Source organism: Heptranchias perlo, unplaced genomic scaffold (genome assembly GCF_035084215.1).
Source record: "Heptranchias perlo isolate sHepPer1 unplaced genomic scaffold, sHepPer1.hap1 HAP1_SCAFFOLD_63, whole genome shotgun sequence".
NCBI lineage: Eukaryota > Metazoa > Chordata > Chondrichthyes > Hexanchiformes > Hexanchidae > Heptranchias > Heptranchias perlo.
In genome coordinates, this window is record NW_027139655.1 from 2,011,351 (window position 1) to 2,083,439 (window position 72,089).

General features: G+C 44.2%; 1 protein-coding gene across 1 annotated transcript; it reads left to right on the plus strand.

The window, feature by feature from the left end:
• Positions 1-18,068: 18,068 nt before the first annotated feature.
• On the plus strand, positions 18,069-49,673 carry LOC137317665 (NACHT, LRR and PYD domains-containing protein 3-like). Its single transcript, XM_067980833.1, has 8 exons — positions 18,069-18,101; positions 32,344-34,135; positions 38,364-38,450; positions 38,779-38,949; positions 39,542-39,712; positions 47,409-47,579; positions 47,932-48,099; positions 48,269-49,673. Exons 2-8 carry the CDS (start codon positions 32,634-32,636, stop codon positions 48,354-48,356), a joined length of 2,358 nt encoding a protein of 785 aa, XP_067836934.1. The 5' UTR covers positions 18,069-18,101; positions 32,344-32,633; the 3' UTR covers positions 48,357-49,673.
• Positions 49,674-72,089: the final 22,416 nt, after the last annotated feature.

Consider the following 72,089-nt stretch of genomic DNA (forward strand, 5'->3'; position numbering starts at 1 on the left):
CTGATATTTTTTGCAATATCCGTGATGATTATAAAATTAGCTTTTACTGACTGTACCTGTCCTGATTATAGAGCTGATATTAAGCTCAATATTTCCACTATTCTGGAGTTGTTATTACTGACAGTAGATTTATTAATTCTGGAGCTGCTTTTATTGACTGCAGCTTTATTCGTTATAGAGCTGAATTTACTGGCAGCACCTGCATTGATTATAGAGCTCGTATTAATGACTGTACCTGTTCCGATTATAGAGCTGATATTACTGGCAGTATCTGTGAAGATTATACATCAGCTATTACTGACTCTACCTGTATTGGTTATAGAGCTGGTATTAAGCTCTGTGTCTCCAATGACTATCGACTTGTTATTACTGACAGTATCTTTATTGATTCTATCGCTGATTTTACTGGCAGTACCCTTATTCATTATAGAGCTGAATTCACAAACATCACCTGTATTGATTATAGAGCTGATATTAATGACAGTATCTGTTGTAATTATAGAGCTTATATAACTGACAATTTCTGTGCTCAAATTAGAGCTGATATTACTGAGAGTATCTGTGCGCAATATTGCGCTGATATTACTGACAGTATCTGTGCTCAATATAGCGCTGATATTACTGACAGTATCTGTGTTAATGAAGGCCAAGTATAATGAAAAAAATACAGAATTGCATACTATTATACTGCACAGCAACAGGCCATTCAGCCCGACAGGTCTATGTCGGGATTTAAGCTCCTCCCGCACTAATTCATCTCACCCTATCAACATATCCTTCTATTGCTATTCCCCTCATGTATTTATCTACCTTCCCATTAAATGCATCTCTGCTATTCGCCTCAAGCATTCCACGTGGTAGTAAGTTCCATTTTCTCGCCACTCTCTGAGTAAATACGTTTCTCCTGAATTCCTTATTGGATTTATTGGTAACTATTTTATGTTTATGGCCTCAAGTTTTGGACTGCCCTCAAGTGGAAACATCCTCTCTCCATCTACCCGAGCGAACCCATTCATAATATGAAAGACTGGTCATCTGTCAGTCTTCATTTTGTGGAGAAAAGAGCCTCAGCCTGTTCATTCTTTCCTGATAGGTGTTAGATCAATAATACATTGAACAATGGACACCAGAAATGAGAGGAAGTTAATGCCAGGAAGGAACACCCAGGCCATAATATTCTCCCCCAGGATCGGATTCATGCCGACAATCCAGGCCCAGTCCAGAGCACTGTGGAAAGGTAGATTAAAGTTGCACCAATTAAATGTCTGGAGCCAGCAGGTTGTGTTTGTGCATTGCTGCGGATACAGCTCATCAGTTGGAAGGATGCACTGGGCAACTCACATTCTAAAAAACATCCTTCTGTACAAGTGTTGTCTTGTCCCGCCAGGTGGGTGCAGGAGAACTGCTGGGACTCGCCCGGCAGAGGCGGAGACTCCGAAACGGCGCCAGAGAGAGTGCAGTGTTCCGACCTGTCTCACTATTAATCGAGCGAACTACAAGGTTGTTATTATAAATTGGGTTTGGGTGGGGGAAGGATTTTGATCCAGAATCCAGGACACATCAGGTTCGCATCACAGCAGATATAAAAAGCATCAATTTCAGGACAACAGTAATTGAAATTTAAAGAGACAATGTTTTGGACCGAACTTTTAACTGTCCCCGAAATAAAACCATAGGTTCAGATTCAGGGGGTCACAGTTTAAGTCTGACTGGACACTGGGCGGAACAGTTGGAGTGTTTTTACTGAACTATATTTAAGAAAGTTTACCCTCGAATCACTCGCACCAATTATCTAATCTTTGCTCCCCTGGAATTCTGTGACGTTCAGAACAAATGAAGCTCAGCCTTAAATAAAAACAGCCAAACACAGGCAACTTGGTTCAGGGACAGAGTAGCCACGTCTCTACGAGGGCGGAAAGGAAGGGCATCCAAAGCTCGAGCTCCCTGGATGACTAAAGATATAGAGATTAAAATGAAGCAGAAAAAGAGACTTATGACGAATGTAAGGTTCTTAATAGAGGAGAGAACTTGGCTGAACACAGTAAGTACAGAGGAGATCTAAAAAAGGGAATAAGAGGGACAAAGAGGGAGTATGAGAATAGATTAGTGGCTAAAGGAAAAGGGAATCTATAAAGTATTCTATAAACATATAAATAGGAAAAGAGTATTCAAAGGAAGCGTGGGACCGATTAGGGACGAAAAACGAAACCTTCTTATGGATTAAGAGGGCAAGGTTGAGGTACTAAATGAACACATCCCTCGTCACTAGAGGAGAGGATGCTGCCATTGTAGCAGGAAAGGAGGAAGTAGCATCGGTATTGGATAGGATAAAAATAGATAAAGTGCAGATACTTAAAGATTGGCAGTAATCAAAGTATAAAATCACCTGGTCCAGATAGTTTGCATCCCAGGTTACTGAGGGAAGTAAGGGTGAAAATTAAGGAGGCTCTGGCCATAATCTTTCAATTCCCCCTTAGATACGGGGATGGTGCCGGAGGATTGGAGGATTGCATCTGTTACACCCCTGTTCAAAAAAGGAGAGAGGGATAAACCCGACAATTACAGGCCAGTCAGCCTAATGTCGGTGGTGGGGAAACTTTTATAGGCAATAATCCGCAACAAAATAAATTGGCACTTGGAAAAGTGTGGGCTAATAAATGAAAGTCAGCACGGATTTGTTGAAGGCAAATCGTGTTTGAGTATTGAGCTTTTTGATGAAGTAGCGGAGAGGGTCGATGAGGGTCGTGGGGTTGATTTCATATATCTGGTCTTTCAAAGGGCATTTGATAAAATACCAGGTAATAACTTATTAGCAAAATTAAAGCCCATGGAATTAAAGGGACAGTGACGGCGCAGATACAAAATTGTCTCGGGGACAGAAAGCAGAGAGTAGTGGTGAACGGGTATTTTTCAGACTGGTGGGAAGTTCCCCAGGGGTCAGTATTAGGACCACTGCTCTTTTTGATATATATTAGCGACCTGGACTTGGGTATAGAGGGTGTAATTTCAAAGTTTGCAGATGACACGAAACTCGGAAATGTAGTAAACAATGAGAAGGATCGGAACAGACTTCAGGAAAAAATAGACAGACCGGTGAAATGCACAGACAAATGACCGATGAAATTTAATGCAAAGAAGTGTGAATTGATGCATTTTTGTAGGAAGAATGAGGAGAGACAATATAAACAAATAGTACAATTTTAAAGTGGGTGCAGGAACAGAGAGACCTGGGGTGCACACACACAAATCTTTGAAGGTGGCAGGACAAGTTGAGAAGGCTTTTAAAATGGCATATGGGATCGTGGGCTTTATTAATAGAGGCATAGAGTACAAAAGGAAGGACGTTATGCTCAACCTTTATGAAACACTGGATAGGCATTTGCTGAAGTATTGTGTTCACATATGGGCATCACACTTTATGAAGGCTGTCAAGGCTTTAGAGAGGGTGCAGAACAGATTGACTAGAATGGTGCCAGGAATGAAGGACTTCAGCTATACGAGGAGACTGAAGAAGCTTGCGTTGTTCTCCTCAGAACTGAAAAGGTTAAGTGGAGATTTGATAGAGGTGTTCAAAATCATGTACGGTTTTGTCAGCGAAAATAAGGAGAAACTGTTTCCAGTGGCAGAAGGGTCTGTAACGAGAGGACACAGATTTAAGGTGATCGGCAAAAGAGCCAGAAGCGACATGAGGAAACATTTTATTACACAGCGAATTGTGGTGTTCGAGAATGCACTGTCTGAAAGGGTGGTAGAAGCAGATTCAATAGTAACTTTTAAAATGTAATTGAATAATTACTTGAAGAGAAAAAAATTACAGGGCCATGTGGAAAGAGCAGGGGAATGGGCCTAATTGGATAGCAATTTCAAAGAGCTGGCACAGGCACGATGTACCGAATGGCCCCCTCCTGTTCTGTAACTATTATGAAACTATGACACATCCATTTAAAGGGAACGTAAAAACCCACCAGTGATTAAGTCATTGTCCAGAAACTCTGGTTAACCTTCACATTCAACGGAATTTATGATCCAGCATATGAAGATAGGGATAGGAATAGGCCATTCATCCCCACAAACCTGTTCTCCCATTTTATTAGATTATGGCTGACCTGTGCTTGAAATCCATTCACCTAACTTTGATCCATTTCGCTCGATATTCTCACCGAATAAAAATCTGAATATCTCAGTCTTGAAAATTTTCCGTTGACCCAGAATCCACAACCTTTTGGGGGAGGAAATTTTAAATTTTCCCCACACCTTGTGTGAAAAACTTCTTCCAGATTTCACTGCTGAACGGCCGAGCCCTTTTTAAAATTGTGCCCCCTTGTTTAGGACTCTCCCATCAGAGGTAACGCCTTCTATGTACATGTTGAGTGTGAGGTATTACATTTCGTAATAAGTCTGAGGTATTACATTTTGTAATAAATGTAAGGAATCTTACAACACCAGGTTATAGTCCAACAAATTTATTTTAAAATCACAAGCTTTCGGAGATTATCTCCTTCGTCAGATGATTGAATGAAAAGGTTCTCAAATCGCATATCTTATACGATGTTGGGACAGCATCACACCAATCAAAAGGTGTCGTTGTTATTCAAACAGGCCAGTCACGGAGAACAGCACGTCCCAGTACACTCGATATACATTGTGTCTTTTACACAGGCAGGCAGAAAGAAACTTAAAATGGCAGAGAGAGAGAGAGAGAGAGAATTTTTAAAAACATATAAATTTTTTTCCCCCTTTTTGCTGGTGGGGTTACGTGTAGCGTGACATGAACCCAAGATCCCGGTTGAGGCCGTCATACTCCTGTGACTCGGCCAACGTTGTTTACCTCATACGTTGCAGGAAAGGATGCCCCGAAGCATGGTACATTGGCGAGACCATGCAGACGCTGCGACAACGGATGAACGGACACCGCGCAACAATCGCCAAACAGGAGGGTTCCCTCCCAGTCGGGGAACACTTTAGCAGTCAAGGACATTCAGCCACCGATCTTCGGGTAAGCGTTCTCCAAGGCGGCCTTCGAGACACACGACAACGCAAAATCGTCGAGCAGAAGTTGATAGCCAAGTTCCGCACCCATGAGGACGGCCTCAACCGGGATCTTGGGTTCATGTCACGCTACACGTAACCCCACCAGCAAAAAGGGGGAAAAAATTTATATGTTTTTAAAAATTCTCTCTCTCTCTCTCTCTGCCATTTTAAGTTTCTTTCTGCCTGCCTGTGTAAAAGACACAATGTATATCGAGTGTACTGGGACGTGCTGTTCTCCGTGACTGGCCTGTTTGAATAACAACGACACCTTTTGATTGGTGTGATGCTGTCCCAACATCGTATAAGATATGCGATTTGAGAACCTTTTCATTCAATCATCTGACGAAGGAGATAATCTCCGAAAGCTTGTGATTTTAAAATAAATTTGTTGGACTATAACCTGGTGTTGTAAGATTCCTTACATTTGTCCATCCCAGTCCATCACCGGCATCTCCACATTTTGTAATAAGTGTGAGGTATTCCATTTTGGTAGGAGGCCACATACTGCTTAGATAATAAGAGTCTACTTGGGAATGGGGAGCACAGGGTTCTGGGCGTACAGATACACAAATCATTAAAAGTATCGAGGCAGGTTAATAAGGCCATACAACCGCAAACCAAGCACTGGGGTTTATTTCGAGAGGGATAGGTTTGAAAAGCAGAGAAGTTATGTTAAACTTTTATGGAACCTTGGTTAGGCCACACGGAGTACTGTGAACTGTTCTGGTCTCCTTATTATACAAAGGATATAGAGGCACTGGAGAAGGTGCAAAAAGGTTTACTAGAATGAAAACAGAACTGAGAGGTTATACTTATCAGGAAAGATTGAGCAGGCTGGGCGTCTCATCTCTAGAAAAGGGAAGACTGAGGGGTAGCCTGACAGTCGACCTTAAGATTATAAAAGGGTTTGATAGGATTGACGAAGAGAAGATGTTTCCAGTTGAGGGGGAGACCAGAACTAGGGCCATCGATTTAAAATATTCATTAATAAGTGCAATAGGGAATTACGCAGAAATTTCTTTACCCAGAGAGTGGTTAGAATATGCAAATCACAACCACAAGGAGTAGCTGAGGCGAATAGCATAGATGCATTTTAGGGGAAGCTGGATAAACACATGAGGGAGAAAGGAATAGAAGGATATGTTGCTCGGGTTAGGTGAAGTAGGGAAGGAGGAGACTAGTGGGGGGCATGGACCTGTTGGGCCGAATGGCCTGTTTCTGTGCTGTACGTTCGATATAATGTTATGTAATATTCTATCGAATTATTTTATAATTTTTAAAAATCTCAATTAACGTACCCCGACTGCATGAAAACCCATCATTTACCCACACTGTCCATTTAACAGTGAATTTAATGAGATTGGCTTATTCGTTTGAATGTTTTTTTCTTAAAATGAATAACTCACCGCTTAAAATAACGATAGATTGAAACAAGCAAGAAAGAGATCGTCTCTGGAGGGAGAGTTCACATGAAGACAAATATTGTGGGATTTTGGGGCCAATCGCTTCAGGTTGTGCCTTCGGCCTGAATGAATCCTTAATCCTGGTCAAAAAACAAAGGGGAAATTGGAGAGAAAATTAGAAAATAGCGCAATCAGTCCCTGGGATTGATCACAACAATCAGTCCCTCGGAATTATCACCACAATCTGTCCTCAAACACTTTCTCACTTACATCCCGAGGAGTGTTATTTATTACTGTCTGCTAACCCCCCTGAAAATGAAGAAAATCCAATCTTTATACCCACCACAGCACAGGAACGGCCCTTTCTGGATTTAACAATGTAACTGGTGTATCTGCTGAATATTTACCATGGTAAATATAATTGCGGAAAGTAGGCACTCATTGCCAAGTAACTGAGGTGATTGATGCTCAGGGATAGGTTAATACGGCGGTTAAATGGTTAATGTCCTCACTTACAGAAACAGCCTCCCCCTCAGCTCACTGACAAGGCACTGGCTGTTGGGACCTAGGTTGAAAGTGCAAACATAAGAACATAAGAAATAAGGGCCGGAGTAGGCCATACGGCCGCTCGAGCTTGCTCTGCCATTCATTAAGATCATGGCTGATCTTCAACCTCAAATCCACTTTCCCGCCCGATCCCCTATCCCTTGATGCCTTCGATAATTAACTGAGAGAAATGTACTGTTATGTGGGCCGGACCAACACTAAGTATACACACACCGTACATGGTACAGGACTAAAGCCTGTGGAGAAAGAAAAAGATTTTGGCGTCATAGTGTATAACTCTCTAAAAGTTCATTACCAATGTCGTGTTACTGTATCTAAAGCAAATAGGGTACTGGGCTGAATTCACAGGACTATTCAATATAAAACGAGACATGCCATTGTGTCCTTGTACAGTCCATAGTTAGGCCTCATTTAGAATACTATGTCCAGTATTGGCCCCCGCACATGGTGGGTGATATTGAAGCTTTATAGAAGGAGGGCCACAAGATTGATTCCCAGTTTAAAACATCATAGCTACTCAGATAGGCTTGAAAAGCTACGTCTATCCAGTTCTGGGCACCTCACGTTAGGAAAGATGTGAAGGCCTTGGAAAGGGTGAAGAAAAGATTTACTCGAATGTTTCCAGGGATGAGGGACTTCAGTTACGTGGATAGACTGGCGAAGCTGGGGTTGTTCTCCTTGGAACATAGAAGGTTGCTTGGAGATTTGATCGAGGTGTTCAAAATCATGAAGAATCTAGACAGACTGGATAGAGAGAAACTGTTCCCACTGGTGGAAGGGTCAAGAACCAGAGGACATAGATTTAAGGTGATTGGCAAAAGAACCAACTGTGACATGAGGAAAAACTTTTTTATCAGCGAGTGGTTAGGATCTGGAATGCACCGCCCGAGGCGGAGGTGGAGGCAGATTCAATCGTGTCTTTCAAAAGGGACTGGAAGGAAATATTTGCATGGCTACGGGGATAGGGCGGGCCAGTGGGACTAATTGGATTGCTCTTGCATTGAGCCGGTACGGGATCGATGGGTCGAATGGCCTCCTTCTTTGCTGTAACGATTCTATGATTTTATGATTTGATTTCACCAGAGAGGCCGCTTCCTGTCCTGAAACAAACGAGGAATGTTTGAGTTAAAATCCATCCTGAGGTTTGACAGCAGCTTTCACACAGAGGGCGGAGTTCAGAATCTCACATCACAAGGATCAGATCAAATTCACAATTGAGGACCTGTTCAAATAAAACAAGGGAATTCCACCTGATTGGTCGCAATGAAATAACAAGGATACAAGTTGCAAAATCGACACGGACATTGAGAGAGAGAAAATCCTTGCGGGATTAAGGTAGGTTAATGTAGTTTCTCAGCTTCATATTGTTATTTTATTATCGTTTTCTCCCTATCCTCTTTCTTTTTAAAGCCGATTTCCCGCGGTCAGATATGTTCCCCGGCGTGGGGAGCTCTGTATTCTTCGCGGGTGTAACAATTCATTTATTGTTCTTTCGGAGAGTGACTGAAGGCGGGATATTTTACACCGGGGATTTCAGGGCTAAACCCTCTTCGGGTCTCCACTAGTCTCCCCACAGACACAATATTATAAGAGCGGTTACGGGACAGAAAGTAGGAACATGAACGCTGGGGATTTAACCCATTCTGGTCCAACGGCGCCTCCTCCCTATTTTACAATTTGAAGCTCAGTAAACAGGGGTGGATAGCTCGTCATTTCTCAGTCCATATGTATTTATTTTTACTGTAACACTGGCTCTTTTTACTCACTGGACGCTTTGGTGCCCGGTACACTTTTATTTAACTGATAAAAGGCGGGACCATCTGTTCAGACCGAACACACAGTTCAGCTCAGCGAAGGGTTCACACATTCGCTCTGGCCGATTATCGATCTCAGCTGGGCAGCTGGAAAATCAGCCTCTGGTTACCCGAGGCCGGACTGAACGCGATCCAGTCAAATGATAGGAGCAATTTCGGATATAAAACTTGATGCAGATTAATTACAATAATTCATTTCTGTTTAATGTGACAGTGTCAGTTGGAAACGGATGTGCATTAGGTGGGAAAATAGAGCAGGAAATGCCGCTTCTGCGAAAATAAGTTCGAATTACTGAGGAATTTATTTGCCAGACTGACTCAACTGAAAAACGGAGACGCCGCTCCCTTTGGAGAGAAAAAAATCAGGAATGTTTTGATGGAAACCGTTTCAGGGCTGAAACAATCTTTCACGCAGATAGGAGGTTCCTGATCATTAATTAAGGTAATTTGTGGGGATGCTTTGAATTTCAACAGGTAGGAGGGTCCATCATTAATCTTTATATGAAAAGTAACTTCATGAATTACCAACAGGTAGGAGGGTCCATCACTAATCTTTATATACAAAGTAACTACACAAATTACCAACAGGAAGGAGGGTCCATCACTAATCTTTATATAAAAAGTAACTACACAAATTGCCAACAGGTGGTAGGGTCCATCACTAATCTGCTGATATTATAACCTTCCAGGATTGATAAACTAACACCAAATGGATAATATACACCGCCTTTGTCTCCTTGACTTTCTCTTCACAGATCGAAGCCCCACAATTTCCGAGACCCTGCAATTTCCGACGATTGCCGGGCTGTTAAATATCAAGATGTCCACCCATGATAGAATAGAAGAGAACAGGCAATTGATGAATATGTGGAGGGAGGCAGCTTTGTGTTAACATACAAGAAACCCTTAAGTGATCAAGGATATCGGGTAAATTGAAACACCACAATGCTTTTGATTTAGTCCAACGTTTTTGGATCGATGTTCGATGTTATAATTTCTTTTGGTGAAATAGATCATGCAGTAAAAACAAATCAACAGAACGATAATGAAAAATATTTTTCTTCGCTGTAATATTAGAGATCTGGTATTTATTCCCCGATGGCCTCACTGAAACAAAGATAGCAAAGTGACGATTGACTAAAGTTCCTGCTGCTTTCAGTGCAGTTTGTTTGGTTTAAACTGTTGGTGATCTCACAGCGACATGTTGTGATAAATACAACACAGAGCACCCTGGAGAATTACCGAGGTTTATAATTACCTGGGTGCGGATCATGTGTCACGGATCAGTTTATTCAAACATTTAAATGGTAAAGAGGAAGTTACTACATTTAATAACACAACGTTTCAGTGGGTGTCGGTGTATTTCTGCGTCGTTGAGGAGTCAGTTTAGGACTGGGTCAGTGGGGTGTCTCTGTGGGACTGTGTCAGTGGGGTTTCGGTGTAGGACTGGGTCAGTGGGGTGTTGGTGTGGGAGTGGGTCAGTGGGGTTTCGGTTTGGGACTGGGTCAGTGGGGCGTCGGTGTAGGACTGGGTCAGTGGGGTGTTGGTATCGGACTAGGTCAGTATGGTGTCGATGTGGGATTGGGTCCGTGGGGTGTCGATGTGGGACTGGGTCAGTGGGGTGTGGCTCTAGGACTGGGTCAGTGGGCTGTCGGTGTGGGACTGGGTAAGTGGGATATGGGTTTAGGACGAGGTCAGTGGGGTGTCGGTGTTGGACTGGGTCCGTGGGGTTTCGGTGTGGGATTGGGTCAGTGGGGTGTCGGTGTGGGACTGGGTCAGTATGGTGTCGATGTGGGTCTTGGTCAGTGGGGTGTCGGTGTGGGACTGGGTCAGTGGGGTGTCGGTGTGGGACTGGGTCAGTGGGGTGTCGGTGTGGGACTGGGTCAGTGGGGTGTCGGTGTGGGACTGGGTCAGTGGGGTGTCGGTGTGGGACTGGGTCAGTGGGGTGTCGGTGTGGGACTGGGTCAGTGGGGTGTCGGTGTGGGACTGGGTCAGTGGGGTGTCGGTGTGGGACTGGGTCAGTGGGGTGTCGGTGTAGGACTGGGTCAGTGGGGTGTCGGTGTGGGACTGGGTCAGTGGGGTGTCGGTGTGGGACTGGGTCAGTGGGGTGTCGGTGTGGGACTGGGTCAGTATGGTGTCGATGTGGGTCTTGGTCAGTGAGGTGTCGGTGTGGGACTGGGTCAGTGGGGTGTCGGTGTGGGACTGGGTCAGTGGTGTGTCGGTGTGGGACTGGGTCAGTGGGCTGTCGGTGTGGGACTGGGTTAGTGGGATATGGGTTTAGGACTAGGTCAGTGGGGTGTCGGTGTGGGACTCGGTCCGTGGGGTTTCGGTGTGGGATTGGGTCAGTGGGGTGTCGGTGTGGGATTGGGTCAGTGGGGTGTCGGTGTGGGACTGGGTCCGTGGGGTTTCGGTGTGGGATTGGGTCAGTGGGGTGTCGGTGTGGGACTGCGTCCGTGGGGTGTCGGTGTGGGATTGGGTCCGTGGGGTGTCGGTTTGTTTCTGGGTCGGTGGGGTGTAGTTGTCGGACTGATCAGTGGGGTGCGGGTTTGGGACTGGGTCATTGGGGTGTCGGTGTGGGACTGAGTCCGTGGGTTTTCGCTTTTGGACTGGGTCAGTGGGGTTTCGGTGTGGAGCAGGGTCAGTGATGTTTCGGTGTGGGATTGGGTCCGTGCGGTGACGTTGCAGGAATGGGTCAGTGGGGTGTCGGTGTGGGACTTCGTCAGTGGGGTGTCGGTGTGGGACTGGGTCAGTGGGGTGTCGGTGTGGGACTGGGTCAGTGGGGTGTCGGTGTAGGACTGGGTCAATGGGGTTTCGGTTTGTGACTGGGTCAGTGTGGTGTCGATATGGGACTGGCTCAGTGGTTTGTTTCCTGAGGGAGGTGTCAGCTTTCAATCAGCAACAATTCAACGATTTGATTTTTATTTAACATTAGTGAGGGAAAATTAGTTTGACCTTTACACAGTCGATATTTTCATCAACTATTCTCCTGTAAAGGGCTTTAAACTGAAAAAAGTGGGGAGGGTTCAGGTGAGGAAAAAATTAGAAATCTAATGAGAACATTTAAGACAGTGAAACAGTTTGGTGACTTGGGTAAAGATAACCAGAGTGTGGCAGGAAGGGACAGGGAGTTTTCCAATAATAATGCAACAACAAGGAAGGGCAAAGCGGGAAAAACTGGTGAAAAGTCAAAATTTAAGGTTCTTTATCTGAATGCACGGAGCATTCGGAACAAGATAGATGAATTAATTGCACATATAGCGATATATGGGTTTGACCTAATAGCAATTACAGATACATTGTTGAAAAATTACGAAGGTCGGGAACAAAATACTCCAGGGAACATGATGTTTTAGAAAAGATGGGCAGAATGGAAATGATGGGTGTGTAGCCCAATTAATAAAGGATGACCTAAGGACAGGTGCAATGACTTGGATGAAGGGACAGACTGTCTTGTGGCCAAATTTGCTGATGATACAAAGATAGGTGGATAAGCAAGTTGTGATGAGGACACAAAGTGTCTGCAAAGGGATATTGACAGGTTGAGCGAATGGGCAAAAATTTGGCAGATGGATTATAATGTGGGAAAATGTGAAGTCATCCACTTTGGGAGGAAAAATAAAAACGCAAAACATTATTTGAATGGAGAAATATTACAAAATGCTGCGGTACAGATGGATCTGGGTGTCCTCGTACACGTAACACAAAAAGTCAACATGCAGGTGCAGCAGGTCATCCGGAAGGCAAACGGAATATTGGCCTTTATTTCTTGGGGTATGGAGTATAAAAGCAGGAAAGTCATGCTACAACTGTACAGGGAGCTGATGAGACCACACCTGGAGTACTGCGTACAGTTCTGGTGCCCTTATTTAAGGAAGGACATACTTGCTTTGGAGGCAGTTCAGAGAAGGTTCGCTACATTGATTCCGCGCATGGAAGGGTTGTCTTATGAGGAAAGGTTGAACAGGTTGGAGTTCAGAAGGATGAGTGGAGACCTTATTGAAACATACAAGATCCTGAGGGGACTCGATAGGGCAGATGCTGAGAGAATGTTGCCCCTCATCGGAGAATCTAAAACTCGGGGGCGGAATCTCAGAATAATGAGTCGCCCGTTTAAGACGGAAATGAGGAGGAATTTCTTCTCCCAGAGGGTCGTGAATCTTTGGAATTCTTTACCCCAAAAAGCTGTGGAAGCTGAGTAATTGAATACATTCAAGACTGAGTTTGACAAATTTTTGATCAGCAAGGGAGTCAAAGGAAATGGGGAAAAGGCGGGAAAGTGGAGTTGAGGTAAAAATCAGATCAGCTATAATATCATTGATTGGCGGAGCAGGCTCGAGGGGCCGAATGGCCTACTCCTGCTCCTATCTCTTCTGGTTTTATGGTGAGAAAGGATCTTGGCTCGGAAGATCAGGAAGTAGAATTAATATGGGTGGAAATTATAAATAAAAAGGGGCAGAAAACACTGGTGCGAGTAATTTATTGACCCCCTAATAATACTAATACCGTAGTATAGAGTATTAATTATGAAACAATGGGATCTTGTAACAAAGGAAATGCAGTCATTACGGGGGGCTTTAATCTGCGTACAGAATGGGCAAATCAGGATGGCAAAGGTAGTTTGGAAGACGAGTTGACGGAATGTATTCGAGACGGTTTCCAAGAGCAATACTTCATGGAACCAACCAGGGAACATTTTATTTTCGATCTTGTATTATGTAATGAGATAGGGTTAATTAGAAACTTAACAGTGAAAGAACCTCTGGAGAATAGTGATCATAATATGATAGAATTTCACATTGAGTTTGAAAGAAACGTTCGAAAGTCAGAAACTAGAATCTTAAACTTAAATAAAGCCAATTACAAAGGTATGACAGGCGAGTTGTCGAAGAAAAAGAGGGAAATACAATTAAATGGTTTGACAGTTGAAAATCAATGTCAAACATTTGAAGAAATATTTTAGTATTCACAACAAGTCTACGTTCCTTTGAGAAATAAAAACTTCACTGGAAAAGTGATCCGCCCATTGGAATGTAAAGAAGTTAAGGAGAGTATTAGATTGAAAGAAGAGCCTATAATGTTGCGAAGAAGAGTAATAAGCCTGGAGATTGGGAGAGTTTCAGAAACCAACAATGGACGATCAAAACATTGATAACAAGGGAGAAAATGGAATATAAAGTAAACTGAATTCCCCCACCTAGAGAGTCCAGAACTCAGGGGCATAGTTGCAGGATAAGAGGTTGGCCTTTCAAGATTGAGATGAGGAGGAATATCTTCCCACAGAGGGTCGCGAATGCTTAACAAGGGTACGTTCTCTTGCTCATTTTAGTATTTCTGTCTAACACTCCTATTAATATTGTATTTATTACAGAGCATCAGAATCTGGGAATCTGTCACCACCATGGCTGAAGGATCAAACAGGAGAGAAGATCCAACATTTTCACCAAGAATGACAATGGATACAGGTAGGTTCACAAAATTCATCAAAATATATTTTCTGTCCTGACAAAGGGTTCAGATCTCGAGGAAGAACCTGCAGCTCACACAGGAAGAGGTAACTGCACAGATACTGTGTAGAAAGAGGGAAGTGAGTGACCATCCAGAGGGACAGTGCAGTCACAGGTGGAGGGATCTCCTGAGTACTGGAACTGTCGAATCAATACCTGGTGTTAGGGATGTAAGGTGGATAGAGACAATGACTCAGAGGATGGCCTTCATGAGTAACAATGTGAGACCAGGGAGCAGGGGGACACCCCGAGTGGAGCGGGCGTGAGAGGCAGGTGGGGCACAGGATTAGGAGAGCGATAGTGGTGGGAGATACTATCGTCAGGAAAATAGACAGACTCTTCTGCAGCTCTGAGCAGGTCCCGAATGGTAAGTTACCTTCCTGGTATCAGAGGGAAGAACATCCTGTAACAGGTAGGACCAACTCTGGGATGGAAAGGAGAGCAGAGAATAGTCATGGTTGGAACCAGTAACATGGAGAGCAATACGTTTATGGAGGGAATATTAAGATTTAAGTTCGAGACTAAAAAACAAGGCCTCTAAGTGGTGATCACTGGATTTTTTTTTATTTGTTCATGGGATGTGGGCGTCGCTGGCAAGGCCAGCATTTATTTGTAATCCAGTATGTTACCAATCCTACTTGCCCTTGAGAAGGTGGTGATGAGCTTCCTTCTTGAACCGCTGCAGTCCGTGTGGTGTCGGTTCTCCCACAGTGCTGTTAGGAAGGGAGTTCCAGGATTTTGACCCAGCGACGCTGAAGGAACGGCGATATATTTCCAAGTCGAGATGGTGTGTGACTTGGAGGGGAACGTGCAGGTGATGTTGTTCCCATGTGCCTGCTGTCCTTGCCCTTCTAGGTAGTCAAGGTCATGGGTTTAGGAGGTGCTGTCGAAGAAGCTTTGGCGAGTTGCTGCAGTGCATCCTGTGGATGGTACACACTGCAGTCACATTGCGCCGGAGAAGGGAGTGAATGTTCAGGGTGGTGGATGGGGTGCCACAGTTTTACACTGGGCCACTTAAGGAGGGATATATGAGGCAGTTCAATGTGTAGGAGTTTGGAGCAGGAGGGAAGGGTTCACGGTCTTGTAACACTAGAGTAAGTTCAGGGAGAAGGGAAGGGACGGACACGATCTGAACCGACCAACAATGGGTTGACAGACTGGGTGAATGGAGCAGGAGGGAAGGGTTCACGGTCTTGGGGAGTAGAGTGAGTTCAGGGAGAAGGGAAGGGACGGTCACGGTCTGAACCGACCAACAATGGTTTTACAGACTGGGTGAATGGAGCAGGAGGGAATGGTTCACGGTCTTGGGGACTGAAGTGAGTTCAGGGAGAAGGGAAGGGACGGTCACGGTCTGAACCGACCAACAATGGTTTTACAGACTGGGTGAATGGAGCAGGAGGGAATGGTTCACGGTCTTGGGGACTGAAGTGAGTTCAGGGAGAAGGGAAGGGACGGTCACGGTCTGAACCGACCAACAATGTTTTTACAGACTGGGTGAATGAAGCAGGAGGGTTTCAGTTGATATGACTGGAGGATGGGAAATCTCAGTTACTGAGGCTAGAGATTGGGATTAATAAAACTGTTGGAGCAGAACAGAAGATTTATGAAAGAGCGAAAATTTATTAGCAGGAATAAAGGAAGGTGGTTTTGAAATATTGAGAGATAAAGTCACTTCGTATTTTAAAAAAAGCAATGAAACGGAAACGGGTCAACATATCAAAAAATCGGAGTTAGGATTGTGAGTTATGTCTGTGAATATACAACTCATTCCAAACATATTCGGAAAATCAGACGTGTAAGAGATGTGATCTAGTATCTGGAAGACAGGCCTGAGTTTTCACAGGGCTCAGAGCGAAATGTTTCTGATGAAAACATTTTGAGTGGAGAGAAATATTGTTCTGGACGCCGGTATTAGTAAAAGGTTCTAAGACAGAGTTAGAACAATAACAACTTGCATTTATATAGCACCTTTAAAGTAGTAAAACGACCCAGGGCGCTTCACAGGAGCGATTACCAAACAAAATTTGAGACCGAGTCAAATAACGAGATATTTGGACGGGTGACCAAAAGCTTGGTCAAAGAGATAGGTTTTAAGGAGAGTCTGAAAGGGGAACAGAGAGGTCGAGGAAAGGAGAAATTTAGAACATAAGAATCTTCCAGGGAGCTATGTTAACATCGAATCCACATGTAATTAGTTAAGCAAGAGGAAGAGAAGCAGCACAATTCTCGGTGGGCTTTTCAGGCCAGCAATCAGTGGAGGTGAGATAGAGGGGAAACTGGGGAAAACTCGTTGTGGATGAAGTTTTGGGGAGATACAAAATATTTCCTTTAGTTTTTAAATATGATGGTGGAAGTGAAAATGTTGGTGTACTAGAGAAGGATGTGGGACCATAGTTAGAGATAACTGTAGAGAAGGATTTGGATCTGAGAAAAATCGCCGAGGTGGATAAATCACTGGGCCCAGAGTTAACACTCCCGAGGCTGTTAAAGGAAGTCAGAGAGGAGAAGGAGGGACTCTGATCACAATTTCTCAATCCTCGTTTGTTATCAAAAATATCAAGGTGGACTGAAGGAGCCCAAGTAATGTCTCTGTTAAAATAGGGAGAGAGGATCAACGGGTAACTGGAGACCAATTAGTCTCCGTCAACAGTGGGCAAACTCCTCGAATCTGTAATTCCAGGTCGAATTAGTGAACATTTGGAGAAACAGGGGATGATCAGGGGAGGCTGGAACTGATTCGCGGCAGACAAGTCGTATTTGACAAATTTGATACAGCTTTGTTGATAATTGACTGTACAGATCGATGGGATGCAGCACATGCGGTGTATATGGGTTTTCAGAAGGTATTTGATAATGTGGCTCACAGGAGGTTTCAGCCATTTGGTATAAGAGGAAATGTAGCCGCCCGGATAGAAAGTCGATAATGTGTTTAGTTTTCTCCATTTTTGTTCACAGATCCGACCGCTGCAATCACTGAGTTCCTGACAAAGTGCGACGATTACCAGCTGTTCCAGTTGACGAAATTCTACCGGGACAGATTAGAACAGGCGATTGAAGAAGTGGTGGACGGAGTCAGCTCGTTGTTAACATACGAGAGGCATTTCAGTGGACAGGAACATCGGGTAAGTGGGAGGGACGCAGAATAAATTTGGATTATTTAAACATCACAGAGCTAACAGGATATCAGATCTTAGAATCATTGAATGTGACAGAACAGAAACAGGTCAAATCGGAAAGAAATTGATCAAACTGAAAATACAGTGAACCTGAAACAATGATACGAAGAGGTGAAAATACCCAGTGGATCGGACAGTGTCTGTACAAAGGACAGGGGAACGGTTCGGGTATAACTCTTGTGTTGGACTGAAAGTAGAAGGGAAACAGTTTAAGTTTGAGTGGGAAAAGTCGGGACCAATATATTCATTGTTATTGTTTACAGAAAGTCGTTGATCTCGTGGAGAAGGGAAACAGGACGGACAGTTCCAAACTTCTCCTAAGTCTGGTGATGGAGAAAGGCTCTCCGGCTCGAAGGGTGATGTGGGAATCCTTTGTGAAAATGCACCATGTGGTACCAAAGTTGGACAAAATACTGAAAGAGATGCAGGAACTTGGTACAGTAAAATCACACATTGAATTCAATTTCAGATTGAAACACTGCAGAATTTACTATAATATTACACAGATCTGATTTCATGAAAGCTCATTGATTTAAACAGGTCCTGATCCATTTGATTATATGAACATCGGACGAGGTTTATCTGAAATACCCAGTCACCTGAAAGGTAAGTGATGAAGTGGAGATTTCAAACCGTTTATTTCACTTCTGAAATTCAGAATGTTTGACTGTAGTCTTTTGTTTAGAGATTTTCAGAATCTGGTAATCAGAAATTCAAAGGGTGGAGGGAACAGAAATGAACCTCGTTTTGATTCAAAATCAATCCTCAACGATTGTACGATTTCTGACATATCCTGCAAAGATACGCAGGTTGCATTTTTTCACTTGGCCCGGCTGCTGATCACGATCTGTTCAGAAATCCCATAAACTTTGAATCCTCATACACACTTGGCGGGATCCTGATACACTATGAAACCCCATACACAACTGGCAGGAGCCTGATACACTGTGAACCCACATACACACCTGGCAGGCTCCTGATACACTATGAATCCCCATACACATCTGGCAGGATCCTGATATACTGTGAATCCCCATACACACCTGGCAGGATGCTGATACACTGTGAACCCACATACACACCTGGCAGGATCCTGATACACTGTGATCCCACAGACACACCTGGCAGGATCCGAATAAACTGTGAACCCACATTCACACCTGGCAGGATCCTGATGCACTGTGTATCCCCATAAACACCTGGCAGGATCCTGATTGACTGTGCAAGCCCTATAAACACCTGGTAGGATCCCCAATCACTGTGAATCCCAATGAACACCTGACACTATTTTGATGGACTGTGAAACACCTTTCACACCTGGTAGCTTCCTGATACACACTGAATACCCAAAAAACACATGGCAGGATACTGATTTACTGTGGATTCTCATACAAATCTGGAAGGATCTTGATTCACTGTGAGTCCCCACACAAATAATCTTCGAATAAGGGGCTGCTCTTTCAAAACTGAGATGAGGAGAAACTTCTTCACTCATAGGGTAGTAGGTCTGTGGAATTTGCTGCCCCAGGAAGCTGTGGAAGCTACATCATTAAATAAATGTAAAACAGAAATAGACAGTTTCCTTGAAGTAAAGGGGATTAGGGGTTACGGGGAGCGGGCAGCAAATTTGACATGAATTTAGATTTGAGGTGAGGATCAGATCAGCCATGAACTTATTGAATGGCGGAGCAGGCTCGAGGGGCCGATTGGCCTACTCCTGCTCCTATTTCTTATGTTCTTATGTTCTTACATCTGGCACATCCTGATACTTTGTGACACCCCATGCACAATGGGCAGGATAATTATGTTCTCTCAAAACCCCGTACATTCTTGGCCGCTACCAGATGCACTCTGATAACCCATAATCACGTGGCAGGATCCTGCAATACTCTGACCCTCCTAACACACCTGGCAGGATCCTGATACACTGTGAACCCACATGCACGCCAGGCAGGATTCTGATACAATGTGAATCCCCATACAAACCTTGAAGGATACTGATACACTCTGATTCCCCATATGCACATGGCAGTGCACTGATTTAATGCGAATCCTCATGTAAATCTGGCAGGAACCTGATGCACTGCGAATGCCCATACACACCTGGCAGGATCATGATGCACTGCGAAACCCCATACACACCTGGCAGGATCATGATTCACCGTGAATCCCCATAAAGACCTGGCAGGATCATGATTCACTGTGAATCTCAATATGTATCTGAGGGATCCTGATACTTTGTGACTCTCCATACAAAATTGGCAGGATCCTGCTTCAGTGAGAGTCCCAGACACACCAGGCAGGCTCCTCATAGTCTGTAAAGCTCCAGGCACAACTGGCTGGTTCCAGATAACATGTGAAGCTCCGTACAAACTTGACGAGATCCTGATACACTGTGAATCCCAAAAGACACGTCACAGGATCCTGATTCTCTGTGAATCCCCATACACACCTGGCAGGATCCTGATACACTGTGAATCCCCATACACACCTGGCAGGATCTTGATACACTGTGAATCCCCATACACACCTGGCAGGATACTAATAAATTGTGAACCCACTTACACGCCTGGCAGGATCCTGATACACTGTGAATCCCCATACACACCTGGCAGGATCCTGATACACTGTGAATCCCCATACACACCTGGCAGGATCCTAATACATTGTGAACTCACTTAGACACCTGGCAGGATCCTGATACACTGTGAACCCACATACACATCTGGCAGGATCCAAATAAACTGTGAACCCACATACACACCTGGCAGGATCCTGATACACTGTGAACCTACATACACACCTGGCAGGATCCCAATAAACTGTGAACCCACATACACACCTGGCAGGATCCTGATACACTGTGAACCCACATACACACCTGGCAGGATCCGAATAAACTGTGAACCCACATACACACCTGGCAGGATCCTGATACACTGTGATCCCACATACAGACATTGCAGGATCCTGATGCACTGTGAACCCACATACACACATGGCAGAATCCTGATGCACTGTGAACCCACATACACACCTGACAGGATCCTGATACACTGTGAACCCACATTCACACCTGGCGGGATCCTGATACACTGTGAATCCCCATACACACCTGGCAGGATCCTGATGCACTGTTAATCCCCACACACACCTGGCAGGATCCTGATGCACTGTGAATCCCCATACACACCAGGCAGGATCCTGATACACTGTGAATCCCCATACACACCTGGCAGGATCCTGATACACTGTCAATCCCCATAAACACCTGGCAGGATGCTGATAATCTGTAACCCACATTCACACCTGACAGAATCCTGATACTTTGTGAATCCACATGAACACCTGACACTATTTTGATGCACTGTGAAACCCCTTTCACACCTGGTGGCATCCTGATACATTCTGAACACCCAAAAAACGCATGGCAGGATACTGATTTACTGTGAATTCTCATACAGATCTGGCATGATCGTGTTTCACTGTGAGTCCCCATACACCTCTGGCAGATCCTGATACTTTGTGACACCCCATGAACAACTGGCAGGATAATTATATTCTCTCAAAAAACCATATATTCTTGGCCGCAACCTGATAAAATGTGATAACCCATCCTCACGTGGCAGGAGCCTGCTATAATGTGACCCTCCTAACACACCTGACAGTATCCTGCTACACTGTGAACCCACATGCAAGCTAGGCAGTACACTGATTTACTGCGAATCCTCATATCAATCTGGCAGGAACCTGGTGCACTGCGAATCCCCATACACACCTGGCAGGATCATGATTCACTGCGAAACCCCATAAACACCTGGCAGGATCATGATTCACCTTGAATCCCCATAAAGCCTTGGCAGGATCATGATTCACTGTGAATCCCCATATATGTCTGAGAGATCCTGATACTTTGTGACTCCCCATACACAACTGGCAAGATCCTGATTCAGTGAGAGCCCCAGACACACCAGGCAGGTTCCTGATAGTCTGTAACGCTCCATGCACAACTGGCTGGTTCCTGATAACATGTGAAGCCCCGTACAAACTTGACAGGATCCTAATACACTGTGAATCCCCAAAGACACGTCGCAGGATTCTCATACACTCCGAATCCCCATACACACCTGGCAGCATCCTGACACACTGTGAATCCCCATACACACCTGGTCAGATCCTCTTACACACTGAAACCCCATGTAAATCTGGCAGCATACTGATTCATATTGAATATGCAGACACATCTGGCAGGAACCTGAAACACGTCGAATCCCCATACCAAACTGGCAGGATCCGGATACACTGTCAATCGCCGGACACAATTGGCAGGATCCTGCTTCAGTGTGCGCCCCATACACATCTGGGAGGTTCCTGAAACACTGTGAAAACCCATAAACAACTAGGAGTTTCCTGATACACTGTGAAGTCCCATGCACATCCTTCAGGTTCCAGAAACACTATTAATCCGCATACAAACCTGGCAGGATCCTTATACAATCTGAATAACCATAGACACCTGGCAGTTTCCCGACAGGCAGTGAATCTCCATACAAACCTGGCATGACCCCGAAACTCCGTGAATCGCCATACACACCTGTCAGGATCCTGATACACATTGAATCCCCATACTCAACTGGTAGGTTCCAGATTCACTGTTAAACCCCATAAACACCGAGCAGGATCCTGATACACCGTGACTTCCCATCCACACCTGGCGGTATCCTGATACACTGAAAATTCATACACAACTGGGGGGAAAATCCTGAAACGCAGTGAATCCCCATACACATCAGGCGGGGTGGGGGGGGGGGGTTTGGAAATCCAGATACACTGTGAATCCCCAAACACACCTGGCAGGATCCTGATAGACTGTGAATCCCCATACACACCTGGCAGGATCCTGATAGACTGTGAAACCCCATACACACCTGGCAGGATCGTGATAGCCGGTGAATCCGCATACACTCCTGGCAGGATCCTGATGCTCTGTGAATCCCCATACACATCTTGCAGGATACTGAAACACTGTGAATCCCCATAAACTCGTGGCAGGATTCTGATAAACTGTGAATCCCCATACACATCTGGCAGGATCCTGATTCACTGTGAATCACCACACACACCTGGCAGGATCCTGATACACTGTGAATCCCCATATACATCTGAGAGATCCTGATACTTTGTGACTCCCCTTGCACAACTGGCAGGATCCGGATACACTCTCAATCGACGGACACAACTCTCAGGATCCTGACTCACTGTGAGCCCCATACACACCTGGGAGGTGCCTGATACACTATGAAACCCCATAGACATCAGGAGTTTCCTGATACACTGTGAATTCCCATACACATCCCTCCGGTTCCAGAAACACGATTAATCCCCATACACACCTGGCAGGATCCTGATACATTGTGAATCCCCATACACAACTGGCAGGATCCTGATAGACTGTGAAACCCCATTCACACCTGGCAGGATCCTGATATACTGTGAATCCCCATAAACTCCTTGCAGGATACTGATACACTGTGAATCCCCATACACGTCTTGCAGGATACTGATAGACTGTGAATCCCCATACACACCTGGCAGGATCCTGATAGACTGTGAAACCCCATACACACCTGGCAGGATCGTGATAGCCGGTGAATCCGCATACACTTCTGGCAGGATCCTGATAGACTGTGAAACCCCATTCACACCTGGCAGGATCCTGATATACTGTGAATCCCCATACACAACTGGCAGGATCCTGATAGACTGTGAAACCCCATACACAACTGGCAGGATCCTGATAGACTGTGAAACCCCATTCACACCTGGCAGGATCCTGATATACTGTGAATCCCCATAAACTCCTTGCAGGATACTGATACACTGTGAAACCCGATACACACCTGGCAGCATACTGAAACACTGTGAAACGCCATGAACACCTGGCAGGATCCTGATACATTGTAAATCCACATACACACCTGGCAGTATCATGATTCACTGTGAATCTCCATACACACCTGGCAGGATCATGATTCATTCTGAATCCCCATACACACCAGGCAGCATCCTGACACACTGTGTATCCCCATACACACCTGGCTGGATCCTCCTACACTCTTGAACCCCATGTACACCTGGCAGCACCCTGATTCACACTGAATGCCCATACACACCTAGCAGGAACCTGAAACACTTTGAATGCCCATGCTAAACTGACAGGATCCGGATACATTGTCAATTGCCGGACACAACTGGCAGGATCCTGATTGACTGTGAGCCCCATACACACCTGGGAGGTTCCTGATACACTCTGAATAACCATAGACACCTGTCAGGTTCCCGATAGATGGTGAATCCCCACACAAACCTCGCAGACACCGAAACTCTGTGAATCACCATACACACCTGGAAGTTTCCCGAAACATTCTGAATCGCCACACACACCTCCCAGGATCGCGAAACACTATTAACCCCCATAAACACCTGGCAGGATCCTGATACACATTGAATCCTCATACTCACCTGGTAGCTTCCAGATTCACTGTGAAACCCAATAAACACCAAGCAGCATCCTGATACACCTTGACTTCCCATCCACACCTGGCGGTATACTGGTACACTGTGAAAAATCAGACAAAACTGGGAGGAAAATCCTGTAACACTGTGAATCCCCATACACACCTGGGGGCAAAATCCAAATAAACTGTGAAACCCCATTCACACCTGGCAGGATCCTGATACACTGTGAATCCCCATAAACTCCTTGCAGGATCCTGATACACTGTGAATCTCCATACACACCTGGCAGGATCCTGATACATTCTGAATCCCCATACACACCTGGCAGGATCCTGATACACGGTGAATCCCCATACACTCCTAGCAGGATCCTGAAACTCTATGAAAACCCATAAACACCTGGCAGGATCCAGATTCATTGTGAATCCCCATACACAAGTGGCAGGATCCTGATTCACTGAGAGGCCTAGACACACCAGGCAGGTTCCTGATAGTCAATGAAACCCCCACACAACTGGCTGGTTCCTGATAACATGTGAAGCCCCGTACACACCTGACATGATCCCAATACACGATGAACCTCCAAACACACCTGGCAGATTCCAGAACCACAGTGAATCAACAAACACACCTGGCAGTATCCTCATACACTCTGAATCCCCATACACACCTGGCAGCATCCTGACACACTGTGTATCCACATACACACCTGGATGGATCCTCTTACACTCTGAAACCCCATGTACACCTGGCAGCACCCTGATTCACACTGAATGCCCATACAAACCTGGCAGGAACCTGAAACACATCGAATGCCTATGCCAAACTGACAGGATCCGGATTCATTGTCAATCGCCGAACATAACTGGCAGGATCCTGATTGACTGTGAGCCCCATACACACCTGGGAGGTTCCTGATACACTCTGAATAACCATAGACACCTAACAGGTTCCCGATAGATGTTGAATCCTCATACAAACCTCGCATGACCTCGAAACTCTGTGAATCACCATAACACAACTGGATGTTTCCCGAAAGATTCTGAATCGCCATACACACCTCTCAGGATCGCGAAACACTATTAATCCTCATCCTCACCTGGTAGGTTCCAGATTCACTGTGAAACCCCATAAACACCGAGCAGGATCCTGATACACCGTGACTTCCCATCCACACCTGGCGGTATCCTGATACACTGCGAAAACTCATACACAACTGGGGGGGAAATCCTGTAACATTGTGAATCCCCATACTTACCTGGTAGGATCCTGATACACTGTCAATCCCCATACATACCTGGTAGGATCCTGATACACCGTGAATCCCCATACACACCTGGTAGGATCCTGATACACTGTGAATCCCCATACACAACTGGCAGGATCCTGGTAGACTGTGAATCCCCATTAACTCGTGGCAGGATCCTGATTCACTTTGAATCACCATACACAACTGGCAGGATACTGATACACTGTGAATCCCCATACACACCTGGTAGGATCCTGATACACTGTGAATCCCCATACACAACTGGCAGGATCCTGATTCGCTTTGAATCACCATACACACCTGGCAGGATACTGATACACTGTGAATCCCCATACACACCTGGTAGGATCCTGATACACTGTGAATCCCCATACACAACTGGTAGGATCCTGATATACTGTGAATGCGCAGAAACACCTGGCAGGATCCTGATACACTCTCAATCCCCATACACACCTGGCAGGATACTGATACACTGTGAATCCCCATACACAACTGGCAGGATACTGATACACTGTGAATCCCCATACACAACTGGCAGGATCCTGATAGACTGTGAATCCGCAGAAACACCTGGCAGGATCTTGATACACTCTCAATCCCCAAACACACCTGGCAGGATACTGAAACACTGTGAATCCCCATAAACTCGTGGCAGGATACTGATACACTGTGAATCCCCACACACATCTGGCAGGATCCTGATTCACTTTGAATCACCATACACACCTGGCAGGATCCTGTTACACTCTGAATAAACATAGACGCCTGGCAGGTTCCGGATAGATGCTGTTGACCGGAGGTCATCGGTTATACAAACCTGGCATGGCCCCAAAACTCTGTGAAACACCATACACACCTGGAAGGTTCCCGATACTGCTGACTCACCATGCACACCTCTCAGGATCGCGAAACAGTATTAATCCCCATAAACACCTGGCCGGATCCAGATTCAATGTGAATCCCCGTACACACTTGGCAGGATCCTGATAAACTGGGAAACCCCATACACACCTGGCAGGATCCTGATACACTGGGAAACCCCATACACACCTGGCAGGATACTGAAACACTGTGAATCCCCATAAACTCCTGGCAGGATAATGATACACTGTGAAACCCCATACACGCCTGGCAGCATACTGAAACACTGTGAAACGCCATACACACCTGGCAGGATCATGATTCACTGCGAATCTCCATACAGACCTGGCAGGATCATGATTCACTGTGAATCCCCATATATATCTGAGAGATACTGATACTTTGTGACTCCCCATACACAACTGGCAGGATCCTGATTCACTGAGAGGCCCAGACACACCATGCAGGTTCCTAATAGTCTGTGAAGCTCCATACACAACTGGCTCGTTCCTCATAACATGTGAAGCGCCGTACACACCTGGCAGGTTCAAGAACCACTGTGAATCCCCAAACACACTTGGCAGGATCCTCATACACTCTGATTCCCCATACACACCTGGCAGCATCCTGTCACACTGTGTATCCCCATACACACCGAGCTGGATCCTCCTACACTCTGAAACCCCATGTACACCTGGCAGCACCCTGATTCACACTGAATGCCCATACACACCTGGCAGAAACGTGAAACACTTCGAATGCTCATGCTAACCTGACAGGATCCGGAGATATTGTCCATCGCCGGACACAACTGTCAGGATCCTGATTCACTGTGAGCCCCATACACACCTGGGAGGTTCCTGATACACTATGAAACGTCATAGACATCAGGGGTCTCCTGATATACAGTGAAGTCCCATACACTTCCCTCAGTTTCCAGACACACCATTAATCGTCATGCAAACCTGGCAGGATCCTGATACACTGTGAATCCCCATACACACTTGGCAAGCTCCTGATACATTCTGAATAACCATCGACACCTGGCAGGTTCCCGATAGATGGTGTTGACCGGAGGTCACCGGTTATACAAACCTGGCATGACCCCAAAACTCTGTGAAACACCATACACACCTGGAAGGTTCCCGATACATTCCGACACGCCATGCGCACCTCTCGGGATCGCGAAACGCTATTAATCCCCATACACACCTGGCAGGATCCTGATACACATTGAATCCGCATACTCACCTGTTAGGTTCCAGATTCACGGTGAAGCCCCATAAACACCTAGCAGGATCCTGATACAACGTGACTTCCCATCAACACCTCGCGGTATCCTGATACACTGTGAAAAATCATACAACAACTGGGGGGAAAATCCTGAAACACAGTAAAACACCATACAGACCTGGGGCGAAAATCCGGATGCGCTTTGAATCCCCATACACATCTGGCAGGATCCTGATACACTGTTAAACCCCATACACACCTAGCAAGATCCTGATAGCCGCTGAATCTACATACAAACCTGGCAGGATCCTGATACACTGTGAAAACCCATAAACACCTGGCAGGATCCAGATTCAATGTGAATCCCCACATACACCTGGCAGTATCCTCATACAATCTGAATCCTCATAAACAGCAGGCGGGATCCTGATTCACTCTGAAACCCCGTGCACACCTGATAGGATCCAGAAACACTATGAAACCCCAGGCACACCTGTCAGGACCCTGATCCGCCCTGAATCCCCATGCACACCTGGCAGGATCCTGATACACGCCGAATCCCCAGAAACAACTGGCAGGATCCTGATCAACTGTGAATCCTCATACACACCTGGCTGAATCCTGATTCACTGTGAATCCCAATATATTCCTGGCAGGTTCATGATTCACTGTGAATCCCCATAAACACCTGGCAGGATCACGATTTACTGTGAATCCCCATGCACACCTGGCAGGATCATGATTCACTGTAAGTCCCCATATATATCTGAGAGACCCTGATACTTTGTGACTCCCCATACACAACTGGCAAGATCATGATTCACTGAGAGCCCAGACACACCAGGCAGGTTCATCATAGTCTGTGAATCTCCATACACAACTGGCTGGTTCCTGATAACGTGTGAAGCCCCTTACACACCTGACAGGATCCCGATACATGGTCTATCCCCATATACAGCTGGCAGGTTCCAGAACCACTGTGAATCCACTTACATACCTGGCAGCATTCTGATACACTATATATCCTCAAACACACCTGGCCAGATCCTCATACACTCTGAAACCAATGTACACCTGGCAGCATTCTGATACACATTGAATCCCCATACTCATCTGGCAGGATCGTCATACACTGTGAGTCCCCATACACACCTGGCAGGATCCAGAAACACTGTGAATCCTCATACACACAGGGAAGGTTCCCGATATATTATGAATCACCATGCACACCTGTCAGGATGGCGAACACTATTAATCCCCACACAGACTTGGCAGAATCCCCGTACTAACCTGGTAGGTTGCAGATTCACTGTGAAACCCCATAAACAGCTGGCAGGATCCTGATACACTGTAACTTCCCATCCACAGCTGGCTGGTTCCTGATACACTGTGAATCCCCATACACTCATGGCAGGAACCTGATACAATGTGATACCCGATACACACCTGACAGTATCCTAATACACGGTGAATCACCATGCACACCTGGCAGGATCCGGATACACTTTGAATCCCCATGCACACCTGGCAGGATCCTGACACACTGTGAGTCCCCATACACACCTGGCAGGATCCTGATACACTGTGAATCCCCATACACACCTGGCAGGATCCAGAAACACTGTGAATCCCCATACACACCTGGCAGGATCCATTTAAACTGTCAAACCCCATACACACCTGGCAGGATTTTAATACACTATGAAAACCCACGCACACCTGGCAGTATCCTGATATATTCTGAATCCCCAGACCCATCTGGCAGGATCCTGTAACACTGTGAGACCCGATACACACCTGGTAGGATTCCGACACTCTGAACACTAATACACATATCCTTTGTGCCGCCCAGACGCTCTGGGCTCACAAGTAAAGAGAAGTGTTATGATCCAGACGTTAAGTGTTAACTGCGCCCCTAGAAATCTGACCCATCACAGACTGCAGGGGATGAGATGGAGAAATATTGAAATGTTATAATTTCACAGCAAGGAATGAGACGTCAAAGTGTTCGATTTGATCTGTGACGATGTACAGATGTTCACACAATGGATCATTAATCCTTGGAGAAATGTGAGGGAAACACAATGTTCAGGGTAATTCGGAAGTTCTGGGCTGGCTTCCTAATGGCACAGAAAGAGAGAACCTTATAGTACTCAAACAATAGTCCTTTAACTCAGGGTCTTTTAGACCCAATTTAATGACTGACGAAAACATATTTGTAATTTCCCAAACCTGCATTATAAGAAATTGAGACCAAAATGAAACAACGGAGTATAATTATTGGGAGAATCGTTGAAATGAACTGTGAATGTTTTCTGCTCTAACATTGCACTGAGTGATGTGGGCAGTAGTTCTAATTCTAATTCTAATCGGTGATATGACAGAACTGTTCGAAAAACACATTCAATGAAGGTGTAAAACTGCTGAAAAATTGTTTGCATTTTCTGAAACACAATATAACAGGAGAATGATTAGAGACTGGAAATGACTATTTGGCCCAAATAAGCCTGTCCCTGTTAGAAGAGATGACCCCGCCGACCGCTCCTCTCAGTATATCCACAGAAACACGTCCGATTGTCTCTTGACCCCACTTGCACTGCCCCTTTCGTGTCCTACCCTGTTAACTGGGTCAGAAAATTGCTCTGATTTCCTTTCTTACTTCTGACTTCCAATTTTCTCCGTCTCTAATTATTTTCGTGAGTGTGAGCCTGTTTCCTGCATTAATATTGTGAATTACGTTGAAATGATTCAATACCGAAGTCTCTTGCTCAATCGAAATACATCAAACCCTCTCACCATTCCCTCACCCTAAACTCCTCATACCTTTAATCGTCTTTCTGATTCCCCTCTGTACTTTTAGAACGGCAGTCATATTTACCTGTGATATGGTGACTAAAGAAATACAGATCTGATGCAATAACAGTGGAACTGCTGTCCATTCACAGTCTGTCCCTCTCCCAGTGCCCACAATATCCCAGATAACCTGTCCGAGGTCTGATACAATAACAGTGGAACTTCTGTCCATTCACAGTCTGTCCCTCTCCCAGTGCCCACAATATCCCTGATAACCTGTCCGAGGTCTGATACAATAACAGTGGAAGTTCTGTCCATTCACAGTCTGTCCCTCTCCCAGTACCCACAATATCCAAGATAATCTGTCCGAGGTCTGATACAATAACAATGGAATTTCTGTCCATTCACAGCCTGTCCCTCTCGCAGAGCTCACAATACCCCAGATAACCTGCCCAGGATCTGATACATTAGAATCATAAAATGTTTACAGCACACAAGAGTCCACTCGGCCCCTCGAGCCCCTGCTGGCTCTTTTTAAGAGCTATCAGGTTAGTCCCATTCCCCTTCTCTTTCCTCGTAGCCCTGCAAAACTTTCCCTTCAAGCATTTAATGAATCCCTTTTTGAAAGCCACTATTGAATCTGCTTCCACAAACCCTTTCAGGCAAAGCATTCCAGATCATAACTTCTCGCTGCTTAAAAATAGTTTTTCCTCATCTCGCCTTCGGTTCTTTTGCCAATCACTTTAAAACTGTGCCCTGTGGTTCTCGACCCTCCTGCCAATGGGCAAATTTTCTCCTTATTTAATTTATTTAAATCCTTCATAATTTTGAATACTTCTATCAAAGCTCCTCCCAACCTTCTCTGCTGTAAGGAGAACAACTCCAGCTTCTCCAGTCTATCCACTTAACTGAAGTCCCTCTTCCGTGCAACCATTCTAGTAAATCTTTTCTGCATTCTCTCCAAGGCCTTCACATCCTTCCTAAAGTGCGGTGCCCAGAATTGGACACAATACACCAGTTGTGGCCAAACCAGGGTGTTATAAAGGTTCAACGTAACTTCCTTGTTTTTGTAGTCTATGCATCTATTTTTCAAGCCAAGTATCCCGTCTGCTTTTTTAACTGCTTTCTCAACTTGTCCTGTCACTTTCAAAGATTTGAGCACATACACCCCCAGGTCTCTCTGTTCCTGCACTCCCTTTAGAATTATACCATTTAATTTATATTACCTCTCCTCATTCTTCCTGCCAAAATGTATCACTTCGCAATTCTCTGCATTAAATTTCATCTGCCATGTGTCCGCCCATTCCACCAGCCTTTCTATGTACTCATGAAGTCCATCACTATCCTCCTCACTATTTACTGCACTTTTACGTTTTGTGCCATCTGCAAATTTTGAAATTGTGCCTTGCACACTCAAATCCAAGTCATTAATATCTATCAAAAAAAGCAGTGGTCCTAGTACCGACCCTTGGGGAACATCACTGTATACCTTCCTCCAGGCCAAAAAACAACCGTTCACTACAACTCTCCATTTCTTGTCACTGAGCCAAATTCCCATCAATGCTGCCACTGCCCCTTTTATTCTATGGCCTTCAACTTTGCTAACAAGCCTATTATGCAGCACTTTATAAAACGCCTTTTGAAAGTCCATATACACATCAATCGCATTGCATTCATCAACGCTATCTGTCACCTCACTTGAAAACTCAATCAAGATAGTTAAACACGATTTGCCTTGAACAAATCGGTGCTGGCTTCAGTCAATTAATCCACACTTGATCAAGTGAAAATTAATTTTGTTCAGGATTATCGTTTCTAAAAGCATCCCCACAACTGATTTAAAACAATGGAATTCTGTCCATTCAGTCTGTCCGGTACACACAATATCCCAGATAACCTGCCCTAGACCTGATACAATAACAGTGGAATTTCTGTTCATTCAAAGTCTGTCCCTCTCCCAATGCCCACAACATCCCAGATAATCTGCCCGAGGTTTGATACAATAACAGTGGAACTTCTGTCCGTTCACAGTCTGTCCCTCTCCCAGTGCCCACAATACCAAAGATAACCTGCCCAAGGCCTGACGAAATAACACTGAATAGTAAAGTGGTATTGAGAAGTTGTCAAAATAACTAAAATTGAGAATCATTTTGTCCGTTCTAATTGAAGCTGTTCAAAAGAAACACAAGGAAACACTTCGGGGACAAACTAAAACACTGAGAGTGAACACGATCCTAATAAAGGAGAAGGTTAAGATTTTCCAGCTGGTCACTCTATACACTGAGCTAACGGTCATTTCTACTGTTCGAGATCGGACACTTGTAGAACATGAACTGCTGGCAAGAGGCAGAGACCATGAAAAGTGGAGAGAGAAACATCTCCGGAGAGAACTGGAAAAAATCCGAACTGATCAATTGTTCCAGAGCAGCTTTTCAAGAAGTGGCAGTTTGGTGCAGAAAATGAGGAGCTCATTCCAGCGATCCAGTTCTGGGAGTTCAGCAGCAGTGAACGGAGTCCCGGGGATTGGAAAAACAACAATGGTACAAAAGATTGTTTATGATTGGGCCACTGGGAAAATATACCCACACTTTCAATTTGTTTTCAGCTTTAAATTCCGGGATTTGAACGCTATTAACTGTAGAATAAACCTGAAGAATCTGATACTGGATCTGTATCCTTACTTTGGGAATATTCTGGGAGAGCTCTGGAAGAATCCAGAGAGATTACTGTTCATATTCGATGGTTTAGATGAATTCAAGGACAGTATCGATTTTGGTGACAATCGGAGAAATACAGAGGCTGATTACATGTGCACAGATCCGGAAGACCAGTGCGAAGTGTCTGAAATTGTGTACAGTTTAATACAGCACAAGCTGCTCCCAGGATGTTCAGTGCTAGTGACCAGCCGCCCCACTGCATTACATTTATTGGAAAAGGCTGAGATCAGTGTCTGGGCTGAAATCCTGGGATTTGTTGGTGAAGAACGGAAGGAATATTTCAACAAGTATTTTGAAGATCAGGCGGTGGCAGCAGCTGTATTCAAACATGTGGAGGAGAACGAGATCCTGTACACCATGTGTTACAACCCTTCCTACTGCTGGATCCTCGGTCTGTCACTGGGTCCCTTCTTCACACAAAGAGACATAAAACAGCAGCAAATTCCCAAGACCATCACCCAACTATATTCCTGCTATATTTACAACATTCTGAAAAACCATGGCCGAGAGATTCAATCCCCCCGTGATGTGTTACTGACGATCGGTGTGATGGCCTTCACAGGAGTCTCCGAGAAGAAGATTGTGTTTGGAAATGGAGATTTGATCAAGTACAATCTGCAACCTTCCCAGTTCCTGTCTGGGTTCATGATGGAACTTTTGGAGAGGGATGATTCTGCCCAGAGTGTGGTTTACACATTCCCGCACCTCACCATCCAAGAGTTTGTAGCCGCACTCGCACAATTCCTGACTCCAAATCCATGGGACATCCGGAAACTCCTCAATGAAGCCCAGAACAAGGAAGATGGGCGATTTGAGATATTTCTCCGTTTTGTTGTTGGTCTCTCCTCCTCACAGTCAGCTCGGCCCCTGGAGGAGTTGCTGGGCCCATTCCTCCATCAAACAACCTGCGGAGTGATTGATTGGGTGAAGGAGAAGGTTGAAGGACAGATTGGAAATACAGAGAGTCAAGCTGGTAAAAGGGACCTCCTGAACACATTCCACTACCTGTTTGAGTCTCAGAATAAAACACTGGCTCAGGCCACAGTGGGATCTGTGGAAACACTTACATTTGGACACTGGGATTCACGGCGGGCATTACGACTGACCCCGATTGACTGTACGGTGCTGTCTCATGTTATTGGACTCTGTGATACAATAAAGCACCTCAATCTAGAGCACTGCTCCATTCAATCTGAAGGACTCCAGCGGCTGGGACCCGCATTACACAAATGCCAAGTGTTGAGGTAACTGTTTATTTGTCTCCAACTGTTCGGCCAAGTGTAGAACAGTCACGGATTGTATTATTGCTCCGTAATGAAGGGAAACAAACAGTTCAGTAAAACCAGAGAGAAACAGATTCAACACAAATATTACAAACGATAAGAGGATTGGTTATTAATTCCCCAACACCAGTGCAGCTAAAAATAATTTTAAAAGTACGAATAATTTACCATATCAAGTACACAGAACACCAGGTAAAATAAGTCCTTTGTATCAGGATACATAAAATGGCTTCCGCCGAGGGCCAATAATGTGTGAGATTGAGAAAATGAGGTCAAGGGACGTTTTCGGCGGTTAGTTGTTTAACATTTTACCCAATACTCTTCTTTAAATAACACAACATGCTATTGTTTTAAAGGCTCCAAAACTCCCCGGTTGCCCGATTGTATCGCAGGACACAGACTTACATAAGATAAGAACATAAGAAATAGGAGCAGGAGTAGGCCAATCGGCCCCTCGAGCCTGCTCCGCCAATCAATAAGTTCATGGCTGATCTGATCCTAACCTCAAATTTAAATTCATGTCCAATTTCATGCCCGCTCCCCGTAACCCCTAATTCCCTTTACTTCGAGGAAACTGTCTATTTCTGTTTTAAATTTATTTAATGAAGTAGCTTCCACAGCTTCCTGGGGCAGCAAATTCCACAGACCTACTACCCTCTGAGTGAAGAAGTTTCTCCTCATCTCAGTTTTGAAAGAGCAGCCCCTTATTCTAAGATTATGCCCCCTAGTTCTAGTTTCACCCATCCTTTGGAACATCCTTACTGCATCCACCCGATCAAGCCCCTTCACAATCTTATATGTTTCAATAAGATGGCCTCTCATTCTTCTGAACTCCAATGAGTGGAGTCCCAATCTACTCAACCTCTCCTCATATGTCCACCCCCTCATCCCCGGGATTAACCGAGTGAACCTTCTTTGTACTGCCTCGAGAGCAAGTATGTCTTTTCTTAAGTATGGACACCAAAACTGTATGCAGTATTCCAGGTGCGGTCTCACCAATACCTTATATAACTGCAGCAATACCTCCCTGTTTTTATATTCTATCCCCCTATCAATAAAAGCCAACATTCCGTTGGCCTTCTTGATCACCTGCTGCACCTGCAAACTAACTTTTTGATTTTCTTGCACGAGGACCCCCAGATCCCTTTGAATTGCAGTACTTTCCAGTTTCTCGCCATTAAGATAATATCTTGCTCTCCGATTTTTCCTGCCAAAGTGCATAACCTCATATTTTCCAATATTGTATTGCATCTGCCAAATCTCCGCCCACTCACCCAGCCTGTCTCTATCCCCGTGTAGGTTTTTTATGTCCTCCTCACTCTCTACTTTCCCTCCCATCTTTGTATCATCTGCAAACTTTGATATGTTACACTCGGTCCCCTCCTCCAAATCGTTAATATAGATTGTAAAGAGTTGGGGACCCAGCACCGACCCCTGCGGAACACCACTGGCTACAGGTTGCCCGTTCGAGAATGTACCATTTATCCCAACTCTCTGCTTCCTGTTAGATAACTAATCCTCCACCCATGCCAGAATATTACCCCCAATCCAGTGATTCTTTATCTTGAGCAATAATCTTTTATGTGGCACCTTGTCGAATGTCTTCTGGAAGTCCAAATACACTACGTCCACTGGTTCCCCTTTATCCACCCTGTACGTTCTATCCTCAAAGAACTCAAGCAAATTAGTCAGACATGACTTCCCCTTTGTAAAGCCATGTTGACTTTGTCCTATTAAATTATGTTTATCCAAATGTTCTGCGACTGTCTACTTAATAATAGACTCCAAAATGTTACCCACCACAGATGTTAAGCTAACTGGTCTATAATTTCCATCCTTCTGCCTACTACCCTTTTTAAATAAGGGTGTTACATTGGCAGTTTTCCAATCTGCCGGGACCTTTGCCGAGAATTTTGGAAAATTATTACCAAAGCATCCACAATCCCCACTGCCGCTTCCCTCAAGACCCTAGGATGTAAGCCATCAGGTCCAGGGGATTTATCCGCCTTGAGTCCCATTAATTTACTGAGTACCAATTCCTTCGTGATTTTAATCGTATTTAGCTCCTCCCCCCTCGAGCCCCCTGTTTGTCCATTGTTGGGATATTCTTAGTGTCCTCTACTGTAAAGACTGAAACAAAATATTTGTTCAGCATTTTTGCCATCTCCAAGTTTCCCACCATTAATTTCCCGGTCTCATCCTCTAAGGGACCTACGTTTGCCTTAGCCACCCTTTTTCTTTTTATATAACTGTCGAAAATCTTGCTATCTGTTTTTATATTTTTGCTAATTTATTTTCATAATCTATCTTCCCTTTCTTAATCAATCCTTTCGTTACTTTTTGCTGTCTTTTGAAGACTTCCCAATCTTCTATCCTCCCACTAAGTTTGGCTACATTATATGTCCTTGTTTTTAGTCGGATTTCCTTACTGAGCCACGGATGGCTGTCATTTCTTTTACACCCTTTTTTCCTCAGTGGAATATATATTTTTTGAAAGTTGTAAACTAACTCCTTAAATGAACACCACTGATCATGTACCGTCTTACCCTTTAATCTATTTTCCCAGTCCACTTTAATCAATTCCGCTCTCATACCATCATAGTCTCCTTTATTCAAGCTCAGTACGCTTGTTTGAGAACCAACCTTCTCACCCTCTGATTGGATATGGAATGTAACCATGTTATGGTCACTTATTCCAAGGGGATCCTTAACTAGGACATTATTAATTAATCCTGGCTCATTACACAGGACCAGGTCCAAGGTTGCTTGCCCCCTTGTAGGTTCAGTTACATACTGCTCAAGAAATCCATCCCGAATACACTCAATAAACTCTTCCTCAAGGCTACCCTGCCCAATTTGATTTGTCCAGTTAATATGATAATTAAAATCCCCCATAATTATAGTTGTTCCCTTATTACATGCCCCGACTATTTCCTGGTTAATACTTCTTCCAGCAGAGTTGCAACTATTATGAGGCCGATATACTACGCCCCTTATTATTCCTTATCTCTACCCAAACTGTTTCATTATCCTGATCCTTTGTCCCAATATCTTTTCTCTGTATTACAGTGATTCCTTCCCTTATTAACATAGCCATCCCACCTCCCCTTCCTTCCTGCCTGTCCTTCCGGATTGATAAATACCCTGGCATATTTAATTCCCAGTCGTTGTCACCCTGCAGCCGTGTTTCTGTAATGGCCACAAGATCATACCCATACGTCGTTATTTGTGCCGTTAACTCGTCCATTTTGTTATGAATGCGACGTGCATTCAGATGAAGAACTTTCAAATATGTTTTGTGACACTCAGTTCCTGCTTTTTCCTTTTTTAACAATTTACCTTTTACTCCATACCTTCTGTCCCTTCCTGATACGCTTTCCTCTGTCTCCCTGCTCAGGTTCCCAACCCCCTGCCACAGCTTTGATGCTGGGTTAATCGCCTTACGCCTTCTAGTTTTCATTTTATCTGTCGTGCCTAAAGTACCTAAAGTGCCTAAAGTACACTTTCTTTCCGCTGCTCTATGCTTTTCCCTTTCACTTGTTCTTGAACAACTGTTTGTACTATTTGTATTGTAGATTTCCCCTGGGTCTTCCCCTCTCTTGCTGCTCTCAACTTTATTCCCTTCTGACTCCCCGCTCAGGTTCCCATCCCCCGACCGGGTGACATTTTTGTACAATCAGCACCGCCAGCTGGGTTTCGTACACCGTAGACGGTTTCCAGTAAAACCGCCGGTAATGGATAAGGGATTTCCCGGTAATCCGCCCACCGTGTGCGAGGACCAAACATAACGGGGCTGATCACTGACCTCCAGGAGGGTAATTCTGATCATCAGGGACTTAGACCGGACTGAGGGACATTTAAAGGCTTCACACAGACAGCAGCTTATTTAATACATAATGAGAGGGGTGAGATTGGTCTTCACTAATAACGTGAAACCAGTGTTAGTGAATTGTCAGCGTGGCTAAAATTGCCCATGAACAGGGACGCAGAGCAGAACAGACGATATCCCATTGGTCTCTTGTTATTCACTCTGCTCAATATTCAGTCCCAGAGTTCTATGTTTTGCTCACATCTGACGGTATCCCATTTGTGGCTTGTTACGCCCGTCAGGAAATCCCCCGGGCCCCCTCTTCCCGTCTCCGTGTTAAAATTTCCCCCAATCTGTTTCTCACTCTCTGTCTGTGTTCAGTCTGCAGGCTATTAAACTGGAAGATTCAGGAGTGAAACTATTGTCTGCGGCTCTGAGGAACCCGGACTGTAAAATACAGAAACTGGGGTAAGTACCGGACTTTGTGAGATTGTGTTTATAATAACTGGATGTCTAACACTGTACATTATTACAAGTATCAGTAATTGTATAAAAAATGTTGCGAGTTTAATTGGACATGGGCGAGGACGCAAAATAGACGTAATCCCATTTGCAGCCCGTTATCGGACACACCCGATATCCAGTCCTATTGAAGTCAGTGGAACGGAATTTCGGACGGATCATATGAAAGGGACCCAATGTGATACCGTCTGTTCTGTGTCCCCGCACATGTAGAATCTCACCCAGGCTGTGCCTTACACTGATATCCTTGATTTTTAATCTTTCCAATCTCCAGGCTGGAAGATGTTGGTCTTAAAAACTCTTGTACCAAGGATCTCGCCTCCGCTCTCAGTACAAACCAGTCACTGACGGTTCTGAACCTGGGGAGCAATAAACTGCGAGATTCAGGAGTGAAACTACTGTCTGCGGCTCTGAGGAACCCGGACTGTAAAATACAGGAACTGCGGTAAGTATCAGATTGTGTGAGATTGTGCCAATAATAACTGGATGGATGTCTAGCACTGCACATTATTATTCGTATCAGTAATAGTGTTATTAATAAAAACGGTACATTATTATTGGAATCAGTAATAGTGTTATTAATAAGCACTGGAGATTATTATTAGTGTCAGTAATAGTGTTATTTATAAACACTGTACATTATTATTAGTATCAGTAATAGTGTTATTAATAAACAATGTAAATTATTATTAGTATCAGCAATAGTGTTATTGAAAATACGGTACATTATTATTGATATCAGTTATAATGTTATTAATATACACTGTACATTATTATTATCGGTAATAGAGTTATTAATAAACACTGTACATCATTATTAGTATCAGTAATAATGTTATTCGTAAACATTGTACTTTAATGGAAGTATCAGTATCAGTAATAGTATTAATAAACACTGTACATTATCAGTATTAGTTGCAGTGTTATTAATGAACACTGTACATTAATAGTAGTATCAGTAATAGTGTTGTCAATAACTCCTGGGTTTTACCCTGATTCGTGTTATTTCTCTCTCTCTCTCTCTCTCTGATCTCCAGGTTAGGGGCGAACGATCTTACAGCTTCTTGTACCGAGGATCTATCCTCCGCTCTCAGTGCAAACCAATCACTGACGGTTCTGAACCTGGGTAATAATAAACTGGGAGATTCAGGAGTGAAACTACTGTCTGCGGCTCTGAGGAAACCGGACTGTAAAATACAGGAACTGGGGTAAATAACTGACTGTGCGAGCTTGCGTTTATAATAACTGGATGTCCAACACTGCATTATTATTTGTGTCAGTTATTAATAAACGCTTTACATTATTATTAGTATCAGTAATAGTGCCATTAATAAACACTGTACATTATTACTAGTATCATTAATTGTCTCATTAAGAAAGAGTGTAGATTATTCAGTATCAGTAATAGTGTTATTAATAAACACTCGACATTATCAGTATCAGTAATAGTGACACTAATAATAATGTACAGTGTTAATTAATATCAGTAATAGTAAAAACATAAGAACATAATAAATGGGAACAGGAGTAGGCCATCCGGCCCCTCGAGCCTGCTTCTCCATTCAATAAGATCATGGCTGACTGTCGACCTTAACTCCACTTTCACGCCCGATCCCTGTATCCCTTGATTCCCTTTGTGTCCAACAATCTATCGATCACAGCCTTGAATATAATCAAGGATTCAGCATCCACAGCCCTCTGGAGTAGAGAATTCCAAAGATTCACAAATCTCTGAATGAAGAAATTTTCCTAATCTCGGTGCTAAATTGCCGACCCTTTACCGTGAATCTATGCGCCCTAGTTCTAAACTCTCCAGCCAGGGGAAACAGCCTCTCGGCATCGACCCTGTCAAGCACTGTAAGAATTGTATGTGTTTCAATAAGATCACCTCTCATTCTTCGAAACTACGGAGAAAATAGGCCCATTCTACTTAATCACTCCTCATAGGACAACCCTCTCATCACAGGAATCAATCCAGTGAACCTTCGTTTCACCCACCCGAAGGCAAGTATATCCTTCCTTAGGTGCGGAGACCAAAACTGTACACAGGACTCCAGGTGTGGTCTCCCCAAAGCCCTGTACAATTGTAGCAAGACTTCCTTACTCTTGCACTCCAAACCCCTCGCGATAAAGTCTAATCGTGTTACTAATAAATATTGTACGTTATTATCAGTATCATTAGTAATGTTATTAGTAAACACAGTACATCATTATTATCAGCAATAGTATTATCAATAAACACTGTGTATTACTTTTAGTATCAGTAATAGGAAGATGGTAGTGGTTGTTGGAGGCCAATCATCTCAGCCCAAGGGCATTGCTGCAGGAGTTCCTCAGGGCAGTGTCCTAGGCCCAACCATCTTCAGCTGCTTCATCAATGACCTTCCCTCCATCATAAGGTCAGAAATGGGGATGTTCGCTGATAACTGAACAGTGTTCAGTTCCATTAGCAACCCCTCAGATAATGAAGCAGTCCGAGCCCGCATGCAGCAAGACCTGGACAACATCCAGGCTTGGGCTCATAAGTGGCAAGTAACATTCGCGCCAGATAAGTGCCAGGCAATGACCATAGAATCATAGAATCATAGAATCATAGAAGTTACAACATGGAAACAGGCCCTTCGGCCCAAAATGTCCATGTCGCCCAGTTTATACCACTAAGCTAGTCCCAATTGCCTGTACTTGGCCCATATCCCTCGATACCCATCTTACCCATGTAACTGTCCAAATGCTTTTTAAAAGACAAAATTGTACCCGCCTCTACTACTGCCTCTGGCAGCTCGTTCCAGACACTTACCACTCTTTGAGTGAAAAAATTGCCCCTCTGGATCCTTTTGTATCTCTCCCCTCTCACCTTAAATATATGCCCCCTCGTTATAGACTCCCCTACCTTTGGGAAAAGATTTTGACTATCGACCTTATCTATGCCCCTCATTATTTTATAGACTTCTATAAGATCACCCCTTAACCTCCTACTCTCCAGGGAAAAAAGTCCCAGTCTGTCTAACCTCTCCCTGTAAGTCAAACCATCAAGTCCCGGTAGCATCCTACTAAATCTTTTCTGCACACTTTCTAGTTTAATAATATCCTTTCTATAATAGGGTGACCAGAACTGTACACAGTACTCCAAGTGTGGCCTCACCAATGCCCTGTACAACTTCAACAAGACATCCCAACTCCTGCATTCAATGTTCTGACCAATGAAACCAAGCATGCCGAATGCCTTCTTCACCACCCTGTCCACCTGTGACTCCACTTTCAAGGAGCTATGAATCTGTACTCCTAGATCTCTATGTTCTATAACTCTGCCCAACGCCCTACCATTAACGGAGTAGGTCCTGGCCCGATTCGATCTACCAAAATGCATCACCTCACATTTATCTAAATTAAACTCCATCTGCCATTCATCGGCCCACTGGCCCAATTGATCAAGATCCCGTTGCAATCCCAGATAACCTTCTTCACTGTCCACAATGCCACCAATCTTGGTGTCATCTGCAAACTTTCTAACCATGCCTCCTAAATTCTCATCCAAATCATTAATATAAATAACAAGTAACAGCGGACCCAGCACCGATCCCTGAGGCACACCGCTGGACACAGGCATCCAGTTTGAAAAACAACCCTCGACAACCACCCTCTTGTTACTTCTACGCATGCTAAGCGAGCGCTCGACAATTTGAAATAATCCCCCAATTAAAAGTTGCTTCCACTGACCGGGAATCGAACCGGGGCGGCGGCGAGAGCGCCGAATCCTAACCACTAGACCACCAGGGAGCCCATCTCCAACAAGGGAGAGTCTAACCACCTCCCCTTGACATTCAACGGCATTACCATCGCCGAATCCCCCACCATCAACATCCTGGGGGTCACCATTGACCAGAAACTGAACTGGACCAGCCATATAACTACTGTGGCTACGAGAGCAGGTCAGAGGCTGGGTATTCTGCGGCGAGTGACTCACCTCCTGACTCCCCAAAGCCTTTCCACCATCTACAAGGCACAAGTCAGGAGTGTGATGGAATACTCTCCACTTGCCTGGATGAGTGCAGCTCCAACAACACTCAAGAAGTTCGACACCATCCAAGATAAAGCAGCCCGCTTGATTGGCACCCCATCCACCACCCTAAACATTCACTCCCTTCACCACCGGCGCACTGTGGCTGTAGTGTGCACCATCCACAGGATGCACTGCAGCAACTCGCCAAGGCTTCTTCGACAGCACCTCCCAAACCCGTGACCTCTACCACCTAGAAGGACAAGAGCAGCAGGCGCATGGGAACAACACCACCTGCACGTACCCCTCCAAGTCACACGCCATCCCGACTTGGAAATATATCGCCGTTCCTTCATTGTCGCTCGGTAAAAATCCTGGAACTCCCTTCCTAACAGTGCTGTGGGAGAACCGTCACCACACGGACTGCAGCGGTTCAAGAAGGCGGCTCACCACCACCTTCTCGAGGGCAATTAGGGATGGGCAATAAATGCTGGCCTCGCCAGCGACGCCCACATCCCGTGAACGAATAAAAAAAAAGTATTAATTAATTTAGGCTGTGATTTACGCTGATTTCTGTCATTTCTCTCTCTCTTTCTCTCTGGTCCCCAGTTTGGATGATGTCGGTCTCACGGATTCTTGTACCAAAGATCTATCCTCCGCTCTCAGTACAAACCGTTCACTGACGGTACTGAATCTGGGTAAAAATAAATTGGGAGATTCGGGTGTGAAACTATTGTCTGCGGCTCTGAGGAACCCGGACTGTAAAATACAGAAACTGGGGTAAGTCCCAGACTGTGTGAGATTGTATTTATAATAACTGGATCTCATCTGAGTTCTCTGTTTTCCTCTCTGACATAACCTCTCTCTCCATAAAAACTCTCCTACCCCGACACTTCTGCAGCTGCCTAAGTGCTCAACCACTCTCTCACCTCCACCTGTGATGCCCTTGTCCGCATTAAAACCATTACTCTCCCCGACCCTAGTCTTTCCCCATGGTACGGTCCCAATATCCGCTCCCTTGTTCAAGGGCTGCAGATTTGAACGTTTATTATGGACAACTAAATTAGCCATTCATCACCAGATCTGGCTGGACCATATAAAGCACTGCTCTCCTCTGCCAAAACTGCTCACTACTCCAGGATCATCCTGGAATGCAAAGATAACCCCGGCTTCTCTTCTCCAGTACCAACCAGCTATTTAAACCCTTCACCCCTGCCCCCTCCAGCCTCACCTCCAACAACAGGGCCGAGGAACTCATCGACTTCTTTGTCACTAAGATTGAGACCATCCGTTCAGCTGCCTCGACCATTTCCCCCCTTCTCGCGCACCAAACTTCCCCAAGGTTCCCCCATGCCCTGTCCCTGAGCTCGAACCTATCTCCAGATTCTCCCCAATCGCCCCTCATGCCATCTCGGAGCTCATCTTATCCACGAGACGCACCTCTTCATCCCTTGACTTTATTCCCACTAAACTGCAAATCAACCAACTTCCATTCCTGGTCCTTATGCTCGCTGATGCTGTTAACAGTTCCCCCTCCTCAGGTATTGTAAAATGTGCCATCATCACCCCGCCTTAAAAAAAAGCATCCTTGCCCCATCTGTCCTTGCAAACAACCGCCCCATCCCCAATCTCTCTTTCCTCTCCAGATTTCCTGAACGTGTCGTCGCCTCCCAAATCCGTGCCCATCTTTCCCGCAACTCTTTGAATCCCTCCAATCATGTTTCCGCCCCTGCCACAGTATTGAAACGGCCATTATCAACGTTACAAACAACATCCTATGTGACTGTGACGATGAGAAACAATCCCTGCTCATCCTTCTCGACCTGTCTGCAGCCTTTGACACGGTTGACCACACCAACCACCTCCAACGCGTCTCTTCCATCGTTCAGCTGGGTGGGACTGCGCTCGCCTGTTTCCATTCTTAACTATCCAGTCATAGCCAGCGAATCACCTGAAATGGCTTCTCTTCCCGCTCCCGCAACATTACTTCTGGTTTCCCCCGAGGATCTATCCTTGACACCCTCCTATTTCGCATCCACATGCTGCCCCTCAGCGACATCATCCAAAAACACAACGTCAGGTTCCACGTGAACGCTGACGACATCCAGCTCTACCTCACCACCACCTCTCTCGTTCCCCCCACTGCCTCTGATTTATTCCTCTGCTTGTCCGACATTCAGCATTGGATGAGCAGAACTTTCATCCAATGAAATGTTGGAAAGACTGAACCCACTGTCTTCTGTCGCACTAATAACTCTGTTCCCTTGCCACCGACTCCATGCCCTTCCATGGCGACTATCAAAGTCTGAACTAGGGTGCTCTCAACATCAGGGGCCTATTTAACCCTGAGCTGAACTTTCAACTCAGTATCCACCATTAAGACCGTCATTTCCACCTACGTATTAATGCCCGTCCATGCCCCTGCTTCAGCCTATCTGCTGCTGAAACCTTCATCCATGCGTTTCTTACTTCCAGACCCGACTATTCCAATGGCCTCGACTCGACTTCATCCAAAACTCTGCTGCCTGTATCCTAACTCGCAACAAGTCCCATTTACCCAACCCCACTTTGCCCGCTGACCGACAATGTCACCCGGTCAAGGAACACCTCGAATTTAAAATTTTCATCTTCGTGTTTAAATCCCTGCATGGCCTCGCCCATCCCTATCTCCGTAACCCTCTCCAATTGTAGAACCCCCCGAGATCGCTGCGTTCCTCCAATTCTTGCCTCTTGTGCATCCCCAGTTTCCTCACGTCCACCACTGATGGCCGTGCCTTCAGCAGTCCAGACCCCAAGCTCTCGAATTCTCTCCTAAACCTCTCGACCTCTCTTTCCTCCTTTAAGAAGCTCCTTAAAACCGACCTCTTGTCTCAATATCTCCTCAAGTGGCTCGGTGTCAAATTTTGCCTGATAACTCTCCTGTGACGCACCTGGGGGCGTTCTACGACATTAAACGCATTCCATAATTGCAAGTTGTTGTCGTTCTTGACTGTCCCACACTGTACATTATTATTAGTGTCAGTAATAATGCTAATAATAAACACTGTGCATTATTATTAGTGTCATTAATAGTGTTATTAATAAACACTGTACATAATTAGTATTGTCAGTAATAGTGTTAATAATAAACACTGTACATTATTATTAGTATCAGTAATAGAGTTATTAATAAACACGGTACATTATTATTAGAATCAGTAATATTGTTACTAATAAACATTGGATAATATTATTAGTGTCAGTAATAGTGTTATTAATGAAAACAGTACATTATTAGTATTAGTAATAGTGTTATTAATAAACACTAGAGATTATTATCAGCGTCAGTAATAGTGTTAGTAATAATAATGTACAGTGTTTATTATTAACACCATTACTCACGCTGATAATAATCTCGAGTGTTTATTAATAACACTATTACTAATACTAATAATGAAAAGCATTTATTAATAACACTATTACTGACACTAATAATAATATCCAGTGTTTATTAATAACACTATTACTGATACTAATAATAATGTACCGTGTTTATTAATAACTCTATTACTGATACTAATGTACAGTGTTTATTATTAACACTATTACTGACACTAATAATAATGTACAGTGTTTATTATTAACACTATTACTGATACTAATAATAACGTATAGTGTTTTTAATAACACTATTACTGATCGTAATAATGATGTACAGTGTTCATTATGATCAGTACCAGTGTTATTAATAAACAATGTACATTTTTATTAGTATCAGTAATAGTTCTAATAATAAACAGTGTACATTATTATTAGTATCAGTAATAGTGCTATTAATAAACCCAGAACATTATTATTAGTATTAATAATCGTCTTATTAATAAACACTGTACATTATTATTAGTATCAGTAATAGTGTTATTAATAAACACTGTAGATGATTATTAGTATCAGTAATAGTCTTATTAATAAACACTGCACATTATTCTTAGTAATAGTAATAGTGTTATTAAACACTGTACATTATTATTAGTATCAGTAACAGTGCTATTAATAAACACTGTATATCATTATTGGCATCAATAACAGTCTAATTAATAAACACTGTACACGATTATTAGTATCAGTAATAGTGCAATTAATAAACACTCTACATTATTCTTAGTATCAGTAGTAGTGTTATTAATAAACACTGTTTATTATTAGCATCAATAATAATGTTATTAATAAACAATGTACATTATTATTAGTATCAATAACAGTGTAATTAATGATCACTGTACATTATTATTAGTATCATTAATAGTGCTTTAAAAACAGTGTACATTCTTATTAGTATCATTAATAGTCTTATTAATAAACACTGTACACTATTATCAGTATCAGTAATAGTGTAATTAATGAACACTGTACATTATTATTAGTGACTGTAATCGTGTTATTAATGAACGCTGTACTTTATTAATAGTATCAGTAATAGTGTTACTAAAAAAAGTACTTTATTATTAGTATTACTAATAGTGTTATTAATAAACATTGTACAGTATTATCAGTAATAGTGTTATTAATAAACATGTAGATTATTATTCGTATCAGTAATAGTGTTATGAATAAAAACTGTACATTATTATTCGTATCATTAATAGAGTTATTATAAACACTGCACATTATTATTAGTGTCAGTAATTGTGTTATTAATAAACATGTAGTTTATTATTAGTATCAGTAATAGTGTTATTAATAAAAACTGTACGTTATTATTCGTATCATTAGTAGTGTTATCAGTAAACACTGCACATTTTTATTAGTGTCAGTAATGGTGTTATTAATAAACACTGTACATTATTACTAGTGTCAATAATAGTGTATTAATACACACTGAATATTTATCCTGCTTCCTGTTATTTCTCTCTCTCTCTGATCCTCAGTCTCGATGAGAACTTTCTCACAGATTCTTGTAGCGAGGATCTCTCCTCCGCTCTCAGTACAAACCGGTCACTGACGGTTCTGAACCTGAATAATAATGAACTGGGAGATTCAGGAGTGAAACTACTGTTTGGGGCTCTGAGGAACCCGGATTGTAAAATACAGGAACTGGAGTAAGTATTAGACTGTGTGAGGTTGTGTTTATAATAACTGGATGTCTAACATTGTACATTATTATTAGTATCAGTAATAGTGTTATTAATAAACCCTGTACATTATTATCAGTATCAGTAATAGTGTTATTAATAAGCAGTGTACATTATTATTAGTATCAGTAATAGTATTAGTAAACACTGTACATTTTTATTAGTACCAGTAATCGTGTTATTAATAGAGACTGTACATTTTATTAATATCAGTGGTAGTGTTTTTTAATGAACACTGTACATTATTATTCGTATTAATAATAATGTTATTAACAAACATTGATTATTCCCTGTCATTTCTCTCTCTCTGATTCCCCAGTCTGGAATGTGTCGGTCTCACAGATTCTTGTACCGATGATCTTGTCACCGCTCTCAGTACAAACCGGTCACTGACGGTTCTGAACCTGAGATCAAACTCCTTCACAGACCGATCTGTCCCCGCTCTCCGCTCCCTCCTACAGACCTGCAGGAGTCTGGAGCGGATCTGGTGAGTGTTTGTGTTAATGTTTAACGTAATAAATAAAATATCAATGGGATTCAGTCCCTTTCATGGGTAATATTTGTCTGTAATTATTTTTGAAATATTAACCCCAGTCACCCTGTTATTTACACTGTTCAATCTGTTTATTTCCTGTTTACTCTTTCATCTCTTTCAGTCTGGGGGGGAATCAGTTCCGACCAAACGGAAAGAGAAACCTGGAGTCACTGCGGGAATCCAGACCCGGACTGAGTTTGACAGTGTGAACATTTCAATTTATAACCATTCCTGGTCTCATTATATGAACATTTCAATTTATAACCATTCCTGGTCTCATTATATGAATATTTTTGGCCGATTCTCTGTCCCTCCCCTTTAACCGGCCGCGCTCCAGGTTTGAATCCTAACGGCCCTTTAACGTTTTCCCGCTCGAGCTGAGCGAGCGTCGTCTCAAATTGTGACGTCAGAGGCCCAGCGACAGGGTCACGAGACTCGGTCACCCGGTCCCACAGCGCTGATTCTGCCCGATATCCGGGGCTGGATGGTCACCAATGGGGCACTGGGTCAATGTACAGACAGGAAGGGCACAGGGTGGGGCTCAGTCTGGGCTGCAGTGGGACACTGGGTCAATGTACAGACAGGAAGGGCCCAGGGTGGGGCTCAGTCTGTGCTGCAGTGGGACACTGGATCAATGTACAGACAGGAAGGGCCCAGGGTGGGGCTCAGTCTGGGCTGCAGTGGAACACTGGGTCAATGTACAGACAGGAAGGGCCCATGGTGGGACTCAGTCTGGGCTGCAGTGGGACACTGGGTCAATGTACAGACAGGAAGGGCCCAGGGTGGGGATCAGTCTGGGCTGCAGTGGGACACTGGATCAATGTACAGACAGGAAGGGCCCAGGGTGGGGCTCAGTCTGGGCTGCAGTGGAGCACTGGGTCAATGTACAGGCAGGAAGGGCCCAGGGTGGGGGCTCAGTCTGGGCTTCAGTGGGACACTGGATCAATGTAAAGACAGGAAGGGCCCAGGGTGGGGCTCAGTCTGGGCTGCAGTGGGACACTGGGTCAATGTACAGACAGGAAGGGCCCAGGGTGGGGCTCATTCTGGGCTGCAGTGGGACACTGGGTCAATGTACAGAGAGGAAGGGCCCAGGGTGGGGCTGCATTCTTACATCCACTGAAACAAAGGGGGCCCTGATTTAACATCTCATCAGGGAACGCAGCGTTAAATGGAAAATAGAATCAGCAGAGTGGAAAACGAGGTGCCGATTCGCTGTCGCCCGTTTTGCTCTAACGCCCGAGGTGAATTTATTCTTTCAATCTGTTCCCCAGGCTGGCGATCTAATGGGGTTAAATTGTCAGATATCTGGATTGTGAATCTTAAATTCATCTCACCAATCTGCAGTCGTGTGAGATACTGATCTGAACTATAATGTGATCATCAGTGATCCAGCTAATGTGAAATTACGGTAATACTCTCAGCTGCTTTTACAATCGGTTATTCATTGTGTTAATTATCTGCTGATTGATTATTTGTTATTAAAATTGCGACTTGACCCTGTCTACAACTGTTTATATGTACTTATCATTGGCGTATTCAATGTTTATATTATAATAATTATGATTTTCAAGTCAATAAACCATTGTTGTGCATGATTTGCTGACTGACTTCTTTGAAGATTTGGTAAGAAAGCGTGAATCCATTCACTCAGTAGCTTGTGGGGATCCTAATTAATGGTTGGTGAGGTGAACTCATTCATTCTGAACTGGGAGATGCAACACAGTTCAGCGAGCAATATTAGGCTTCATTCACTTCCAGACATAGGCTGGGAGGTTAAACCCAGACGGTTCTTGGTGAGCAGGTAAGGTGAAGGGGTCAAAGGTTCATCTGGCCCCTTACCATGTATTTGTTGGGACACTGAATATCAGCGTTCCAACGGGCTAATAACACACAACCCTCTGGTTCAGAAGTGATTGTGCTCCCACTGAACCACAGCTAACACTAGTATGGAATGAAATCTAAATCCACCTGTATGAATGAGCCACGCTACAGATCTCAAGATATGAACCAGTTTGAAGATACAATGTACATGAAGATCTCAGAGTGACAGCACCTGGTCTCGGGGAAGACCCCAGTTTCAGGACTGAGAACTAAACCAGTGCATCGTGACAGTAGACAGGATGGGAAAAGCCGAATCTGTGGAGGTACAAACCCAGGATCAGTCTGCCCAGTGAGGAGAGGATACAGCTCTGTATCTCCTCAAGTTATCCAATCCTCCATTGGCATCATTAAATAAACCTCAATGTTTCTGGATCAAATTCAAAAAATGATTCATTGTTGGTTATCTGCTAAAAACGGAGAGCAAATGTCATACCTGGTTATCAAATAGTGTGTGTCTGACTCTATTTCCAGATGCAGCCCCTCCCCCCATTATAGAAAGAGAGTCTCTGCCTGATCTAAGCGAGCACTTTAAGCCGCAGTTATAACGCGATAGAAACAGTCTGCACTTTCCCTCCCCATGGCTTTCTCGAGGGAGGATGAGCTGTCTGTTTCTCTTGCTCCCCCTCTATCGGTTTCCACCTCTCTCTCCTTCTGTTTCTCCCTAATTCTCTGTTTTTATTTGTTATTTCTCGTTCTCTGATCTTCATAGAATCATAGAAGTAATAACGTCACAGATGATTGTAAAAATGAAAATGATAACTTAAACAGAGGGGAATAAAGTTACAGAAAGTAGTTAAATTGGACATGATAACTGGGTCAATGTGCAGACAGGAAGTGTTCAGGGTAACAAGTATCCCTCTGTACAGTGTGTGTCCCTCCCAGTGAGGAGTCGGACTCTGCAACAAGTGACTCTACAACCCTCCAAAATCTCTGCGCTCCTCCAATTCTGGCCTCTTGCACATCCCCCACTCCCTTTGCTCCACCATTGGCGGCCGTGCCTTTAGCTGTCCAGGCCCTAATTTCTGGAATTCCCTCCCGAAACCTCTCCGCCTCTCTCTCCTCCTTTAATACTCTCCTTAAAACCTACCTCTTTGGCCAAGCTTTTGGTCACCTGTCCTAATAACTCCTTGTGTGGCTCGGTGTCACATGAATCGCTCCTGTGAAGCGCCCTGTGACGTTGTACTGCTACAAAGGTGCAATATAAATGTAAGTTGTTGTCTCTGTGCTGTGTTAATAAAATTCCACCGCTTACTTCAGCTCAGGCCTGACCTCGTTATTTCTTTTTAAATGGTGTTCGTGTTTTAAAATATTCAATAAAGGCCCCTGGAAATTCCATCCCTCCTCCTCCAAGCGGCATCGCAGACGTGACTGTTTGGTCTGGTGAACTGTGTGTGTCTGTGTGTTTGTGGGGGGTTTTAATCGGGAGGCTGGATGTGCAGTTCACACAAAATGATGTGATGGACTGTGAGCAAAAGAGCTCAGCTGGGACCCCACAAAATGGCCTCCCGACATGCAACACAAAATGGCCTCCCGACATGCAACACAAATTGGCCGCCATGCACCTGTCGCAAAATGGCTGACGTGAACCCGTCGCAAAATCACAGAATGATACATCACAAAAGGAAGCCATTCGGCCCATCGTGCCGGTGTCGGCTCTTTTAAAAAGCTCACCAGATGGTCCCATTAACCTGATCTTTCCCCGTGGCCAAAACATTTTTCTTTTCCAGTAATTATCTAATTCACTTTTGAAAGTTACTATTGAATTTGCTTCCACCTCCCTTTCGGACACTCAACTGCAGATCATTTCAACTCGCTGCATAAAAAAATAATCCTTCCTCATGTCACCCCTGGCTCTTTTAACAATTATTTTGAATCTGTGTCCTCTGGTGACCGACCCTCTGCCACTGGAAACAATTTCTCCTTATTTACTCCATCAAAACCCCTCAAATGGCCGCTCTCCCCTCAAAGATGTCGAATCTCCCCGAAACACAAGCATCATTTTGAAATTATAACAAACCCTCAAAGCCCGTACAGGGGTTCACGTTTCTGTCGTTAATCTCCTCTCAGCCCCTGTTTGTCTCACTCTGGGTTCACGTGTTTGTATAACATTGCAGGCCGGGCTACTTTAACCCCAGGCTTTAACCTGATTAAATCACAACGGTCACAATCGAACAGGAACATGTTAAACCGAGGCCCCAAAACCAGGACCCAGAGAGGAAATTAAAGCCCAGGGCAATAAACAGACCGAACTCACGTGGACCTTATTTGAGTGCAGCCTGTGGGCAGGCCTCGGTCGGTTCCCTCTGGAGGCGGCCTCGGTCAGTCCACTCTGCGGGAGGAGGACTCGGTTGGTCCCATTTGGGCGAGGGCTTCGTCGGTTTTCCACAGGAGGAGGACTCGTTCGGTCCCCTCTGAGGGAGGCCTCCATCCGTCCCCTCCACGGAAGGAGACCTCTGTTCGTCCCCACTGGGGGCGGCATCGGTCGCCCTGGAGGTATTCCAGAATTACATTCTTTATATTAAGACCACCACAGCAACGACTAATGCAACAACAACAACTTGTATTGGTACGGTGGCCATCTTGGACAAAATTGCCGATGGTACGGCAGTCATCTTGGTCGAAATGGCGGCAGGTACCGCGCAGAGTGCCCCCAGTGATACCGCAGTGACCTCAGAATGTCGCAGTGAACCTATAGTGAATCCAGAGTGAACCCAGTGACCACAGAATGCAACCAGTCAACCGAGGGTCATCCCAGAGCGCATCCTGGGATTCCAGAGGGCACCCAGTCACCCCGGAGTGATCCTAGGGTGCACCCAGGGAACCCAGAGTGCACCCAGTCACGCCATATTGATCTGAAAGTGCAGACAGGGATTCCTGAGTGCACCCAGGGATCCCAGAGTTCACTTAGTGATCCCACACTGCACCCACTCACCCCAGATTGATCCCAGAGTGGCATTCTTTATATTTAGACTACCACCACGGCAACTTGAATTTATAATATATATATATGTGTATTTGCACACGGCCAGCATGGAGGCAAGAATGGCAGCCATCTTGGACAAAATGGTGGCAAGCATAGACACCATCTTGGACAAAATTGCGACAAGTATGTTGGCCACCTTGGACAAAGTGGCCGCAAGTGTGGCGGCCATCTTGCACTAAATGGCGGCAAGAACACCAGCCATCTTGGACGAATTGGCAGCAAGTACGTCAGCCATCTAGGACAAAATGGAGGCAAGAACAGCAGCCATCTTGGGATAAATTGGCGGCAAGTACGTAGGACATCTTGGACAAAATTACGGCATGTAGGGCAGCCACCTTGGAGAAAATGGCTGCACGTACGGCCATCTTCGAAAAAATGGTGGCAAGGAAGTCTGCCACCTTGGAAAAAAGAACCACAAGAACAGTGGTCATCTTCGACAAATTTGTGGCAAGTGCATAGGCAACCTTGGACAAAATGGCGGCAAGTACGGCGGCCATAATCGACAAAATTGTGGCAAGTACGGCAGCCATCTTCAAGAAAATGAACGCAAGTGCGGCGGCCACCCTAGACAAAATGGCGGCAAGTACGGCGGCCAAAATGGAACAAATGGCGGCAAATATGGCGGCCTTCATGGACAAAAAGGCGGCAAATACGGCGACAATTTTCGACAAAATGGCGGCATTTACGGAGGCCATCTTGGACAAAATGGCGGCCAGTACGGCGGCCATCTTGGACCAATTGGCGGCAAGTACGGCGGCCATTTTGGACAAAATGGCCACAAGTACAGCGGCGCACTTTGAAACTGTAGACGCAAGAACGGATGCCATCGTCGACAACATAGCAACTAGTACGGCGGACATCTTGAACAAAATGGCGGCAAGTACGGAGGCCAACTTGGTCAAAATGGCAGCAAATACGGCGACCATCTTGTACAAAATGGCGGGAAGCACAGCGGTCATCTTGGACAAAATGGCGACAAGTACGGCGGCAATCCTGGACAAAATTGCCTTAATTACGGTGGTCTTGCACAAAATGCCTGTTAGTACGGCCGCCATCTTGGAGAAAAGGTCAGCAAGTTGGAAGTCATCTTGGACAAAATGGCGGCAAATACGCTGCCATGTAGGACTAAATGTCAGCAAATACCGTGCAGATACCACAGTGACCCCAGAATGTCCCAGTGACTCCACAGTACACCAGAGTGCACCCAGTCCTGGAACTCCCTACCGAACAGCACTGTGGGAGAACCTTCACCACACGGGCTGCAGAGGTTCAAGATGTGGAGATGCCGGTGATGGACTGGGGTTGTCAAATGTAAGGAATCTTACAACACCAGGTTGTAGTCCAAAAGTTTTATTTGCAAATCACAAGCTTTCGGAGATTATCTCCTTCGTCAGGTGAGTGAATGGAAGGTTCTCAAATCGCATATCTTATATTAGGCTGGGACATGATCACACCAATCAAAGGTGCCGTTGGTGTTCAGACAGGTTAGCCACGGAAAACAGTACATACCAGAATACTGAATACACATTGGGTCAGATCACAAAGCCAGAGAGAGAAAGAGACCCGAAAGGCAGAGAGAGAGAGAGAGAATGTCCAGTTGTATTAAAAACAGATAACTTTTTTTTTGCTGGTGGGGTTACGTGTAGCGTAAAAAGTTATCTGTTTTTAATACAACTTTATATTTAGACCACCACCACAACAACTACTACTACAAGAACAACAACTTGTATTTATATTATACATATTTCATATATATATATATGGTATATATATATATATATGTATTTAAATAAGGCCAAAATGGCGGCATGTACGGCCGCCAACTGGGACAAAATGGCGGCAACTACGGCAGTTACGTTGGACACAATGACGGCAAATACCGCACAGGTTGTCCTCAGTGATCCGATAGTGACCCCAGAATGTCCCAGTGACCCCACAATGGCCCCAGTGTGCACCCAGTCAGCCGAGAGGGATCCCAAAGTGCATCCAGTCATCCCGGATTGATCCCAGAGCGCACCTAGGAATCCCAGATTGCACGCTGTCACCCCGGATTAATCGCAGAGTGCGCCCAGGGATCCAAGATTGCACACAGTCACCCAGAGTGAACTCAGGGTGCACCCAGTGACCCCAGAGAGCGCCCAGACACCCCAGAGTGATCCTAGAGTGGCAGTCTTTACATTTTGTCCACCACCACAACAACTACTATTACCAGAACAACAACTTGAATTAATGATATATATATATATATATATATATATGTGTGTATTTAAGCAAGACCAGCGTGACGATAAATATGGCAGCCATCTTGGACAAAATGGTCACAAGTTTTGCGGCTCTCTGGCACAAATGTCGGCAAGTACGGCGGCCATTTTGGACAAAATGGTGGAAACCACGGCGGCCAGCTTGGAGAAAATATCAGCAAGTAAGGTGGCCATCTTGGGCAAAATGGCGGCAATTACAGCAGCCATCTTGGACGAAATTGCGGCAAGTATCTCACGGCTGGTCGACAGGAACAGAGGAGGCCATTCAGCCCCTTGGGCCTGTTGCACAGTTAAGGGAGGCCATTCAGCCCCTCATGCCGGTTACACGGGAAAAGGAGAAGGCCATTCAGCCACTCGAGCCAGTTACAACAGTACTGGAGCCCGATCAGCCCATCAAGCATGTCACATAGGAACAGGAGGAGGCCATTCAGCCTTTCGAGCCTATTATAGAGGAACTGGAGGCCAACAAATCACTCAAGTCTGTCAGATAGCAACAGGAGGAGTCCATTCAGCTCCTCGATCCTGTTATCTGGGAACTGAAGGCCATTCAGCCCCTCAAACCAGTTACACAGGAACATGAGGAGGCCATTAAGCTCCTCGAGCCTGTTACACGGGTACAGGAGGAGGTCATTCAGCCCTTTGAGACTGTTATACAAGATCTGGATGCCATTCAGCCCCTCGAGCTTCTTACATACGAATAGGAGGAGACCATTCAGCTCCACGAGCCTGTTCCGCCATTCAGTTAGATCATGGCTGATCTGTGTCTTAACACCATGTACCTGCCTTGGTTCCTTAATCCTTAATCCCCTTGTCTAAAAAAAAATCTATCAATCTCATTTTTTAAAATTTCGTATTGACCCTCCGCCTCAACAGACTTTTGTGGGAGAGAGTTCCAGATTTCCAGTACCCTTAGTGTGAAGAAGTGTTTCCTGACATCACCCTGAACGACCTAGCTCCAATTTTAAGGTTATGCTCACTTGTTCTGGACTCCCTCACCAGAGGAAATAGTTTCTCTCTATCTACCCTACCAACTCCTTTAATCATCTTAAACACCTCATTAGATCACTCTTTAATCTTCTCTCTTCAGGGGAATACAAGCTTAGTCTATGCAACCTGTCCTCATAATTTACCTCTTTTAGCTCCGAAATACAGACCGGCTGGCCTAACATCAATAGTGGGGAAAATGCTCGAGCCTATTATAAAGGATGTGATAACAGAACACTGAGAAAATATCAACGGGATTAGACAAAGTCAACATGGATTTATGAAAGGGAAAATATATTTAACAAACCTACTGGAGTTTTTTGAGGATGTAACTGATAGACTAGATAAGGGAGAACCAGTAGATGTGTTTTATTTGGATTTTCAGAAGGCCTTTGATAAAGTCCCACGTAAGAGGTTATTGTGCAAAATTAAAGCACATTGGATTGGGGGTAATATACTGGCATGGATTGAAAATTGGTTAACAGACAGAAAACGGAGAGTAGGAATAAATGGGTCTTTTTCGGGGTGGCAGGCAGTGACTAGCGGGGTGTCGCAGGGATTAGTGCTTGGGCCGCAGCTATTCACAATATATATAAATGATTTGGATGAGGGAACCAAATGTAATATTTCCAATTTGCTGACGATACAAAACTCGGTGGGATCATGAGTTGTGAGGAGGATGCAAAGAAGCTTCAAGGCGATTTAGACAAGTAGAGTGAATGGGCAAATATTTGGCAGATGCAGTATACTGTGGATAAATGTGAAGTTAACCACTTCGGAAGGGAAAACAGAAAGGCAGAGTATTATTTAAATGGAGATAGATTGGGAAATGTTGATGTACAAAGGGACGTGGGTGTCCTTGTACACCAGTCACTGAAAGCAGTTAGGAAGGCAAATGGTATTTTGGCCATTATTGCAAGAGGATTTAAGTACAGGAGCAAGGATGTCTTACTGCAGTAATACAGGGCCTTGGTGAGACCACACCTTGAGTATTGTGTGCAGTTTTGGTCTCCATACATAAGAAAGGATATACTTGTCATAGACAGAACGCAGCGAAGATTCAACAGACTGATCCCTGGGCTGGCAGCACTGTCGTATGAGGAGAGACTGAATCGACTAGGCCTATGTTCACTAGAGTTTAGAAGAATGAGAGGGGATCTTATTGAAACGTATGAAATTCTGACAGCGCTAGACAGACTGGATGCAAGGAGGAAGTTTCCTCTGGCTGGGGTTCCAGAACGACGGGTCACAGTCTCAGGATACGGGGTACGACATTTTGGACTCAGATGAGGAGAAATTTCTTCACTCAGATGGTGGTGAACTTGTGGAATTCTCTACCACAGAAGGCTGTGGAGGACAAGTCACTGAATACATTTAAGAAGGAGCTAGATAGATTTCTAGACACAAAAGGCATCAAGCGGTATGGGGAGAGAGCGGGAATATGTTTTTTTGAGATAGAGGATCAGCCAGGATTATATTAAATTGTGGAGCAGGGTCCAAGGGCCGAATGGCCGACTCCTGCTCCTATTTTCTATGTTTCTCTGTTACTTGGTCAAACCTATTTATCTCTTTGTGCCATTAATTCGTCTATCTTGTTCTGAATGCTTCATGCATTCAGATAAAGAACCTTTAATTTTAACTTTTTACTATTTTCCCCTGATTTGACCTTATTCACTGAAGTACTATTCCCGTTACACTCTCTGTCTCTTCCTCACACACTCTGCTTAGCTTTACCAAATCGCTGCACTGCACTCTGGCCTTGACTCTTCTCTTTAGATTTATACATTTAATCTGACTCGAACCTTCCCCCTCTCTTTTTATTTTTATGCCCAAACTACCGCCCTAATTATTGAATTCGCCAGCACACTGGTCCCAGTCTTGTTTAAGTGGAGCCCTTCCCAACGGAACAGCTCCCTGTTTTCTCAGGACTGGGACAAGTGCCCCATAAATCGAAACCTTTGTCTCCCACACCACTCTTTGAGCCACGCATTTAACTCTCTGATCTGTTTGACCCTTTGCCAATTTGTGCGTGGCTCAGGGAGTAATCCAGAGATTATTATCTTTGAGGTTCTTCTTATTCATTTGGACCCAAGCTGCTCAAACTCACCCAGCAGAATCTCATCCCTAGTTCTAGATATGGTGCTGGTACCAACGTGGACCACGAAAACCCGCCCCTTTGCCCTGGCACCGTCAGGCAACACAGCCTTCGGGACTCCTGGTCACGGCTGCAGAGAACAGTATCTATCCCACTGAATAGATTATCATCTAACACTCCCACATTAATTTTCCCTCCCCTCCCCCACTTGAATTGCCTCTTGTATCACGGTGCCGTGGTCAATTTGCCCTTCCTCCCTGCAGTCTCTGTTCTCATCCACACAGGTAACAAGCACCTCCTACCTGTTGGACAAGAGCAAAGGCTGAGGCTCCTCCACCACTGCATCTGGGGTCCCCTTACCTGCCTGACTTGCAGTCACATCCTCCTGTCCCTGACCACAAACCAAATCTAAACCATTACCTAATCTAAGGGGAGTGACTGCCTCCTGGGTTAAAGTGTCCAGATAACTCTCCCCCTCCCTGATGCATCGCAATGTCTGCACGTCGGACTCCAGCTCAACAACTCAGAGCCGAAGTTATTCGAGTTGCAGACACTTATTGCAGATGTGGATCCCTGGGATCACGCTGCTCTCCACAATCTCCCACATGCTGCAGATACGGCACATCACCTGCCCTGCCATCTCTACCTAACCTTGTTTTATTTATTTACCTCATTAAAGTTTTAATGCAAGCAATTCACTTGGTTTAGTTTTGGTATTTTAAGAATTAATTAATTAATCTAGCTTAAATTAATAATTGAATGAAGTGTTAGCAAGTTATAGGTCCCGAGTTTAAAACACTCCCCTAGCTAAGAGAGCAAGAAAATGTATCACTCACCAACCAGTCACTAAGCTGCTGACCTCCGATTTTATCTGATAATCTTCCTGTGACGCGTCTTAGAATCAAAGAATCGCAGTAAATTTACGGCACAGAAGGAGACCATTCGGCCCGGCTGTCCGCACCAGCTGAAAATGAGCCACCCAGCCTAATCCCACTTTCCACCAATCGGTCCATAGCCATGCAGTTTAGGTACACATTCAGATACGTTTTAATTGAGTTGACAATATGAAATAAGTACATTTATTGAAAATGATTTTTAAAAATTCCAAAAACCACGAAAATGTACTAGATTGGAAGATAAAATGTTGACCCATTAAAGAAAAAAGCTTTATCTCAGTGAAATGAGTGCATTTAATGAAAACAATGAAATAGTGATTCGAAACTTGGGAAGTTTCATTACGTTAAAAGCGTTATATAAATGCAAGTTGTTGTTAATTGTAAGGTCTCCCACCATTTAATAAAGTAAGGATATGACAGTAAGCTTTGTATCACCGAAGCATCTATTGCTGTACCTGATTCACCGTTCCCATCACCAGCCCAGATGCACCCTCTCGAAAGGATGTCTATAGTGAGACTGAGGGTATATGACAGGGTGAAACACCGAGAACGAGTGAGCAGGAAGAGCTGGAAATAATTCTTTATTTCTCTCCTGGGGAGGCCGAGAAACAACTGCCCTTGGATGAAGAGCCCAAGGTCCCAAATCTCAGGACCCCAGTCTTCAACAGAACTAAGACATGGTGGCACAGACCTAATGTGCAGGCCCTGGAGACAGTCACCTCCCACATTCTGGAGAAGGCCGATCAGTTGTAGAAGTCCAAGAACCGCATTTGCAAGACAACGCAGCAGGTGTAGAGCATGAAGAGCACCCTGGACAGCAATTTTTATGTTCTTATGTTGTCCCTTTCAAGGTGATATTTACGGATAATTCTCTTCTTATCTCCACATGCAGTCCCCTGCACCCTATTATTCTACATCTGCTCCCTGAGGTGAGTATTATTTTGAAGTCCTTGTTTATTCCCAGTATTTGTCCCTTTCTACATGTTTTCCCTCACCACCTGCTACCCTGATTTTGCTGTTTAAATCTGTATTCCCACTTTCAGACCCGATCTCCGGGTTTTTCCTTGTTTCCCTCGAGAAGTCATTTTTAGATTTAAATCTTTGCTGATTCCCAGTATCAGATCTTGTACTAATTTATTCGCTCTCTTCTTCCTGAGGTGATTTACATATTAATCTCTGTTCATTCTTAATTTCTCTGTGGCTTATTCCCAGTCTCTCTCCTGAAGTGCCCGTGGTCAGTTTCAGGTTCTCCCCAAATGTTATTTCCTTTTTCTTGCCTTTCTTTTATATTTTTAATTTTTTTGTTTATTCCCCAGTTTCAGAGCGTCTCTCCATGCTTCCTCTCCCTCCTTCGTGAGGACAATTATTTTATATTTAAATCTCTGTACCCATGTGTAGAATAGTGTGTAATACAATCAGAAAAATAGATTAAGAATAAAAAAGTCAGTATTAATGTTTTATGAGAATGCATTTTGTATGATAGAGGCTACACGTGATTTAGATTAGGTCGTTAGGATTCCAGAGGAAGGCAAAGTAGGGAGAAGGAGTCAGGTTAATGCAATTTAATGAAGCATCAAAGGGCTTGTGTAAAATTATAGCTAGTTTGTAGAAAAACTGTCCATGTTCCAGTTGTTATTATGCTACTAAATTGTGAGGTTCATCACCATGCAAAATTGTCTCATCTTCTACATGAGCAAAACACAAATGTACACGTTACACATTTAGAAAATAATAAAGATATTTATGATGGTTCACAGCAATTTACAGATGATGAAACATTTTAAGTAAATGCATCAAATTAGATTGCATTTCTTATTTATATTTGACAATGTATTAATTGTTCTGCAAAGTGCAGAGCCCTGATCTTCAACAAAATGACAGGCAGTAAGGTAGCCATCTTACGTGGGGGGTGGGGGGTGGGGGGCAAGACAGCCATGCAGCTTAATCAAAATGGCCGCTCTGAGCCTGAAACAAAATGGCCACCAGTAAGGCAGCCATCTTACTGAGGGGCAAGGCGGAGCTTGTTGTGGTGAGAGACACGGAGAGGGTTCATTTCCTTTCCTGTTACATCACTGTTGCACTATAGTTAACGATACAAACTGTATGAGACTGACACTAGCTGGTGTTTAACACAAAGCTGTTGACTCAGTTAGGGAATTAAACACCAAAATGTGAACTTCTGCAAAAGAATGGATTAACATTTGGTTATTCCTACTTCACAACAGTGGCAACATTTCCTGTACAGAATGTCAATCTAACTTCTATTAAATAAATCAGAATGAAATTGGACTCAATTGGAATGTGGTTCTGATCTGGGATTTGATTTATTTCTCCATTATTCATATTTTCTGTAATCTGAAACAATAACAGTATTTATAACAGTTACAGAGCAGAAACGTGCTGCGGGACCCTGTCCAGATTTTGATGAATACTGTTGTAGTGTAGCGTGACTTTCTCTTGCAGCCAGTTCATGTGCTTCACAGGCAATCTGTAAACCAGCATCTAGGCATCAAGCCGGGAGATAGCGAACAGTCAGGAAGATTCCAGGTGCTGCGAGGAAGCGAAATGTGAGTTTGGAGCAGTCGTGTTGGATCTGTGTCTCTCCCCACTCAACTTCTGCCCCGATCTAAAATACTTTTTAACAGAAAATCACACCTTTGGGACGGTGACTTGCAACAATAGGTTCCTACAAATACAACCCACGATTGATTGACACTTCACTTGTTTTCTCCCAGTGTCCACAACATAACCACGTTAAGCCGGCAGGTGTTCAAACGACCTCTAGCCCTCCTGGAATCGTTCTTATTGCAATGTATATTCTTTATATCCTCTGCCGTATGGTCTGTCACGAAGTGTCATGAAGAAACATTTTAACATTCTTTCCACCTTTTAACAGTCCCTTTCCTTCAGACATGCTGAAGCCGATTTAGTCTTAGGCGTTAGTTTAACTGATGAATTTTAACTACACAGAGCAGCTGGGAATCTCCTGCAGTAAGTAATGGTCAGGGTCAGGTACACAAGACTGAGTGACCTTATTGTGCAGCCTCCAGGCATCACCTTTAGAAATGTCAAAATTAAATCCACAAGAGTGTTACTCCAGAAGAAACATGAAGTGTCTGGCCTGCTTCATCTGCTGCTGTTCTGCTGGTCAGCACTCTCACACACTCCAGGCTGATCACACAGTTTGTTTGCTTATTTAATGCTTTCTGTGTTCTATTCTCACTCTTGTCTCTACCCTCCTTTCACTGTATATGCTTGTTCACCTTTCATTGTGTCCGTTCTCTGTTATATCGTTTATCTCTGTTTATTGTCTGTGTTTTTCTATGTTGTCATTTCCACTTTAATTTCAGTCTCTGTCGCTGTTCATGTCTCTATCTTTTTCTATCTGTTACTCTTGGCGTTTGTTCTCTGCGCCTTTCTCTGCCTTCCCTGTCTTCCTTTAAATCTGCATTCATGCCCCTCTCGCTCATTCTCTTTCGATCTTTTTTATACTTCCACCTCTGTCTCTGTATCCTTCTCTCTCTTTATGTTTGCCTCTGTCTATCTCAGTCTTTGTTACTCGCCGTGTATGTACTTTTTCACTTTCTTTCTCTCATCCCCTTCTTCATCCTTTTCATCTATCTTTGATCCATTCTGTCTGTTTCTCACTCTCTCCAGCTCTGCTTCTGTCGACTTCTTTCTCTCTATTTCTATTTGACTTCTCTATCTCTTCGTTGCTCCTGTTTCTGTATTTCATTCAATTTCTTTCAATCTCTGTTTTAATCTTTGTATTTCTCCCTCTCTCCTGTTTTCTATTCGTCTCCATGCTTTCTATTCCACTTTTTCTCTTTCTGTTACTGTCTTTTATGTCCTACACTCTCCTGCTTTGCCGCGCACTCAGTCTCTAGTGACACTGAATTGATTTCTTCCGTCTATTTACCTCTCAGTTTCTATCACTTTTTAATTCTTTATCAGTGTCTCTCTCTCGTTCCATCCATGTCTGTTTTCTCTCTCTCTGCCTGTTTCTCCCACTGTCTTGCTCTATCTTGGCCTCTCTCTGTCGTTCTCTCTTTCACTCTCTCTCTCCCTTCCCCTCTCGCTATCTGTCTGTTTGTCTGACTCTTTCTTTCTGTCTCTCAATCTCCCCTCTATATCTCTCTCTGTCTCTCTCTCCAGCTGACTCTCTGTCTCCGGCTGTCCCTCAGTCACTCTCTCTCCCTCTCTCTCTTTTTCTCTCTCTCTCTGTCTCTCTCTCTCTCTGTCTCACACTCGTTCTCTATCTCTGTCTCTCCCTCCTTCTCTCTCCTTCTGTATCTCTCTATCTGCCTCTCTCTCCCTCTCTCAGTCTCTCTCGCCCCGTCTCTCTCCTTTTCTCCCTCTCTGCCTCTGGCTCTGTCTCTCTCTCTCTGTCTCTACCTCCCTCTTTCAGTCTCTCTCTGGCTCTCTCGCCATATGTCTCCATCCCTCTCTGACTGCCTCCCTCTATCTTTCTCTCCCATGGTCTCTCCCGCTTCCTCTCTCTCTCTTTCCACCTTTCTGAATCTCTCTCTGTCTCTCTCTCCCTCTCTCCCTTTCTCTATCCATTTATATGGAGTGCACACTTTCTAATTAGGCCCACAACAGTGACTTTGATAACCAGCTTTATCCAACTTTGGAACAGTTCCTACAGATTGGTGGGTGGCAAATGTAACCCCACTATTTAAAAAAAGGAGGGAGAGAAAAAACAGGGAATTACAGACCAGTAAGCCTAACATCAGTAGTATGGAAAATTCTGGAGTCTATTATAAAGGATGTGATAACAGAACATTTGGAAGGCATTAATGGGATTGGACAAATCAGCATGGGTTTATGAAAGGAAAATCATGCTTAACAAATCTACTGGAGTTTGTTTGAGGAGGCAACTGGTAGAATAGATAGGGGAGAACCAGTAGATGTGGTGTACTTGGATTTTCAGAAGGCTTTTGATAAGGTCCCACACAAGAGGTTATTGTGCAAAATTGAAGCACATGGGATTGGGGGGAATATACTTGCATGGATTGAGAATTAGTTGACAGACAGGAAACAGAGAGTAGGAATCAACGGCTCTTTTGCCGGGTGGCAGACAGTGACGAGTGGGGTACCGCAGGGATCAGTGCTTGGGCCCCAGTCATTCACAATATATCTCAATGATTTGGATGAGGGAAGTGAATGTAACATTTCCAAGTTTGCAGAAGACAAAAAGCTGGGGTTGAATGAGAGCTGTGAGGAGGATGCAAAGAGGCTCCGATGTGATTCAGACAAGTTGGGTGAGTGGGCAAGAACATGGCAGATGCAGTATAACGAGGGTAAATGCGAGTTTTTCCACTTTGGTTGGAAAAACAGAAAGGCAGATTATTATCTGAATGTTGATAGGTTGGGAAAAGGCGGGGGCGGTGCAACGAGACCTGGGTGCCCTTGAACACCAGTCGCTGAAAGCGAGCATTCAGGTGCAGCAAGCAGCTAGGAAGGCGAATGGTATGTTGGCGTTTATTGCAAGAAGATTTGAGTACAGGAACAGGGATGTCTAACTGAAGTTGTATAAGGCCTTGGTGAGACCACATCTGGAGTATTGTGTGCCGTTTTGGTCTCCTTATCTGAGGAAGGATTTCCTTGCCATGGAGGTACTCAGTAAATTAATGGGACTCAAGGCGGGGACTGAATCCAGGGGATTTACCCACCAGTTGCCAGTGGTGTTCCGCAGGGGTCGTTGCTGGGTCCCCAACTCTTTACAATCTATATTAGCGATTTGGAGGAGGGGACCGAGTGTAACATATTAAAGTTTGCAGATGATACAAAGGTGGGAGGGAAAGTAGCGAGTGAGGAGGACATAAAAAACCTACAAGGGGATACAGACAGGCTGGGTGAGTGGGCGGAGATTTGGCAGATGAAATACAGTATTGGAAAATGTGAGGTTATGCACTTTGGCAGGGAAAATCAGAGAGCAAGTTATTACCTTAATGGCGAGAAACTGGAAAGTATTGCAGTACAAAGGGATCTGGGGGTCCTAGTGCAAGAAAATCAAAAAGTTAGTATGCAGATGCAGCCGGTGATCAAGAAGGCCAACGGAATGTTGGCTTTTATTGATGGGGGATAGAGTATAAAAACAAGGAGGTATTGCTGCAGTTATATAAGGTATTGGTGAGACCGCACCTGGAATACTGCATACAGTTTTGGTCTCCATACTTAAGAAAATACATACTTGCTCTCGAGGCAGCACAAAGAAGGTTCACTCGGTTAATCCCGGTGATGAGGGGGCGGACGTATGAGGAGAGGTTGAGTAGATTGGGACTCTGCTCATTGGAGTTCAGAAGAATGAGAGGCGATCTTATTGAAACATATAAGATTATGAAGGGGCTTGATCGGGTGGATGCGATAAGCATGTTCCCAAGGATGGGTGAAACTAGAACTAGGGGGCATAATCTTAGAATAAGGGGCTGCTCTTTCAAAACTGAGATGAGGAGAAACGTCTTCACTCAGAGGGTAGTAGGTCTGTGGAATTTGCTGCCCCAGGAAGCTGTGGAAGCTTCATCATTAAATAAATTTAAAACAGAAATATACAGTTTCCTAAAAGTAAAGGGAATTAGGGGTTACGGGGAGCGGACAGGAAATTGGACATGAATTTAGATTTGAGGTTAGGATCAGATCAGCCATGAACTTATTGAATGGCGGAGCAGGTTCGAGGGGCCGATTGGCCTACTCCTGCTCCTATTTCTTATGTTCTTATGTTCTAGTGCAACGAAGGTTTACCAGACTGATTTCTGGAATGGCAGGACTGACTTATGAGGAGAGATTGGGTCACTCGAGTTTAGAAGAATGAGAGGTGATCACATCGAAATATATAAAATTCGAACAGAGTTAGACAGACTAGATACAGGGAGGATGTTCCCGATGGCTGAGGAATCCAGAACCCGGCATCACAGTCTCAGGACACGGAGTATGCCATTTAGAAACGAGATGAGGAGAAATGTCTTCACTCAGAGGGTGGTGAACCTGTGGAGTTCTCTATCACAGAAGTCAGTGGAGGACAAGGCATTAGAAGTATTCAAGAGGGAGATAGATATATTTCTTAATACTAAAGGGATCAAGGGATATGGGGAAAAGCGGGAACAGGATACTGAGTTCGATGATTAGCCATGATCATTTTGAATAATGGAGCAGTCCCGAAAGGCCGAATGGCCTACTCTTGCTCCTATTTTCTATGATTGTATGACTGCCCACCAGCCATTTCGTTGAAGTCCAGCTGAGCTCTATGGAGTCGCCATTGTGAGCAATTATTCATGTGTCTTCAGCAGAGCAAATCCTGCCTCAACAAGTCAGATTACCAAAAAAAATTTAGTCAGAATCAGATTTATGATCATTTCATGGCTTTCAGCTGCTAACATACAATGTATTTTCCGTCCCCTGGGAAGTGTAGGGGATGGAGAGTGAAATGGGATTTATTTCTAGTGCTTGAAACCCTTCAGTTCTTTCTATGATTTCACGAATTTAACAATTAGATTGCATGGGTATTTCACCGCGTTCTTCAGCTCCTCTCTGAATTTAGTCTGGGTCAGGACATAAATACACGTGTTTGTGCAGGAACTGAGAAGCTGCAGCATAACTGATGTCTCTTGTGTGATATAACCAGTGTCAGTGTAGGAGTAGTAATATCGCATGTCTGCAATTCACTCATAAATGTTAAATACAACCTTTGTCAACCATAATAATATAAAACTGCCCGATATACTGAAGAGTAAAATGATGGATTTCTTTCGGTTCTCCATCTCTGGGTCTTTGCGATTCTCTCCATTGCTCTGGCCCCGGAGTCCCCTGCGGACTCGACTGGACACTAAAATACGCCTGACAGTTAGAACATTGAGCAGCAAAATCAGACAGACTGGGGCACAAGGAGTGAAAATGAGACGAAACATATCAAATGCGGCCCATGCGGGGGAAGCACGGAAGTTCGATTTTGTCGCACAACCCCTGCGAACATTATCGATTATATGGTAAGGTTTAAATGTAAAGTACCAGGGGACACTCACTGCACAGCCCAGCACACTCACTGTTCCCAGAACCACAGCCATCGTTCTCTCGGTGCAATAATTAGTTTTCAGCTTCTCACAACAAATGGCCACAAATCGATCAAAGGTGAAAGCGACTGTGAACCAGACAGAAACATTTGTGGCTGCATTACTCAAGGAGGCAATGAAACTATACACTGGAGTAATGAGCAGGAATGACACTGGGAAATACATTGCATTAATTTGGCTCAATATCACCTCAGCGATAACGACCATGAGATCGGCCACTGCCATTCCGACCAGGTAGACACTGATACATTTGGAGAGACCGCACTTTCCTCGGGACAGGATCACAATCGCCACCAAGTTAACTGTACGAGAGAGAAAATGAAGCAGAGAAATTACTGATCAGACCTGGAGCCAAAGCAGCAGTTTAAGAGGATCTGGGGTGAAATTTCCAGCTTTGTTGCTGCATCGAAGGGTGGAAAGTGATTGATTGACCTGGGCTGCGTTTTCAGAGAGACGTTTTTAAACACAATGATCAACAATGAATTGGGAGATGGACAGAGAAAGTGAACCAAGTGAGCACTGGATCCACTGGAAGGGCCGAGTGAGGAAGCAGTGCCGGAGGGGAAGGATCAGGATTATTACACAGTGGGAATCCAGAGGACTAAAGCCGGATATGGGCTCCAGATGCATGGGAAAAGAGAGCGAAGGGTTTTGAAGTTAAGGGGACATGGGGAGGAGCAGCTGGTTTGTTGCTCTGGGTTAAGTGAGCCGACAGGGGCTGGCACGAAACGGGAAAGGCAGCTGGAGACTAAGCCAGTGAGTGAGATTGGGAGGGAGACAAGGAAAAATACATGTAGGAGCTGGAGGGGAGTCAGGAGTCGTAGGTTTGGGAAAGTGGACCAACTGAAGTAAGGGATGAGGAGACAGAGGATTCAATGCAATAGGGGGAGAGGCTGGGCTTCACACGGAGAGAATGCAGCAGAGTGTTAGAGGAAATCTAATCTCTTGGTCCCAGTAACACAATCCAACAAATACATTCAACAGCTCATTTCTGTGGTTATTGATGTCAGGGAACCTGTATCGGTATAAAATGTGTTGAATAAATTTACTTTGTGCATTCAAATATAATTACATTTGTACGTATTAATAAAATCAACCTCATTGTTTACTGAATTCAGCCGAGCTTTAAAAATACAGCATCGGAATAATTCATTACGATTAAGAAATTTCTGATGCTATTTTTGAAATAAATTTTAATTATGTTTTGTGTTAAGTTGGAAAACAAGGAACATTCACAAAAACAGACCGAGGACCTGACAGGGATACAAACATGAGGAGCGAGTCCCACAATAAAAACTCACCCAATCTGACCACATCATAATAACACCTTCAAATCACATTTTCTCTGTTTAATTGTGCTGGAAGTTTCAGCAGTTCATTCTGATGAATTATTCACACCACAGCCTCTCGCTTTCCCTCTCACTCGCCCTCTCTATCACTCACTCTCTTCTCTATCTCAAATCCGTTTTATATCCGATTAAATCCTATCATCCTGTGCCTGCATTCTGGTCACCAGCCCCGTGATCCACCGATCCTATTCTCAGTGTCGGTTTGTTAAATAGTGAAGCCTCTGTGCAATAGTCTAATGTTTCTACAGATCATCAGATTCTCCACCTGTTCACCTACACTGTTCACTTCATCTGCAAATCATGGAATAAACAGAATCGAAAGCCTCTTCCAGACAGACCTCTCAAAAATTGAGATTCCTTCTCCTATAACTATAAAGTAAAGGGATAGATGGCGGGATTGTTCAATTAACAAAACCCCAAAATCACACTTATAATATACAGATACATAGAAGGTGTCCTGATTCTAACAGGGACAATGCAAACTTATACAACATAACATCAAAACATTTCAATTTACAATCAAGTTCAGTGTGAGACAATGAATTCATCCACAGTTAATCAGAGAAGGAGATGTGAAAGTGTCAGCAGCAAACTCAGTTCAGTAACCAGACATCTGAAGCGGCGTCAGATACACACACAATGAAATAATATTTCATAAAAGTGATCACCAATAAATACATTGAAATCCCAGTTAAACTGAAGCATGTTATTGGGTAGGGAGGACAATGCACTTGTATCACTGAGACCTTGAGCTGTCTTATTATCAATCACTGAAAACACTTTGATGAAAAGATATTCCAGGACAGGTTAGTTCCACAACATGAAACTATTAAAAGTTCCTGATGGTCTGATACCATCTCTTAGGCCAGACATCTGATTCCAATACATTCAGTAAAGAGAATAATCCAGTAACAATGCCAATGTTGGATATAGAAAGATCACGACCGATACAATGTAACTCCTTCAGACCGAAGTTTTAGAAGTCAAGGACATACGATAAGAACATAAGAACATAAGAAATAGGAGCAGGAGCAGGCCAATCGGCCCCTCGAGCCTGCTCCGCCATTCAATAAGATCATGGCTGATCTGATCCTAACCTCAAATCTAAATTCATGACCAATTTCCTGCCCGGTCCCCGTAACCCCTAATTCCCTTTACTTATAGGAAACTGTCTATTTCTGTTTTAAATTTATTTAATGATGTAGCTTCCACAGCTTCCTGTGGCAGCAAATTCCACAGACCTACTACCCTCTGAGTGAAGAAGTTTCTCCTCATCTCAGTTTTGAAAGAGCAGCACCTGATTCTAAGATTATGCCCCCTAGTTCTAGTTTCACCCATCCTTGGGAACATCCTTACCGCATCCACCCGATCAAGCCCCTTCACAATCTTATATGTTTCAATAAGATCGCCTCTCATTCTTCTGAACTCCAATGAGTAGAGTCCCAATCTACTCAACCTCTCCTGATATGTCCACCCCCTCATCCCCGGGATTAACCGAGTGAACCTTCTTTGTACTGCCTCGAGAGCAAGTATGTCTTTTCTTAAGTATGGAGACCAAAACTGTGTGCAGTATTCCAGGTGCGGTCTCACCAATACCTTATATAACTGCAGCAATACCTCCCTGTTTTTATATTCTATCCCCCTAGCAATAAAAACCATCATTCCGTTGGCCTTCTTGATCACCTGCTGCACCTGCAAACTAACTTTTTGATTTTCTTGCACGAGGACCCCCAGATCCCTTTGTACTGCAGTACTTTCCAGTTGCTCGCCATTAAGATAAGAACTTGCTCTCCGATTTTTCCTGCCAAAGTGCATAACCTCACATTTTCCAATATTGTAGTGCATCTGCCAAATCTCCGCCCACTCACCCAGCCTGTCTATATCCCCTTGTAGGTTTTTTATGTCCTCCTCACTCTCTACTTTGCCTCCCATCTTTGTATCATCTGCAAACGTTGATATGTTACACTCGGTCCCCTCCTCCAAATCGTTAATATAGATTGTAAAGAGTTGGGGACCCAGCACCGACCCCTGCGGAACACCACTGGCTACAGGTTGCCAGTCCGAGAATGAACCATTTATCCCAACTCTCTGCTTCCTGTTAGATAACCAATCCAAAACCAATCCAAAAGACTCCAAAATTTTACCCACCACAGATGTTAAGCTAACTGGTGTATAATTTCCAGCCTTCTGCCTACTACCCTTTTTAAATAAGGGTGTTACAATGGCAGTTTTCCAACCTGCCGGGACCTTTGCCGAGTCCAGAGAATTTTGGAAAATTATTACCAAAGCATCCACAATCCCTGCTGCCACTTCCTTCAAGACCCTAGGATGCAAGCAATCAGGTCCAGGGGATTTATCCGCCTTGAGTCCCATTAATTTACTGAGTACCAAATTCCTTCGTAATTTTAATCGTATTTAGCTCCTCCCCCCCCTACAGCCCCCTGTTTGTCCAGTGTTGGGATATTCTTAGTGTCAAAATACCATTATTCAAAATACAATTATTCAAAATATATTCAGTACAGAGAATAAGCAAGTAACAATGGCAGGGCTGGATATACAAAAATCATTACGGATATATTGCAGCAGCTACAGTGCTGAAAGAGCAGACTTAACACATTCCATCACTCAACCGATAGTGCAGTACAGGCGACTGCGTGGAACACGTAGGGAGAAAATACAATTTGCCAAGCACAGCAGCAAAGTTAGCAGCGATTTACACAAATAACAGCTCAGATAACGGCTTACCCGGAACTCCAACGGCTGCAAGAACAGGATAATAAATGCGTTGTATCTGAGGAATCACTAAATCATGCATTTCTATGAGAAGCACTGACTTCTGTTGGTCTGGAAAACAAGGCTCCAGCAGGCACACTGAGCTTATCCATTCCAACAAGCCCTGATTTATACAGGGGATAAGTCTCCACTGACACGGTTTTACCCCTGATCATTGCTATTAGTTACAGTCAGTTTAACAAACACATTACATCAGCAGCTTTGACTCCAATGTAAATAATGTGGTGAATAAAACACAAACATCTCAAAGTCCAGGTCATTATCTTAATCAGATCTCTCTCAGGAATAAAGTTTCAATCTGTTCTCGTACAAGACTGAGCGGCTCCATTTACAGTTTTTATATAATTGTATTGATAATGTTCAGTCCTGGTGATTTATTTATAAATGTTACCGATTCTCTGCGGTGTGCACTGAATCCAGGGACACAAGCAGACCAGTTTTACTCTGTTCCTGCAGTTTCCCAGTTAAAATATGAATTGTGAGTCTCTGACACGAGGACAGTTAAAGGGCAGGTTGAGGATTGCAGCCTGGAAATGACTGTGGGTGATATTAGGGGACGGACACTGAACGTGTCCCATTGACATTCCTCTCTCCGCTATTTTACTGCAGATGTTTACCCGTTTATTCTACA

Bases quoted from the DNA above. Each gene is read 5' to 3' on its own strand.
- LOC137317665 (XM_067980833.1), top strand. From the start codon at position 32,634: ATGAGGAGCTCATTCCAGCGATCCAGTTCTGGGAGTTCAGCAGCAGTG. The intron at 38,451-38,778 runs GTAAGTACCGGA...TCCAATCTCCAG, and splicing joins TGTAAAATACAGAAACTGGG to GCTGGAAGATGTTGGTCTTA. The intron at 38,950-39,541 runs GTAAGTATCAGA...TCTGATCTCCAG, and splicing joins TGTAAAATACAGGAACTGCG to GTTAGGGGCGAACGATCTTA.